Source organism: Rhinopithecus roxellana, chromosome 19 (genome assembly GCF_007565055.1).
Source record: "Rhinopithecus roxellana isolate Shanxi Qingling chromosome 19, ASM756505v1, whole genome shotgun sequence".
NCBI lineage: Eukaryota > Metazoa > Chordata > Mammalia > Primates > Cercopithecidae > Rhinopithecus > Rhinopithecus roxellana.
Genome location: NC_044567.1, coordinates 64,037,247 through 64,099,224, shown reverse-complemented (window position 1 = coordinate 64,099,224; position 61,978 = coordinate 64,037,247). Strand labels below are relative to the sequence as shown.

The window sequence follows — 61,978 nt, the reverse complement described above, 5'->3', positions numbered from 1 at the left end:
CTGAAGCAGGAGAATCGCTTGAACCTGGGAGGCCAAAGTTGCAGTGAGCCGAGATCACGCCACTGCACTCCAGCCTGGGCGACAGAGTGAGACTCCATCTCAAAAAAAAGAATGTGGAGGGAAGGATAAAAACTCCGGGGCAGCCTCAGATTGTGGATGCATTCCCTACTTGGGGAGTAGAACACGCAGACACATAGTGATGTTCTAGACCTCTGTCCTTGTCCCTCTGTGATGGCATTACTGTTGTGATATGCTCCAGGAAATCCCTAGCTGAGCTCCTATGTGAGCGGCAAAACAAGGTGGTTACAATACTTCATTCCTAGATGTACATGTCTAATGGGCCCTTCATGATTCACTTTTTTTAAAATTTATTTTTCTTTTTCTTTTTTTTTTTTTTTTTTTGAGACGGAGACTCGCTCTGTTGCCTGGGCTGGAGTGCAGTGGCTGGATCTCAGCTCACTGCAAGCTCTGCCTCCCGGGTTTACGCTGCCTTAGCCTCCGGAGTAGCTGGGACTACAGGTGCCCGCCTAGTTTTTTGTATTTTTTTAGTAGAGACGGGGTTTCACCATGTTAGCCAGGATGGTCTCGATCTCCTGACCTCGTGATCTGCCTGTCTCGGCCTCCCAAAGTGCTGGGATTACAGGCTTGAGCCACCGTGCCCAGCCTATTTTTTATTTCTAAAGATAGGATGTCTCACTATGTTGCCCTGGCTGGTCTTGAACTCCCGAGTTCAAGGGATCTGCCCACCTCGGCCTCCCAAAGTGCTGGGATTACAGGCGTGTACCACTGCATCTCGCCATGATTCACATTTTTAAGAAGATGCTTGTCAGTCTAATCTCCAGCTGATGGGATCTTAGGCAGTATAACAAATGAGGTGAAAATGTTTTCAGTGCAATACAGGAAAGTATTTTCAGTCAAGGCAAATCCAGACGAGGGTCAGGGAAGCCTGGGGAATGTCCTGAAGGTCAGATTCCCCAAGTTGTTCCTGACGTTCCAAGCTGCTGCCTTTTCTCTGGCATTGGATCAGAATGTATCTGCAAAGGTTTTAATTCTTCTCATAGCGACAGCTTTGGCAAGGGTGGGTGGAGCTGGTGGGTGTAAGTGCAGGTGGGTTTATGTAATCCAGGGATTATGTACATAATAGAAATATGAACTGCTGGAGCTAAAGGTCCGTTTGAGGCAAGCCAGCCTGGGGTCCTATCCTTATCAGTGAAGATATTAATTGCCTGCAGTTAGAGAAGATAATTCGCATTCACTCAGCATAAATTATTTCATTAAATACATACTCTTTTATCCTGTAGGTGGATAAAATAAATATTGCTTCTCATCCTGCCAGAGAGCTTATTACCTCCTTGACAACAGCCACGTCTGCTCTTGCACAGGGATACCGGCTCCTTGACAGTGCTCCTCCACCTAACTTTGTTTAATTTAATGCCAGTGAGGACCAGGCGTGATTTGAAAGGCATCCTTACAACTCCTGAAAGGTATTCCTTCCAGAGTAGGACAGAGTCTGGAATTTGCCCGTAATCCCTAAGGACAGGTAGCCTAGTGATCGTCCAGGCTTATTTTTTTTTTGTGGGGGGTCGGGACAGAGTCTCACTCTGTCGCCCAGGCTGGAGTGTAGTGGCACAATCTCGGCTCACTGCAACCTCTGCCCCGCTAGATGCAAGCAGTTCTCGTGTCTCCGTCTCCTGAGTAGCTGGGATTACAGGCACATGCCCACACCTGGCTATTTTTATGTATTTTTAGTAGAGATGGGGTTTCACCATGTTGCCCAGGCTGGTCTTGAACTCCTGAGATCAGGCAATCCACCTGTCTCGGCCTCCCAAAGTGCTGGGATTACAGGCGTGAGCCACAGCACCCGGCCTGTACAGGCTGTGTTTTTCTTCCTTTATCAGAGCATGCAGAGGTTTGTTTTCCAAGATGTTAAACAAGCTCTTGGGACCCTTCTTGGGAAGTCAGCAAAGCCAGGGCTTCCTTCATCCTGTTGAAGATGGTGGGATGGTTTCTGGAAAGTACTAGCTATTTCTTTCCCATGCTAAGCCTCTTGGGATCAATTTGCCAGTCAAAGCCTGTGCTCCCTGCATAATCAGAGAGGAATCCTGTAAAGAGGCGATGGTGATAGACAGCACTTCTAGGTGCACCACCTGCATGCATGCCTGCCACGAACATCAGAACAATTACAGGAAGGAGGCTTTCGAAATGCATAATTATAACCTTGACTTAGAAAAGCATGATCTTCTCTGTCTGGTGCCAAGGCTTTCCTTATGTTAAGGGCATTCCCAGACCAGCAACTGGAGTGCTGTGTACACTGGATGCGGCAGCATCTGGAATATTACATAACAGAAGCATGTCCATTGTCCTTGGAATGTACGAGGCTCAGGGACAGTCCTCCACTGGGTGGAGACTATAAGGCCTCATTAATGAGTCACCTTTGTTTCCTTTTCCATCCTTTGTAATTAGGGTGACATACATTTCAGTTGGCCCGGGACAGTCTCCGTGTGTGCCTACTGACCAAAGGTGATAATTAACAAGGCCTCCTTCACTCTCAGAAGGGACCTGATTGGGAGATAAACTCAGAGATCACTGATTCATAATCCTCAAGGAGAAGGACGGAGACAATGCCCAGGTGGCTATGGACGCCCTTGAAAGACCGCCTAGGTAAGGCTTCAGGATAAACGATAGGGAGAAGCTGTTCCAGCCCCTTCCACAGCGCGGCCTGCTGCACTCACCCTTAATGGCTCTAAGCACATGCTCCCAGCTGCTGGGGCGCTGGCATGACCAGCATGAGCCAGGTGGGCCTGATGGCCTAGTCAGTATGCCCAGATTGAAAGAATCAAAGGATTCCCGCTGTCCAATTGACCCTGAAGCTGACTGAGATTAGATGCAGCTTTGCTGTTTGGCCTCCAAGCTTTGGGCTCCCAGTCCCAGGTTCTAGAGAACTTCAGTGCCAGCCTTGTGTAGGGGCAGGTGAGGGATCCACCAGGGCAGTCTTGTTTTTAGGGCTTCTCACCATGCTGGGTCCCATGGGGGCCCACTGCAAAAGGCCAAATCATTCTGTCATTCTGCATGGTCTCCCTTAAGGTGGCGGGAACAAAGAAGGAGGCACAGGAGATAATTTTCAGGGAGTCTCAAAGACCAAAGGGTCCCCAAATGAAGCCCCTTTCCCCAACTTCATTGCAATGGAAGACTTTCTTATCCCTCAACCCCACCAAATATTTCTCCCTGCAGGAGATGGCCAGGGTCAGTAGGGCTGGGTTTTCTTGAGCTATTCATTGGTGACAGGCCAACTCCACGGGGAAAATTCTCATCTAAGGGTTGATCTGTGAAGTTACACTGTAATTCATCAGCCCTGTCTAAAAGCTTTAGGGCACACTGATTAGGCTGTCAAACATTCATTCGGCCTGTGAGAATAGCTTATTATTCTTTTTAAAATACCAATCTCTTAGAAAGATGTTGATTGGGTTTCTATGTGCACCCCAAAGCTGCCTCTGTGTAGAGCTTACTTCAGATGCATTTTTTTGTTGTTTTGTTTTGTTCTGGTTTTTTTTGTTCGTTTTTTTTGAGATGGAGCCTCGCTCTGTCGCCCAGGCTGGAGAGCAGTGGCCGGATCTCAGCTCACTGCAAGCTCCGCCTCCCGGGTTTATGCCATTCTTCTGCCTCAGCCTCCCGAGTAGCTGGGACTACAGGCGCCCGCCACCTCGCCCGGCTAGTTTTTTTTTGTATTTTTTAGTAGAGACGGGGTTTCACTGTGTTAGCCAGGATGGTCTCGATCTCCTGACCTCGTGATCCACCCATCTCGGCCTCCCTTGTTCTGTTTTTTTGAGACAGAGTCTCGCTCTGACACCCAGGCTGGAGTGCAGTGACTCGATCTCAGCTCACTGCAATCTCCGCCTCCCAGGTTCAAGCAATTCTCCTGCCTCAGCCTCCCAAGTAGCTGGGACTGCAGGCATGTGTCACCACACCCGGCTAATTTTTGTATTATTAGTAGAGACAGGATTTTACCATGTTGGCAAGGCTGGTCTCGAACTCCTGACTTCACGTGATCCACCCGCCTCAGCCTCCCAAATTGCTGGGATTACAGGCATGAGCCACTGCACCCGGCCTTCCACTGCATTTACTGCAGGGAAAAGATAAAGATGGAAAACTGTTGGGTAAATGGGACTCAACAAACACCAGAGATAGCCAATTGTGGCAAATTAAGAGGAGGCTTACCATTTAATTTTGTAAAGATGGGGTGTCTGCCTCTAATCATGTTCCAAAAATCCTCCCGCCCATGGCCCCAGCCCCCTCTCACAGCTGCAGTGGTGGATGAGACAGGGGACTTCTTCAGTCCCAGTTACCCCAGAGCATCCTGCCAGGTAGCTCCTTGCAGACATGGAAGAGGGTTGTGGAAAAGTCCATCAAATTCCAAGTTTGTTCAAATATCCTGTTGCTGGTTAAAATGTCCCTTCAAATTCCAAATTGGCTTTTTAGCAAATTTATGTCTGTACTACTTCTCAGACTTGTAAAACACAATATGCAAATCATGATGAAAAATACGAACCTTTCAGTTTTACTCTGCCCCAAGAACCAGGGGCTGAAAACCAGGTCCATCACATGGCTGGCCGCTCAGACAGAGCACGTGCCTCCTCCCGAGTTCCCACTCCAGAACTTCACTTTGAGCCTCTTCCAACTGGAAGGTCTTTTCTCCCAACCTCTGCCCTCCACAATCCCACACCATCCTTCCTGGTTCATTTCCTCTGTGCAACAGTGAGATTTAAGGGTCAGAATTAATTTCTCCTTCTTCTGGGTTCTGGCTTCGGGTTTTGCTCACATCATTATTATAGTTCTCCTAACAGCCTGCCTTGTTTAGGGATTCCTCAGGCACACAAATTTATTGCAACAGCAAAAGTCCCCAAAACGTTTAAATCAATGTGAATTTATGTCAGCCGGGTGTGGTGGCTCATCCTTATAATCCTTGCATTTTGGGGGGCTGAGGCAGGAGGAGTGCTTCAGCCCAGGAGTTTGAGACCAGCCTGGGCAACATAGTGAGACCCCATCTCTACAAATAAAAATAAAAATTCGCTGAACCTGGTGGTATGCACCTGTAATCCCAGCTATTTAGGAGGCTGAGGCAGGAGGATCGCCTGAGCCCAGGAGTTGGAGGCTGCAATGAGCAGTAATGGTGTCAATGCACTCCAGCCTGGGTGAGAGTGAGACTCTGTCTCAAAAAAAAAAAAAAAAGGCCGGGCGCAGTGGCTCAAGCCTGTAATCCCAGCACTTTGGGAGGCCGAGACGGGCAGATCACTGAGGTCAGGAGATCGAGACCATCCTGGTTAACACAGTGAAACCCCGTCTCTACTAAAAAAATACAAAAAAACTCACCGGGCGAGGTGGTGGGCACCTGTAGTCCCAGCTACTCAGGAGGCTGAGGCAGGAGAATGGTGTGAACCCGGGAGGCGGAGCTTGCAGTGAGCTGAGATCCGGCCACTGCACTCCAGCCTGGGTGACAGAGCGAGACTCTGTCTCAAAAAGAAAAAAAAAAAAGAGAGTCAAAACTTTTGTATTCTTTTCTTTACCAAACAATAAACTGACTTCAAACGGGCCTTGATAAAGAGGATTTTAAATATAGGTCTTCTTGCTTCATCCTGCCAAGTATTCTGAGATACTTGGAAAACAGCTCCCACGACCTCTCTCAGTGCTGGTTTTGTTCCTTTTCACTTAGGAAACAGTGATTTGTTTCCTGTGTTTTGAAAGCAAGAGAACATGCTGCTTTGGTTGCAACAACTCACAATGTAGTCAGCGCCTAAAATATCCCTTCTCTTAGAGGGGGCAGTATCAGGGAAGAACAGTAGCCACCCAGAATGAAGGCCCCAGACCTCCACCCCTTCAGAACCACAGCCAGGAGCAAGGATCTGAGCCCCAAAAGGGGCCTGAAACAAGTGGAATTATTGTTGAAAACACCCTTACCCAAACTTCACCACCAAAGGCAAAGCAGAAAGGCTTGGAGCTTTAAACAAAATACACAGCTGCAGATGCAGGGGCCGCAAGTTATATAAAACACCCACGTTTGCATTTCCCAGTTTATTTGTAACTGGTGCACGGTCAGAGGCAGGCAGCAGCAGGACAGGGGCAGTTTTCGGGAATGGTTCAAGCAAATGACTAAAGGCAAAACAAGAAAACAGCTTTGCCGTCAGGAACTGAGAAGAGACCTGTGTTTCCGCTATCGCTGGGAGCCTCCAGAAAATGCTACTAGGACTTAATGGTTTGTTTCAAGTGTGTGCCTGTTTTTTTTTTTTTTTTTGGAGATGAGGTTTTGCTCTTGTCGCCCAGGCTGGAGTGCAATGGCGCAATCTCGGCTCACTGCAACCTCCACCTCCTGGGTTCAAGCAATTCTCCTGCCTCAGCTCCCTGAGTAGCTGGGACTACAGGCATGCGCCACCATGCCCAGCTAATTTTTGTATTTTTAATAGAGACGGGGTTTCACCATATTGGCCAGGCTGGTCTCGAACTCCTGACCTTAGGTGATCTGCGCACTTTGGCCTCCCAAAGTGCTGGGATTACAGGCGTGAGCCACTGTGCCTGGCCAGTGCCTGCCTTTTTTTTTTTTTTTTTTTTTTTTGAGATGGAGTCTAGCTCTGTCGCCTAGGCTGGAGTGCAGCGGCACAATCTCGGCTCACTGCAACCTCCGCCTCCCAGGTTCAAGCAATTCTCCTGCCTCAGCCTCCTGAGTAGCTGGGATTACAGGCGATCATGCCCAGCTAATTTTTGTATTTTTAGTAGAGACGGGATTTCACCATGTTGGTCAGGCTGGTCTCAAACTCCTGACCTCATGATCTGCTCACCTTGGCCTCCCAAAGTGCTGGGATTACAGGCGTGAGCCACTTTTGCCTGGCCAGTGCTTGCCTTTTGAATCATCTGGTGGGGTGGAAGGCAGAGGCTCCTGGAATGATTTGTCACAGATATCCAGGGGGCCACACAAAGAGTCTTATAAAAATGATCTTGCTGCGGGTGGGGCTTGCAGGCTGACACCTGCACCTCCTCCACACCCAGGGTGCCCTTTGCTGATTTTATTTGCACCTGCATTTAGCAGCCGGGATCTCTCTCCTGGAACCAGAAGGCTGTGCCTGGGGAGTATTTTAGGGCTGTGAGGAGGGTAGGGGATATTGAATCTCTGCATAAGGTGGGAATAATAGGAACTAATGTATCATGCTTCACTTTTTGCTGTACTGCAAAGGGAAGCAGAAACTTTAAAGCTTAAGGATCCTTAAGGATTTCCACTTCTGATCCCAAAGACAGTGCTACTTCACCCCAGCAGTGTCTCGTGGGTGGCTTAGCAGGCAGATGAACTTACCTTGCTTGGTGTTTCTTTTTAACTTTTTCTATTTTTGAGACAGAGTCTCACTCTTGTCACCCAGGCTGGAGTGCAGTGGCGCAATTTCAGCTCACTGAAAACTCTGCCTCCTAGGTTCAAGCGATTCTCATGCCTCAGCCTTTTGAATAGCTGGGACTGTAGGTTTGTGCTTTCACACCTGGCTAATGTTTTTATATTTTTAGTAGAGCCAGGGTTTCACCATGTTGGCCAAGCTGGTCTAGAACTCCTGAACTCAAGTGATTCACCTGCCTCGGCCTCCCAAAGTGCTGAGATTACAGGCATGAGTCACTGCACCCAGCCTTAACTCATTCTTTATCGAGTCTGCTGATGCATTTTTGGGTGCATTCAGCCTGTGTCCCAGAAAAGTGCCCAAGAAGGGAAGGCTGGCTGGGAAGGCAGAGGTGAGAATCTGAGGTTCTGTGGGCCAAGGTAGCACTGACTTCTCATGGATGGGGAAGGTAACCTTCCTTGCTGGAGCGAAGGAGCTTTAAAATATTACTGGCAATACCAATACTCTGTTCTCAAAACAGAATTCATTTGTTTCACATTTTGTAAAAATCCATAGTAAAAAGTATTATTTCTCTTTTCTTTTCTTTCTTTTTCTTTTTCTTTTTTTTTTTTTTTTTTTTTTTTGAGATGGAGTCTCGCTCTGTCGCCCAGGCTGGAGTTCAGTGGCACGATCTCAGCTCACTGCAAGCTCCGCCTCTCAGGTTTACGCCATTCTCCTGCCTCAGCCTCCCGAGTAGCTGGGACTACAGGTGCCCGCCACCATGCCTGGGTAATTTTTTGTATTTTTAGTAGAGATGGGTTTCACCGTGTTAGCCAGGATGGTCTCGATCTCCTGACCTCGTGATCTGCCCACCTCGGCCTCCCAAAGTGCTGGGATTACAGGCGTGAGCCACTGTGCCCAGTCTCTTTTCTTTTTCTTTCTTTCTTTTCTTTTGAGAAAGGTCTTGCTCTAATGCCTGGGCTGGAGTGAAGTGGCACGATCTTGGCTCAGTGCAGCCTCGACCTCTTGGGCGCAAGTGATCCTCCCACCTCAGCCTCCCAAGCAGCTGGGACTACAGGCACATGTCACTATGTCTGGTTATTTTTTACATTTTTTGTAGAGAAAGAGTCTTGCTTTGCTGCCTCGGCTGGTCTCAAACTCCTGGCCTTAAGCGATCCTTCCACCTCAGCCTCCCAAAGTCCCGATAGTACAGGCATGACACATGATGCCTAAGTACGTTTTAATTCATCTTTTTAATTGTTAACTGCTGAGAACACTATGAGCTTCTCAGGGCTGTCCTGAGAGGTAGATTAATGCACATTACAAAGATGTCGTCAACAGAGACTATAACTGAGATTTCATTCTTCTCATTTCAAAAGCAGTATGTGTATTCCTGGGAAAACTTCTGAAAATACAGATAAAAGGATTAAGGGAAATTCTACCACTTAGACATCATCATTCTTAACTTTTTATTATATACCTGTGATTGGCAACATAATAGGCCCCCTGTATTAGTCCGTTCTCACACTGCTATGAAGAAATACCTGAGACTGGGTAATTTATAAGTAAAGAGGTTTAATGGACTCTCAGTCCTGCATGGCTGGGAAAGCCTCAGGAAACTTACAACCATGGAGGAACGCAAAGGGGAAGAAAGGCACCTACTTCACAGGGCAGTAGGAAGGAGAAGTGCTGAGCAAAGCGGGGAAAAGCCCCTTATAAAACCATCAGATTTCCTGATAACTCATTCACTAACACGAGAACAGCATGGCGGTAACTGCCCCCATGACTCAGCTACCTCCCACCAGGTTCCTCCCAGGATACTTGGGGATTATGGAAACTACGATTCAAGATGAGATTTGGGTGGGGACACAGACAAACCATATAATTCTGCCCTTGGCCCCTCCCAAATCTCATATCCTCACATTTCAAAACACAATCATGCCTTTCTAACTGTCTCCCAAGTCTTAGGTTATTCCAGCATTAACCCAAAAGTCCAAGTCAAAGTCTCATCTGAGGCAAGGCAAGTCCCTTCCACCTACGAGCCTGTAAAACTGAAAGCAACTTAGTTACTTCCTACATACAATGGGGGTTCAGGCATTGGGGTTCAGGCATTGGGTAAATATACCCATTCTAAATGGGAGAAATTGGCTAAAACAAAGGGGCTACAGGCCCCACGCAAGTCCAAAATCTAATAGGGCAGTCATTAAACCTTAAAGTTCCAAATGATCCCCTTTGACTCTGCGTCTCACATCCAGGTCTTGGGCAGCTCCACTCTGTGGCTTTTTTGGGTACAGCTCCCCTCCCGGCTGCCAGCTGCTGGCTGCTTTCACTGGCTGGACTTGAGTGTCTGTGGCTTTTGCCCCACTGCACTCCAGCCTGGGAGACAGAGGGAGACTCTCTCCCAAAAAAAAAAAAAAAAGAAAGAAAGAAAAAGACTTCAAAAGAACTTTGGTCTCCACAATCTTTGATCTTAATCTCAATATTCCCTTTCTATCAATCCCATGTCTTTAGACAAACTCAGCCAATGGTCAACCAAAAAATCTTGAAATTCACCTATAGCCTGGAATCCCACCCCCCGCTTTGAGTTGTCCCACCTTTCTGGACCAAGCAAATGTTATTTCTTTTTTTTTTTTGATATGGAGTCTTGCTCTGTCTCCCAAGCTGGAGTACAGTGGCATGATCTCTGCTCGTTGCAACCTCTGCCTCCCGGGTTCATGTGATTCTTCCACCTCAGCCTCCCAAGTAGCTGGGATTACAGATGTCTGCCACCACACCTGGCTAATTTTTGTGTTTTTAGTAGAGATGAGGTTTCACCATGTTGGCAAGACTGGTCTCAAACTCTTGACCTCAAGTGATCCTCTTGCCTCGGCCTCCCAAAGTGCTGGGATTACAGGAGTGAGCTACTGTGCCCAGTCCCAATGTATTTCTTAAATGTATTTGATTGATGTCTCATACTTCTCTAAAATGTATAAACCAGGCCAGGCGCGGTGGCTCACACCTGTAATCCTAGCACTTTGGGAGGCCAAGGCAGGTAGATCACAAGGTGAGGAGGTCGAGACCATCCTGGTTAACATGGTGAAGCCCCATCTCTACTAAAAACACAAAAAATTAGCTGGGCGTGGTGGCAGGGCACCTGTAGTCCCAGCTACTCGGGAGGCTGAGGCAGGAGAATGGCGTGAACCCAGGAGGCAGAGCCTGCAGTGAGCCGAGATCGCACCACTGCATTCTAGCCTGGGCAACAGTGCGAGACTCCGTGTCAAAAAAAAAAAAGTATAAACCAAGCTGTGCCCTGATTACCTTGGGCAAATGTTCTCAAGGCCTCCTGAGGGCTGTGTCTCAGGCCATGGTCACTCATATTTGGCTCAAAATAAATCTCTTCAAATATTTCACAGAGTTCGACTCTTTTCATCAACAATCATCACCCAGGGCAAGTAGTTATTCCCAGAGCCACTTCTATAACCAATGGCTGCAAGATCCAGGCTCTCTAAAGGGAGGCTGAGGACAATGACCCTCGGAAACAATCATTTTTCTTGTTGTCCAACAATGCAAGCCACTTCCTCTCTCTGCAACCAAGAACGCATTTCCTTTCTGGAGCTCAGTCAACCGGCGTAATTACTCTAGCAGAGAAGTCACCTTTCAGAGCTTGGTGTTCTGAGACAGGAACACGTCTTATGTATTCCTTGGAAGACGAAGAATGTTCCTCAATGAAAACCGGGTAAACAACTCCATGCCTCTATTCTGGGTAACATGACAAAAGTTAAGAGGAAGCAGTTGGCCTGAAGTCAGTTCCAACTATTGTGTTGTTTGCACAGAAAGCACAGAATTAAAAAGCATAGGGGAGTCCAGTGGGTGCCAAGAAAATGGTTGCGAGCCCACAAATTATGAATTATGATGCCATTTTCAAAAAAAGAGGCATATTAGGATATCAGCATTTTATACATTTAGTTAATGTAACAGCTAACAGTCTGCTAAACTGTGATGAGGCTGGGGACTCTAGTGGCTGGAAATGAGTAGATGCTAAGTACTGGTGGACTGTTTTGTTCCTTTTAGAACATATGGAACAGCATATCTTTCCAAGGCTGAGCATTAAACAATTAAAGCTACAGAAAGCAAAGAGAAAATATACCTTTGAACAGTTAGTTTCAGTTCATTCTCTTTCAGAGTGTTAAACAAAAATTATAGGAGGCCCTTGTTTTGGACTAAACTCCTGCACTAGGCCCCAAAAGACCAGACTAAAATCAAAATGGAGTCACCCATGCTCAGCAAACCAACACTGAGTCGTTGTCTGACTTCCCAAGAAATCAGGCGAGAGAAATAGCAGCCTAATTTCCCAGGCAGGCCAGTTTTAGTCTCCAGTCAGCACACTAATGAAGTTCCCTCTGTTTTAACCCTTACAACAAAGAGTAACATGGTGGGCTCTGTGGTCCACGCCTATTTAATCCCAGCACTTTGGGAGGCCCAGGTGAGAGGACCACATGAGGCTAGGAGTCTGAGACCAGCCTGGGCAACATAGCAAGATACCATTTCTGTAAGAAAAAAGAGATGTAACTATGATTGGTTATCTTTTTCTTGTTGTCTTTGCATTGTCCTGTCTCTCTTTTCCTGCTTACAAAGAATTTAACTTTGAAATGATCAATATGCTTTTTGTTGTTTCTGCTTTCTTCAGCCCTTAGTCTATAAAGCCAAACTCCAGTCTGTAATCCCAGCCCTTTGGGAGGCTGAGGCGGGATGATCACCCGAGGTCAGAAGTTTGAGACCAGCCTGACCAACATAGTGAAACCCCATCTCTACTAAAAACACAAAAATTGGCCGGGCGTGGTGGCTCACGCCTGTGATCCCAGCACTTTGGGAGGCCGAAGCGGGCAGATCATGAGGTCAGGAGATCAAGACCAGCCAGACCAACATGGTGAAACCCCGTCTCTACTAAAAAATACAACAAAAATTAGCCGGGTATGGTGTCAGGTGCCTGTAGTCCCAGCTACTCGGGAGGCTGAGGCAGGAGAATGGTGTGAACCCGGGAGGCAGGGCTTGTAGTGAGCCGAGATTGCGCCACTGCACTCCAGCCTGGGTGACAGAGCAAGAGTCTGTCTCAAAAACAAAACAAAACAAAAAAAATATGACATATACATTTTTTTTTGAGACAGAGATGAACATATATATACATGTCATCTGTTTCTTTTTCTTGAGACAGAGTCTGGCTCTGTTGGCCACACTGAGGTGCAGTAGCATGATCCTGGCTCACTGCAACTTCCGCCTCCCAGGTTCAAGTGATCCTCCTGCCTCAGCCTCCCGAGTGGCTGAGACTACAGGCATGCACCACCACGACTGGCTAATATTTTTGTATTTTTACGGGGTTTTGCCATGTTACCCAAGCTGGTCTTAAACTCCTGACCTCAAGCCATCTGCCCGCGTCTGCTCCCAAAGTGCTGGGATTACAGGCGTGAGCCACCACACCCAGCCTATACATTCATCTTTTATGCTGGGGTCCCATCCCTCTGGCCCTCTGTTTTGGTTACCTGTGGGAAGGACCCACACTAAGCATGGGGCTTCCACCTCCCAACTGTCCAGAGGAGACACGTTGGACCCAGGTCTGCAGCAAGGGCTTCCTGCCCGATGGACTTGGGTTATGATGACCATGTTTAACGCAGAAACTCGGGACTCTGGATGGGGACAGTGGAGGAGCTCACAGAGTGCTGAGCTGAGTCATCACCATGGGCTTTATTGAGCACATTTATATGGCACCAGTGCACACTTACCCCAACAGTTGGAGGAAAGCCGTTCAAATGGGGAGAATCTAAGTCCGTGTGTGTGTGTGTGTGTGTGTGTGTGTGTGTGTGCGCACGTGCGAGCACGCATGCATGGGGGCGGGGGCGTGGAACAGGGGGCTGAAAACTGACACAAACATTAATACCAGCTGGGAGCAGTGGCACACACCTGTAATTCTAACACTTTGGGAGGCGGGGGCGGGAGGATTGCTGGAGCCTAGGAGTTTGAGACCAGCCTGGGCAACATAGTAAGACCCTGTCTCTGTTTTTAAATAAATAAAAAGTCAGTACCAAATTGTGTTGAGACTGTGGGCTAAAACCAACCTGCATGGCTCCTTTCTCAAAGGGACTTTCAGGCCTCTGTGATAGTGTCAGCAAGCTCTAAGTAAAGCTTGAAAACCAACTCAGCCGTCAGCACGTGGGAAACCTTTAGAATGCCACTGTGCAGCAGGCTTCATTGTTGTTAGCAAGAAAGTCAAGGAGGGCACCTTTACGTCACTGGGAATCCCCCAAGCCCCTCGGTGTGTGAGGAGGTTGCGGTTTATTCTGCTACCCTCCGTTGTGGGTGGGGATCTTCTGACCTGGTCTACGGACTCCTCTGTGTCTTGCCTGTTTTTTTTTTTTTTTTTTTTTTGAGACGGAGTCTCGCTGTGTCGCCCAGGCTGGAGTGCAGTGGCCGGACCTCAGCTGACTGCAAGCTCCACCTCCTGGGTTTATGCCATTCTCCTGCCTCAGCCTCCTGAGTAGCTGGGACCACAGGCGCCCGCCACCTCGCCCGGCTAGTTTTTTGCATTTTTTAGTAGAGATGGGGTTTCACCATGTTAGCCAGTATGGTCTCGATCTCCTGACCTTGTGATCCGCCCGTCTCGGCCTCCCAAAGTGCTGGGATTACAGGCTTGAGCCACCGCGCCCGGCCATATGTCTTGCCTGTTTTCTTGGACTTTCTCAATCTCTCTTTCCCTCTCTCCTTTTCATCTATGTCTTCATTAACTGGCATAACACAGAATAGAAATATATAATAGATTTTTGTGTACCGAAAATACTTTTAAATATTTTTACATTTTTCATTAGTTTGAAACTACATGAATGAGACTTTCTTTTCGTTTCTACTCAACGCTCACTGGCTGTGTGACCTTGGCAGGTGGTCATCCCTGGGCCTCCATCCCTGTCTTTCCAGTGGAGATAAGGATGCCTGCCTCAGAAACCGTTCTGAGGATTAACTACCAGGAGCCTGGAGCCTGGCGTGGGCTAAGTGCTCCTGAGTGGAAGTGAGTTTTTGTTTGTGGCTCTTTGTTCTTTCCCCTGTGGGTCCACAGTGGTTGGCTGAATAAATTAGATTCTCCCCTGCCCCAGACTCTGAAGTCATTAGAGCTCTTCATTGATCAGCTGCTTCTCTCCAGTACTTAAGTGATCCCTGATGGTATATTACACCTCATGGGGGATGTGTGAACTCTTTTAGGTGATGTGCAAATTACTGCTTTTCTGCAAAATGCCACCCTGGTGGCCGGATACAAGTATTCATGGGGAGTCAGCAAGGCGAGTAGAGAATAAAAGCCCAGGGCTGAAGAACACAGCCTGTTTCTCTCCTGCGAACCAAATAATTTCTTTTTCTTTTTTTTTTTTTTGAGAAAGGGTCTCACTCTGTTGCTTAGGCTGGAGTGCAGTGGAGCCATCAGGGCTCACTGCAGCCTCAACTCCCTGGGCTTAAGTGATTTTCCCACTTCAGCCGCCTGAGTAGCTGGGACCACAGGTGCGTGCCACCACACCCAGCTATTTTTTTTTTTGTTTTGAGACGGAGTCTCGCTCTGTTGCCCGGGTAGAGATGGGGTTTCACTATGTTAGCCAGGCTGGTCTCGAACTCCTGACCTCAGGTGATCCACCCGCCTCAGCCTCCTATAATTTTGTTTTGTTTTGTTTTTTGAGACGAAGTCTCACTCTGTCGCCTAGGCTGGAGTGCAGTGACACAATCTCGGCCCACTGCAACCTCTGCCTCCCAGGTTCAAGCGATTCTCCTGCCTCAGCCTCCCGAGTAGCTGGGACTACAGGTGCGTGCCACCTCGCCCGGCTAATTTTTGTATTTTTAGTAGAGACGGGGTTTCACCATATTGGCCAGGCTGGTCTCAAACTCCTGACCTTGTGGTCCGCCCACCTCGGCCTCCCAAAGGGCTGGGATTCCAGGTGTGAGCCACTGTACCTGGCCTCCCATAATTTTGAAATTATTTGTAGAGACAGTCTCACTATGCTGCTCAGTCTGGTCTCCAACTCCTGGGCTCCAGCCATCCGCCCACCTCGGCTTCCCAAAGTGCTGGGATTACAGGCGAGAGCCACCATGCCCCACCAGAACCAAATAATTACAATGTCCCCTGACCAAGGAGAAGGAAAGTACAGGGTGATTTACTTGATTCATGGCAAAATTAGGTAGAGGAAACTGATATCCAGACTGACTTTTCCTTTTTTTTTTTTTCCCCTCTGAACCCTACTTATCTGCTTAAAAAACAGAATCTCTCAAAATAATTCAACTGCCACAAATCCCCGCCCTGGGGTTTTTTAGGGAGTTTTGCCCATCTCACCAGTCAGTCACTCACCAGGATAAGCAATCACCTAGGCAGCTATTGTCACAAGACTGACATAAATCCCAGCTGTTCTCCTCCGGACCCCGTTCATCCTTCCTAAGAGTCCCCCACTCCATGAAGATGGTATACAAGCCCCAAATGCTAACCACTTAACCTTGAGTCACATTTTTCTGTGAACTCTGGTATACCTGAATGTTTAAAAGTCTTTTCTCCTGTGAATCTTTCTTTGGTCAGTTCAATTTGCAGGCCTCCAACCATGAACATGAGGGTAAAGTTTTTCCTCCCTGACACAGGAGTTCACATCTCTGCATCATTTAATTTTGTTGTTGTTGTTGAGACAGAGTCTCGCTCTGTCCCCCAGGCTGGAGTGCAGTGGTGCGATCTCGGCTCACTGCAAGCTCCGCCTCCCGGGTTCACGCCATTCTCCTGCCTCAGCCTCCCGAGTAGTAGCTGGGACTACTGGGACTATAGGCGCCCACCACCATGCCTGGCTGATTTTTCGTATTTTTTTTTTAGTAGAGATGGGGTTTCACCGTGTTAGCCAGGATGGTCTCGATCTTCCGACCTCGTGATCCACCTGCCTTGGCCTCTCAAAGTGCTGGGATTACAGCCGTGAGCCACCGTGCCTGGCCACCATCATTTAATCTTCGGGAGGTTAATCTGAATGTTTCTAAAACATGGGGGAATGGGACTATATCATGGAAAGAGGGTGGTAAGCATAATTTATAATATTACAGACTTACTAGGTACCCAGTACTTTGCAAATGGGACCTCCTTGAACTCTTCTTTTTACATGGGGCGGGGTGGTGGTCAGCAAGGAGCATGTCACAGGTTAGAGGCACTTTCTCGTTCACGAACACTGACCACACACTCGAGCACTGTCTGGGGTATAGGGGTAAACCAGAAAGTCACCATGGCCCTGGAGTGGACTTTCTAGTTGGAGGTGTGAAAGGAAAATATCTTGGGCCCCCAAAATCACTAAGGAAAAGTCCAGCTGGAAACTGCTTACGGCCAACTTGCCTCCCCTTCCATTCAAAGTCACCGCTCTGCTCACTGAGATAGATACATATCTGATCGCCTTCTTTGGAAAGGCTCATCAGAAACTCAAAAGAATGAAATCACGTCTCACCTATCTGTGACCTGGAAGCTCCCTTCCTGAGTCTTCCTTCCTTTGCTTCAAGTTGTCCTGGCTTTCCAGAGACCGATCCAATGGACTTCTTAACATATACTGATTGATGTCTCATGTCTCCCTAAAATGTATAAAACCAAGCTGTGCCCGACCACCTTCGGCGTATGTCCTCAGGACCGCTTGGGGCTGTGCCACAGGCACGTGTCCTCAACCTTGACAAAAAACAAAACAAAACAAAACTTTCCTTTTTTTTTTTTTTTTGCAATGGAGTCTCACTCTGTCACCCAGGCTGGAGTACAGTGGCACAATCTTGGCTCACTGCAACCTCTACCCTCTGGGTTCAAGTGATTTTCCTGCCTCAGCCTCCTGAGTAGCTGGGATTTCAGGTGCCTGCTACTAGGCCCGGCTAATTTTTGTATTTTTAGTAGAGACGGGGGGGTTTCACCATCTTGGCCAGGATGGTCTTGATCTCCGGCCTTGTGTTCCACCCTCCTTGGCCTCCCAAAGTGCTGGGATTATAGGTGTGAACCACCGCACCCAGCCAAAAAAATAAACTTTCTAAATTAACGCAGAACTGTCTTGGATTTTCTGGGTTCACAAAGGGAGACAAAAATAAATAAATAAATAAACACAAGGCCAGGTGCGGTGGCTCACACCTATAATCCCAGCATTTTGGGAGGCCGAGGCAGGTGGATCACCAGGTCAGGAGATCGAGACCATCCTGGCCAACATGGTGAAACCCCGTCTCTACTAAAAATACAAAAATTAGCTGAGCGTAGTGGCAGGCACCTGTAATCCCAGCTACTCAGGAGGCTGACTGAGGCAGGAGAATGGCTTGAACCCGGAAGGCGGAGGTTGCAGTGAGCTGAGATCGCACCACTGCACTCCAGCCTGGGCGACAGAGGAGACTCTTCTAAAAAAAAAAAAAAAAGCCAAAGTAAATACAAAAAAGATTCATTCGGATATGGTCTCTGCTCTGATGACCTTGGGACAACGTGAAGATGGGGTTCCTACTTTAGGGTGGGAGGAGAGGGAGGACCTCCCTGGTGGTATTGAGCTGTGAGCTGACTCACAAGAGGGAGTGGGAAGGACAGGGGCAAGGGCATGCCAGATGGCAGGGTGAGGGAGTGCACGGGCTCCAGAGCAGGTCATAAGCAGGTGGCAATGGGATCCCAGCCAGGTGCCACCTGGATCCATGGTCTTCCCACTAGGTGTTGAGACTCTATCCTCTTAACCCCACGGAGCTGGGCCTTCTGGCTGCCCAGTGTCAAATGAAAAACAAATCCAGACGTTGGAAGAGAGGCTATCGGAAAGGATGACTGCAAGGGCTGGGGACAGTAACTACCGCCATGGAGAAGCTCTGGCTGGATGGCAATGGGTTAAACCAAAAGAGAGGCAGGGCGTGGTGGCTCATGCCTATAATTCCAGCATGTTAGAAGGCAGAGATTGGGAGATCATGAGGTCAGGAATTTGAGACCAGCCTGGCCAACATGGTGAAACCCCATCTCTACTAAAAATACAAAAATTAGACGTGTGTGCTGGCACATGCCTGTAATCGCACCTACTCAGGAGGCTGAGGCAGGAGAATCGCTTGAACCCAGGAGGCAGAGGTTGCAGTGAGCTGAGATTGTGCCACTGCACTCCAGCCTGGGCAACAGAGTGAGACCCTGTCTCAAAAAGCAAAACAAAACAAAGCAAAACAATAAAACCAAAAGAGAGAGACGCAGCTGAGGAAGAACCACAGAAGTGGGTGGAAGGTGGGTAGGGAGAGACAGAGCCTGAGGTGACCCTATTCCTGCTGGAGCCTCTGACAGGTGCCCCGTGCTGGCTCCACTGAGGTGGGGCTTAAGTTCAGAGACCTGCAGGAAGGTGGGGAGTGGGGGGAGGTTAGGAAAGAAGCAAAGTCTCATGAACGAGCATTTTTTCCCCATTGATCAGGGGGACGAACAGTTCAGCAAATCACTTGCCAGACAAAGAATGGGAATTTGGGGGTCTGGGGCGCCATAGATCAACAAGGGGGACACCCGTGAGCAGGGCCCAAGTAAAATTCAACATGGCCAGTCCCTGCTTTTGTTGAAGACATCACTGAGCAACTCAGAGGAACTGGGACTGAGCAGGGTCTTAGAAGCAGCCAAAACCCATTTCAGGCCAGGCGGTGGCTCACACCTGCAACCCCAGCACTTTGGGAGGCCGAGGCGGGGGGATCACAAGGTCAGGAGTTCAAGACAAGCCTGGCCAACATGGTGAAACCTTGTCTCTACTAAAAGTACACAAAATCAGTTTGGCATGAGGGCGCATGCCTGTAATCCCAGCTACTCGGGAGGCTGAGGTGGGAGAATTGCTTGAACCAGGGAGGCAGAGGTTGCAGTGAGCTGAGATCGTGCCACTGCACTCCAGACTGGACTACAGAGCAAGACTCCCTCTCAAAAAAAGAAAGAAAGAAAGAAAAATAATTTCAGGCCAAGCAGTGCTCATGCCTGTATTCTCAGTACTTTAGGAGGCTGAGGTGGAGAATCACTTGAAGCCAGGAGTTTGAATTCAGTCTGGGCAACATGGTGAGACCTCGCTTCTACTAAAAAATAATAATAAAACAATTAGCCAGGCATGGTGGCATGCACCTGTATAGTCCCAGCTACTTGGGAGGCTGACTAGGGAGGAACCCTTGAGCCCAGGAGTTCGAGGTCACAGTAAGCCATGATCACGCCACTGCACTCCAGTCTGAGCCACGAAGTAACACTCTTTCAAGTAAACAAAAAAGGCCGGACACAGTGGCTCACGCTTGTAATCCCAGCACTTTGGGAGGCCAAGGTGGGAGGATCACCTGAGGTCAGGAGTTCGAGACCAGCCTGGCCAACATGGTGAAACCCCGTGTCCACTAAAACTACAAAAATTAGCTGGGCGTGGTGGCATGCGCCTGTAATCCCAGCTACTCACGAGGCTGAGGTAGGACAATCGCTTGAATTTGGGAGGGGGAGGTTGCAGTGAGCCAAGATCACGCCACTGCACTCCAGGCTAGGCAAGACAGCGAGACTCCCTCTCAAAAAAAAAAAAAAAGAAAGAAAAAAAAGAAAAAGGGAAGAGACCCTTCACCTCCACCTCCTTCTCTTTCAGAATTTCTTTCTGTGTCCTTTTCAAAAGTGTATACATCTTTTATGTGGTTATATGAGTCTCCTGCCAGTTTCCCAACTCAAGGCGTGTTTCCCCAAGGACTTGAGCCGCCCACCTGAACTGCAATCATCAAGGAAGGTAACTGTTTTCCGGAGGGGTGATCCCAACTTCAGCTGTCACCTGATTCTAAACAGCAAAACCCACCTACACAGTGCACGGGCTGTATCCACTTAGCTGTATCAAAGGAGGAGATTTGTCTTTGTAATTCTTTTAGCAGGCTGCCTGTGACGCTCATCACGTTTTGGTTTAATGCTTATTCAATCGTAAAATTGTTTTTTTTGCTTTTACTTCTGTGGCAGGGCTTTCTGGGTTGGGGGATTTTGTTTTTAAATTCTGTTTCCCCAACACGTGATGGCAGTTTTATTAAGCAAACAGCAAAGAGGTCTTTGGATGTTAATCACTGCCTCTTGATATACCTATGTAAATAAGAGACCTCAGAGAACCCAGCTTGTATGACATAGAGACCCAGGTGAATCAACTACAAGAAATGGTGACCACAATGGGACTGCTGGGAACGTTTTCCCTAATACAGGACACTGGCTTAAAGGAATTACATCAATGTGTAAATAAGCACCACCAATAGTCGGGATGATGTGTTCTACAAAGTAAGTCCACACCTAAGTCCCACCATCCCTGAGAAAGGACAAAGTGGTCCTCAGACCAGCAGTATCAGCATGGCCTGGGAGCTTGTGAGAACTGCCGAATCTCAAGCCCAGGCCAGACCCACAGAACCACCAGAAGCTGCATTTTGACGGGATCCCCAGGGAAGTCCTTTGCAAATAGTTTGGGAAGCATTGAGCTAGACAACAAATTCACTTATGTTCTTAGACCAAAAATGCAACAAGGTGGGCCTTCTGAACCAAGACAGGGATTCAACCACGACAGTTATTATGTCTGGTCAAAAAAGAGGGGCCAAGAACAGTGGCTCATGCCCGTAATCCCAGCACTTTGGGAGGCTGAGGTGGGCGGATCACCTGAGGGCAGGAGTTCGAGACCAGCCTGGCCAACATGGTGAAACGCTATCTATACTAAAAATATAAAAATTAGCTGGGCGTGGTGTACGTCTGTAATCCCAGCTACTCAGGAGGGACAGGATAATTGCTTGAACCTGGGAGAACGGGGTTGCTGTGAGCCAAGATTGTGCCATTGCACTCCAGCCTGGACAACAGAGCAACAGAGTGAGACTCTGCCTCAAAAAAAAAAAAAAAAAAAAAAAAAAAAAAAGAGGGACTATATGCTTAGCACTAAACCAGCCTTGGGGCAGAGCCCTTTCTACGTGGTATGATTAATAAATTCATAACTTCCTTCTGGGTAGAGACTGGCAAGATTGGGAAGGAGTTTTCTGGGAAACCAGTTACTCACCCACCCAGCTGCCTGTCAGAACCATCAGCTGGTGACTCTAGATTTGGCCTAACAACAATAATCCAACTCTTATATTTTCCTGTAAAATATCCCTACCTAAACATGAACTTAGGAATTGGACTACTACAGACTGACCCCCACACACAATATTGTGATAAAATTTTAATGCAACTGTCTGAAAAGTCTTCTCTCACTCATCTAAGAAAAAAAATCGGAATGGATAAATTAACTTGATTGACCTTACGGAAAGTTACGCTGAGAGGCCACCAGGAAATATGGCAAGAATTTAGCAGGAGGTTCAGAGAAAGCCCAGTGAAAGAAAAAGCCAGCCAGGCTGGGTGCGGAGGCTCACGCCTGTAATCCCAGCACTTTGGGTGGCCGAGGTGGGTGGATCACTTACTTGAGGTCAGGAGTCCAAGACCAGCCTGACTAACAAGGTGAAACCCTGCCTCTACTAAAAATACAAAAATTAGCCGGGCGTGGTGGCGGGCGCCTGTAGTCCCAGCTACTCCAGAGGCTGAGGGAGTAGATTTGCTTGAACCCAGGAAGCAGAGGTTTCAATGAGCCGAGATCATGCCACTGCAATCCAGCCTGGGCAACAGAGTGAGACTCTTGTCTCAAAAAAAAAAAAAAAAAAGAAAAGAAAAAAAGTAAGAAAAAAAGGCCGGGCACGGTGGCTCACGCCTGTAATCCTAGCACTTTGAGAGCCCGAGGCGGGTGGATCACGAGATCAGGGGATCGAGACCATCCTGGCTAACATGGTGAAACCCCGTCTCTACTAAAAATATAAAAAATTAGCCGGGCGAGATGGCGGCGCCTGTAGTCCCAGCTACTCGGGAGGCTGAGGCAGGAGAATGGCGTGAACCCGGGAGGCGGAACCTGCAGTGAGCTGAGATCGCGCCACTGCACTCCAGCCTAGGCGACACAGGGAGACTCCGTCTCAAAATAAATAAATAAACAAATAAATAAATAAATAAAAGAAAAAGTCAGCCAAGGAAGGGGAAATTAAGAGGGACAACAATAGAGTGCACACGGCAGTGCGAGGCGGAGGGCAGCTTTTGCGCATGCGCACTAACACCGCCTGTACAGAGGCCCAGAGGGCTCCGAGGGTGCGGAAGGGGAAGCAGAGGGAAGGTCAGGCAGAGCTCAGTCCACATCTACCAGGAAGGAAGTCAACAGGCGAGGACCCTGATGAGTCAAAGAGAAGCAGCGTAGCACTCTGGCTCCTCGGAAACAAAACCGGGGAAGCTGAAGGAATGAAAAATGGCTCCCGCTGGGAGTGCCAGAGCAGGGAAGTTTAGCCTAGTGTTAGAAGCCTTTTAGTTCCATGAATTTTTTCAACTGATGCACATATTACTTTGGGGAAATTTTTTTTTTTTTTTTTTTTTTTTTTGAGAAGGAATCTCGCTCTGTCACCCAGGCTGGAGTGCAGTGGCCAGATCTCAGCTCACTGCAAACTCCGCCTCCCGGGTTTACGCCATTCTCCTGCCTCAGCCTCCCGAGTAGCTGGGACTACAGGCGCCCGCCACCTCGCCCGGCTAGTTTTTTGTATTTTTTTAGTAGAGACGGGGTTTCACCGTGTTAGCCAGGATGGTCTCGATCTCCTGACCTCGTGATCCGCCCGCCTCAGCCTCCCAAAGTGCTGGGATTACAGGCTTGAGCCAACGTGCCCGGCCGAAAAAAATTTTTTTTAAACAAAAAGAAATGTTTTTGTTGTAATGTTGGGGCATGCTAAAAAAAGAAAAGAAATGCGTGAAGCCTTTATTTCATTTTGATCTGTTAATACCTCCTTTTGATCTTCCCCGTTAACTTTCAAAGGGGTTAAGTATCTTGGAACAAAAGAACAAAGACAGTACATTAATGAAGAAGACTCATGCGCCTTAGGATTTTTTTGTTATTGTTTGAGAGTCTCACTCTGTCACCCAGGCTGGAGTGCAGTGGGGTGATCTCGGCTCACCGCAACCTCCACCTCCTGGGTTCAAGTGATTCTCCTGCCTCAGCCTCCAGAGTATCTGGGATTACAGGCATGCGCCACCATGCCTGGCTAATTTTTGTATTTTTAGTAGAGATGAGGTTTCACCATGTTGGTCAGGCTTGTCTCGAACTCCTGACCTCAAAGTGATCCACCTGCCTTGGCCTCCCAAAGTGCTGGGATTACAGGTGTGGGCTCGACCATGCCTTTGGATTTTAGGGGCTTCAGGATGTGCCTTAGGATTTATGGGGGTCCTCGCCCATAACTCATCCTGATAGAAGATGACAACTGAGCAAAGTTTTCAAACAGGCTCATGTCTGACATTTGACTTTCAGAAATCTACTCAATGGGGCCAGTCAAGCACACAGGGTGAAATGTGGCTTACAGAGCCTAGCGTGGGAGTCGACACTAAAACCCAAGTCTTGGTTTTGTTAAAAGGGATTTGTCATTCAAAGAAAGTGGAAGTCTTATTTTAATTCACTAAAATAATCTAAATGTTTTGCTGCTGGGGCTACAGTTCTAACGTGGCATTGCATAACCACTGTTACATAACCCTCCACAGCTGACAGTCTCTGAACATGTGACCTTCCAATGACTTACATGGAGCTCCTCTCATTGCAATAAAAAGAACTTGGTTTTGGCTGTAGCTGCATAATTGATCTGAAAAAAAAAAAAAAAATCACAACAAATAATTATTTCAAATACATTCATCACATGTAACCACATCAAACCCAAACAGGCTTCTATGAGAATGTAGTTTTTGTGGTCTTGTTGCTAGCAATTTAAATAGTGATGTAAATGAAACACACATATCTATGTTGAAAAAGCAAGTAAGTCCAGGGAACCACCCTTAAGGAGCTAGTGTAGAGGTAGCGTTCAGGGAGGCTAGGGCACAGGCAAGGAAACAATTCCAACACCAGGGGGTGAGCTCTGTGAATGAGGTGGGCACTAGGAGAGGACAGATCCGGGGCTAAGGTCCTTGCCACAGAGAAAGACAGTCTCCAGCTTCATCACTGCAGTGAAGGGCATGCGATCTTTACGTGAACAAAGTCTATCCCAGAACACTTCCAAATATTGCAAGACATGTGGCTCCACATGAGCCAAAAAGACAGTGTCCCCATGCATAGACTTGGGATCCTCTCAATGGGCCAAGGTGTAGGAACAGGAAATACTTTTTTTTTTTTGAGATAGTTTCACTCTGTCGCCCAGGCTGAAGTCCAGTGGCATGACGTTGGCTCACTGCAACCTCTGCCTCCTGGGTTCACGCAATTATCGTGCCTCAGCCTCCTGAGTAGCTGGGATTACAAGTATACACCACCACGCCTGACTAATTTTTGTATTTTTTTTTTTTTTTTCGAGACGGAGTCTCGCTCTGTCGCCCAGGCTGGAGTACAGTGGCACGATCTTGGCTCACTGCAACCTCCACCTCCCGGGTTCACGCCATTCTTCTGCCTCAGCCTCCCGAGTAGCTGGGACTACAGGCACCTGCCACCACACCCGGCTAATTTTTTCTACTTTTTTTTTAGTAGAGACGGGTTTCACCATGTTAGCCAGGTTGGTCTCGATCTCCTGACCTCGTGATCTGCCTGCCTTGGCCTCCCAAAGTGCTGGGATTACAGGTGTGAGCCACTGCACCCAGCCTAATTTTTTTATTTTTAGTAGAGATGGAGTTTTGCCATGTTGGCCAGGCTGGTATCAAACTTCTGACCTCAGATGATCCATCTGCTTTGGTCTCCCAGAGTGCTGGGATTACAGACATGAGCCACTGCACCCGGCTTAGTACAGGAAATACTTCTAACATAAACCACTATTGAGGGGAAATGGTTCCTAAATGACAAGAGTAGCATATGGAAGCTACAGATACTATTCAGAGATAAGGCTGAAGTCCCACATTTTCCTCCATGTGAGGCCCCATGAGATCCGGCCTCAGTCCCTCCATCCTCTCATCAACCCTTTCTGCTTGTGTGCCACGGCACTGGCTGCCTCCTCTGCTTAGGGTACTTTTCCTGGCCATGATGTGACTTACTCTCACTGAAGGATTTGCTTAAAGGCCACCCAAACCCATCTAAAATTGCAAACCCCACTCCCTACTCCTCCGACGTGGGTGGGGTTGCTCTTTCTCTCCATAGCACTCATCTGTTATTCTGCATATTCTAATGACCTGTTTCCAGTCTCCACTATCCTGGGATGTTAAGTTCTCTGAGAGGAGGGAGTATGTTTTGCTTCTGGCTGTATTTTAACATATCCAACACTACTTTTCAACTAAAACCATCAGAAAGCTGTTCACCAGGCTAATAAGCCAGAACACTTTCAGAATGGTCATTCTCCCCACTCCCCGCCCCTGCCCAGCAAGTCCACTTTCCCACCAGCTAACAATCAGCACTCTTAACTGTGCTGGCTTATGTGCAAACTTTGTTTGGTCTTGACAGGTGCCTGTCAATTTCAAGTATAAGCAATGTTCATGCCAGAGACACTTCTAAACCCTTAATGCACACTGTCTGGGATTTCAAATACTGGTACATGTTACACTGGATTCATTACAAAGAAAATCTTTCCCAATGTTCCCACCAGCTGGCACTGGGAATACATTGGAATGGATAAATGTATTAGAACATGCTCTTATCTCCACATGCGGTGGCTGTGCTTGGTTCATGACATGATAAACGCTTCCCAGGAAAATGCTTATCTTATCACGAACCAAGACACCCGGACTGATTCCACTGGGACACCTGGACAGATTCCTAAGAGCCCAGCCCTGCAGATGAATCTTCTGCGTAAGGTTTTCAGTGACAGAAAGTCTTGGCTAAATTATACAAATCAAAACAAAACAAAAAAACCTCAAAACCCAAACTCTGTACCAAGTTACAAAGAGAACACAGTCTGGTGTAGGATTACATCCTCTAGTGGATGAAGAGAGAAATTAAAAATCTTGACTTGCTCTAACTATTCTTTAGTTCAATTTCTATACCGTTTCTGATACAGGGCTTGTGTCCCACAGTGACTTTTTTTTTTTTTGAGATGGAGTCTCGCTCTATCACCTAGGCTGGAGTGTAGTAGCACTATCTTGGCTCACTGCAACCTCTGCCTCCCAGGTTCAAGCGATTCTCCTGCCTGAGCCTCCCGAGTAGCTGGGATTATAGGCACACACCATCATGCCCGGCTAATTTTTGTATTTTCAGTAGAGACAGGGTTTCATCATGTTGGCCAGGCCGGTCTCAAATTCTTGACCTCAGGTGACCCGCCTTGCCTTGGCCCAAAGTGCTGGGATTACAGGTGTGAGCCACCGCGCCCGGCCTCACAGTGATTTTTAACCGTAAATACAACTTCTTAAACAAATATTTAATTATTCATTGCCAACACTGAAAGCACCATCTGTAGATACGCATGGTGGCTCATGCCTGTAATCCCAACACTTTGGGAGGCTGAAGTAGGAGGATCACCTGAGCCCAGGAGTTCAAGACCAGTCTGGGTAACACAGTGAGACCTCGTCTCTATTTGAAAAAAAAAAAAAAAAAAAAAAAAAACTCACTACAAGCAGCTGGAACTGAATGACAACAGGAAGCAACCAGGGCCAGGGAATGTTCCCGACAGTCACATAAAACCTTCCTAGGCCTCCACCCATGGAGTCTAGACCTCCCTCCCATCACCCAAAAAGATGTCCAGCATGCCAGTCACTCGCGTCCATTACCGTGTAGGAGAATTAGTGCAGGATATTTAATTTTTTTTTTTTTTTGGGGACAGGGTATTTGTCTGTTTTCTATGCTGGAGTGCAGTGGTGTGACCTTGGCTCACCGAAACCTCCTTCTGGTTTCAGCCTCCCAAGCAGCTGGGATTACAGGTGCCCGCAACGACACCTGGTTGATTTTTGTATTTTTAGTACAGATGGGGTTTCACCATGTTGGTCAGGCTGGTCTCAAACTCCTGACCGCCCGCCTCGGCCTCCTAAAGTGCTGGGATTACAGGTGCGAGCCACTGTGCCCAGCCAATGAAGGCTATTTATTGTCTTGGGGTCTAGTGACAGAGAAAAGGCGAGCAGGTTCATTGTTAAGGAGCCACTTTTAGGCAGTGTTTTTGCAGACACTTCAAGCAGAGACAAGGCGGCACCCTGAAGGTGGAGGATTCCTGGGAAGGTGCAGCCTCAGCTCCTGTCACTCCCTCGCAACACTCACTCATCCTGTCCTGATTTCCCCGTTACTGGCAGACTTCTGCCTTAAGAGGTCGCAGACCAACAATGACCTCCTGGGGACTCAGGCACCCTCCTTGGGGTGATAATGAGGAAAGCTCTCCTAAGTATCAACAGCTCTGTCCATTTTCCACACTATAAATAAGATGTTACTGCTTAGGGGGGCCTAGGATCTAATTCTTCCAATCAAACTCCCAAACCATGATTGAACTAACTCCTCGAGGAACTGTGCACATGGGCAGCAGCTGCTTGCAGAGACGCATATTCCAAAGACAGACAAGGCAACCCCAGTCCCTGTGGGGAAGCCGGCCTTCTGCATACAGGAAAGACACCACACAGAAGAATGAGTCAGTAACTGGGCATCAAAGTGGTTTATTCCAGAAACGTATCTATCGCATCTTAACACAATGTATTACTTTGGGCAATACATGTCCTTCCTCTAAAGACAAGCATGCAGGGGAGAACGTAGGTAACTGTTCATTGCGGGGTATATACAATTGCTCATTGCGGGGTATACACTCTTGTGAGTGGCCCAAATCGTGCAAAAAGGAAGTAAAAATACAACATCCGGCCGGGCGCGGTGGCTCATGCCTGTAGTCCCAGCACTTTGGGAGGCCGAGGCAGGCAGATCACGAGGTCAGGAGATCGAGACCATCCTGGCGAACACGGTGAAACCCCGTCTCTACTAAAAATACAAAAAATTAGCCAGGCGTGGTGGCGGGTGCCTGTAGTTCCAGCTACTCGGGAGGCTGAGGCAGGAGAATGGTGTGAACCCGGGAGGCGGAGCTTGCAGTGAGCTGAGATCACGCCACTGCACTCCAGCCTGGGTGACAGAGCGAGACTCCGTCTCAAAACAACAACAACAACGACAGCCTGGCTGGGCACAGTGGCTTATGCCTATAATCCCAGCACTTTGGGAGGCCGAGGTGGGCGGATCACCTGAGGTCAGGAGTTCGAGACCAGCCTGGCCAACACGATGAAATCCTGTCTCTCGTAAAACTAAAAAATTAGCTGGGTGTGGTGGCATGTGCCTGTAATCCCAGCTACTTGGGAGGCTGAGGCAGAAGAATCGCTTGAACCTGGGAGGCAGAGGTTGCAGTGAGCTGAGATCATGCCACTGCACTCCAGCCTGGGTGACAGAGTGAGACTCTGTCTCAAAAAACAAGCAAACAAAAACAACAGCCTGCAGTGAAGTCTTACCTCGGCTCTCCTGCCCTGGGAGCAGGAAGGCATCTTCCTGTGGCAAATGGCACCTGTCAAGACCCCAAACTTTCCTCTACAGCAGCACCCCAGGGAATTTCACAGCTGAAAATGCTTTGAGCCAGGTACGGTGGCTCATACCTGTAAATCCCAGCACTTTGGGAGGCCGAGGTGGGTGGATCACCTGAGGTCAGGAGTTCGAGAGCAGCCTGGCCAATATGGTGAAACTCCATCTCTACTAAAAATACAAACAATTAGCCGGGCGTCGTGGTGGGTGCCTGTAATTTCAGCTACTCTGGAGGCTGAGTGAGGCAGGGGAATCACTTGAACCTGCGAGGCGGAGGTTGCGGTGAGCCGAGGGCGCGCCACTGCACTCCAGTCTGGGCCACAAGAGCGAAACTCCGTCTCAAAAAAAAAAAAAAAAATGCTTTGAAAGTCAGAGAAGTGACAACAGCATAGCTACCATGTCTAAAGTGCTCCCAGGCCCCAGCCCAACGCCCCCAGCCCTCTCCTGAGTGCTTTATAGGATCTGCTCATTCAACCGTCAAATGTGCTAATCTGGGCCAGTGCAGCCTGTCATCCCAGCATTTTGGAAGGCTGAGGCAAGAAAACTGCTTGAGGCCAAGAACTTGACACCAGCCTGGGCAACATAGTGAGACTCTGTCCCTTATTAAAAAAAAAAAAAAAGAAAAAAAAGCACCAATATGGTGGGAGGCATGGCCATCTTCACTGTCCCCATCTTACTGAAGAAGTAATGGAGGAAGAAACAGGGAGGGACCTGCCCCAGGTCCGGCAGGTCGGCGGGGAGCTGGGAGCTAAACATGTCAACAACATGGTGGCCTCCGCTTCTAAGTGCTGAGGAGGCACTTGCTGGGTTGTGCACAGCTGCTGCTGTGCTCCCAAAACTTCCCATGGGACCAGGCCTCCCCTCTGCAGCCAAAGTTCCTTTAGAGGATTAGAGGCTACACACTCAGACACATGGCCGGTGGGCACGGGAACCGCAGAGCATGTGAAAAGTCACCTTGGCGTCTGAGCCATACACAACAGGGTCTTAAGCAGTCACCATCCAAAAAATATGTGGTCAAGAACTAAACCAAACAAACCTGGATGATCCTAGGCCAAAATGATTCCTTTCCAGGCACACAGGCCCAGCAGAGACAAAACCAGATATTCATTCACTACACACACAAGTCTTCCAGAAACTGACCTGCAAAGAAAAGTATATGCATCAGTTTTTATTCTACTTTACCAAGTCTGAATATTTAAAACTGTGAGCACCACAAAATACTCTCTAAAATCTAAAATCCACCCTCCACCTAGAAAAACATGGGACATACCCTGGGATTCTGCCCTGTGGGGACTGGGCCCCCATCCACCCCTCAGTCTTCCAAGTCTATAGGTACCACTGAGCCAAGGGCTGGTCACCGCCTACTCAAAGACATCACAGGGACTTCCTAACTCATCTTTCTCCAGGCTGTCATCTGTACACCACCACGTCGCCCTTAGAAACCTGCTTGTTAAAAAAAAAACCACTTGAACTTTGACATTCAAGACCCCTAAAACCTGGCATCAACCTATATATTCCAATGTTACTTTTCGTCCCTTTCTTCCAGCCACGTTACCCAGTACAGCTCTCACTAGGGAGCTCCCCACATCCTTCTGTGCCTTTTGTCACATTTCAGCAGCTGGAAACAGCCTTTACTTCCCTGAGAGAGTCCCATCCCCTGCAGCGTCCAACAGAAAATGCTCTTTCCTGTTGCTCCATAGTGCTTACTGACATCGCTAGGTTCTAAGCCTCTAACACCTGGGACCATACTTTTCTTTATCCTCTTTCCAAGGTGTATGACTCAATGTTCTGACCCCTTTAGGTACTTAGTGGCACTGATGATGTCACTTCTCAATCTGTGTGCTAACAAAAAACAGGCAAAGACAGTAGGAAGACGCTGTTTCATGAAGGAGCAGGCTAAACTACAGCCGAGAAAATCAGCATTACATTCCATAAACAGGCCAGGTGCAGTGGCTCAGGCCTGTAATCCCAGCACTTTGGGAGGCCAAGGCAGGTAGATCACCTCAAGTCAGGAGTTCAAGACCAGCCTGGCCAACATGGCGAAACCCCGTCTCTACTAAAAATACAAAAATTAGCCGTGCATGGTGGCACGTGCCTGCAATCCCAGCTATTTGGGAGGCTGAGGCAGGAGAATCGCTTGAGCGAGGCGGAGGTTGCAGTGAACTGAGATCACACTACTGCACTCAGCCTGGGCAACAGAGTAAGACTCCTTCTAAAAAAAAAAAAAAAAAAAGATTACATAAACAGCTATTGTCTCTGTTGGAGACCCCCAGGAGAAATCAACATGAAGGTTCTCCCAAAAGCGTAATCTCAACCCTCATCCAAGACGGGAGCAAGAGCAGGAAATGCAAAAGGGATCTGTGTGCCATGACTCCCAGAAAGGTGGCACTGCTCCCTCTAATGCACTGTAGACCAACACAGCAGCCACTAGCCACATGTGACTATTTACAGTGAAGTTAAAGTAAAAAATCTGGACTCACAATCACCAAATGCTCAACAGCTACATGTGGATTGTGGCTGCTCTGGACAGCATAAACTGGTCAGATAGACCATTTCCATCACTGCAGAAAGTTCTGCTGGACAGCACATCATCTATGTTCTGCACATAATCATCTTTTGCAATTACAGATTTGTCTGTATCATCCTCTTACATAAAACCCACAATGGGGCCGGGTGCTGTGGTTCAAGCCTGTAATCCCAGCACTTTGGGAGGCCAAGGTGGGTGGATCACCAGAGGTCAGGAGTCTGAGACCAGCCTGGCCAACGTGGTGAAACACTGTCTCTACTAAAAATACAAAAATTAGCCAGGCATGGTGGCATGCGCCTATAACCTCAGCTATTTGGGAGACTGAGGCAGGAGAATCGCTTGAACTCAGGAGGCAGAGGTTGCAGCGGGCCAAGATCACACCACTGCACACCAACCTGGGAGACAGAGCAAGACTCCGTCTCAAAAAAAAACAACAACAAAAAAAAACACACAAAAATCCCATAATGGTATCCCATTATTCTTAGGACAAAGACCAACATCCTTACCTGAGCTGCAAGGGCCTATGTGGCCTGGCCTTCCCCATGTCTTTTTTTTTTTTTGAGACAGGGTCTCACTCTGTCACCCAGGATGGAGTGCAGTGGCACCATCATGGCTCACTGCAGTTTCGAGCCCCCACCTCAGCCTCCCAAATAGCTGGGATCACAGGCATGTGTCACCACACCCAGCTTACTTTTTTGATTTTTCAGAGAGACAAGGTCTTGTTGTGTCACCAGGCTGATCTTGATCTCCTTGGTTCAAGCAATCTTCCAGACTCAGCCTCCCAAAGTGCTGTGATTACAGGTGTGAGCCACCGCGCCCAGCTCCCCATCTTTTTAGCTTCATTTCCCACCATTCTCCACTTTGCTTCCTGGGCTACACAGGCCTTTCAGTTCCTTCATCAGCTGTACTTGCTGGGGCACTGGGTCCAACAAACTTCTACCCATCCTTCAGATTCCAGCTCAAGGGTTTCATCCTCAGAAAAGCCTTCTAGTCTTCATTGGGATCTTTTTCTTTTTTAAAAAAATAATAATAATTAAAAAAATAAAGACGAGGTCTTACTACGTTGCCCAGGCTGGTCTTGAACTCCTGACCTCAAGTGATCCTCCCACCTTGGCCTCCCAAAGTGCACCTTGGACTCCCAAAGTGCACCTTGGCCTCCCAAAGCTACAGGCGTGAGTCACCACACCCGCCAGATCCTTGGCATATATGTTCTTATGTTGCCTTCCTTCAGAGCACTCACCTTGACTTGAATTATGCCCTCTTTTTTTTTTTTTTTTTGAGATGGAGGCTCACTCTCACCCAGGCTGCAATACAGTGGCGCGATCTCGGCTCACTGGAGCCTCTACCTCCCTAGTTCAAGCGATTCTCCTGCCTCACCCTCTTGGGATTACAGGCATATGCCACTACACCTGGCTAATTTCATGTTGGCCAGGCTGGTCTTGAAGTCCTGACCTCAGATGATCCGCCCACTTCGGCCTCCCAAAGTGTTGGGATTACAGGTGTTAGCCATGGCGCCTGGCCTGGATTATGCCCTCTTTTTTTTTTTTTGGAGTTTTGCTCTTGTTGCCCAGGCTGGAGTGCAGTGGCGTGATCTCGCCTCACTGCAACCTCTCCACCTCCTGGGTTCAAGCGATTCTCCTGCCTCAGCCTCTTAAGTAGATGGGATTACAGGCACTCACCACCATGCCCAGCTAATTTTTTGTATTTTTAGCAGAGACAGGGTTTCATCATGTTGGCCAGGCTGGTCTCGAACTCCTGACCTCAGGGGATCTGCCCGCCTCGGCCTCCCGAAGTGCTGGGATTACAGGTATGAGCCACTGCGCCTGGCTGAATTATGCCCTCTTAAGTGTGACCATTTAACCTTGTCTCCCTAACTGGGCTGTGGCTTCCAGAGAACAAGGGCCATGACTGTTTTTTTCATCGCTGTATCCCTAACATTTAACATATCAGGTCAATGTATCAACAAATGTTTATTGAATGAAAGACATAACAGTAACATTATGAAATTTTGAAAAGCAAGTGCTCTCTGATACTAACTACAACCATTTTATTTAAATGTAGGTCCTGTTTGCAGTATCATACATGATCATCAAACTGCTGCTAGAATGCTCACACCTGTTACTGCAAATTCAAAACCCAGGAAAGACTTCTCCTGGGAATTTACTTTAGGTCAGGGTTGGGCTGCCTGGTACAATGCTGCACCCACAACTTGGCAGGTTCAACAACACAGGAGCCTTTCCCGAGACCATCTGCCCTGAACACTTTGTCTCCATGCTTGACATACCTGGATCCCCCGCTGACGTCACTTTCAATGCTCTCATCAACGAGGAGCAGGAAAATAGTGGTTGCTGCATGTTTCCAGCCAATCGTCGGGGGATATTTCTCATTTTCTGTTGAAACCTTGGGGAAAACGTAACATAATGTGCCTTAAAGGGACAAAAGTCATTCGATGCTTACCACACTCCTAGAAACCTGGGCTAACCCAGCCAGGGACTCCAATGCTTTTCTGCTAGCTACGGGGCCTCCCTACAGCTCCTCATTCCAATTTCGGTGGCTGTGTGCCGACCAAGTTCTCTTTTGTCGCCTCCCGTCCAAGCCCTAGTTGCGATGGGAGGAGCCGTCCCTGAAGTCCCGGGCGCCGTGGAGGGGCTCTGGTCTCTGGGTCTCTGGTCACCCGGTCAGTGCCTCCAGCTCACCGGCAGAGCTCTGTTATCGTCCCGGGGCGGGCCCAACTCCGCAGGCTAGGGCCGGTGGCGGCGGAACTGTGGCCAGGGCTGCCCTGAGTCATCCTGCGGGCCGCGAGTAGGAGACCACCAGGAGGCGAGAGCGGGTTTCCCCTCCAACAGGACAAAGCACATGTCTCCAGTTGCTTCCTACTCCTCTGGGCGGAAGCAGCTCCGCCAGCAACTTCCGGCCGGAAGTGAGGATTTACCATAGAGACAGCAGCTAGAGGGTCGCCCGGACTTTGGTCTGGGTCCTCCAAGGCGGACTTAAAGGGGTCGCAGCCCACAGGATGTAATTAATGGGGACTAGAGACTGGGCCAAAGGAGAGGGTCCTGGAGGGAGGGAATCAGAAGGAACATCCCATTTCTTGAAAGCCCGCTGGGTGTCTGGAGCCGTGAAAGCATTATCTGTCTACTCCTCATGCAACCCTCTGAATTAAGTGCAAAGACCACTCTTGTCTTGCGGATGAGAAAACGGGTGCTTCGAAGTTGCTTGGTTACTTTCCCAAGCACAGCCGGTCAGGAAGTGGCAGAGCTGGGTTCACACCTAAGTCATTTCTGCTCCAAACCCAATGCCCTTTCCACCACCCCAGGTGGCAGGAAGGAGAGAGCTTAAGAGCAGAGGGGCTACGTGAAGATGCAGGCTGTCCTGGCCTATTGGGACAACTCCTGGAAAGCCTATTGCTCCAAAAGACCTGGTCGATTCCCGACAGTTCAGTGTCTGTGGGCAGAGGAGGCAAGGAACAGGAATCTTGCTCTGAGTCTAATCTCACAACCAAGGAAGAATTGCTGAACCGTGTGTCAGGTGTTTGAACCAGAGCAACTCCATCTTGAATAGGGGCTGGGTAAAATAAGGCTGAGACCTACTGGGCTGCATTCCTAGGTCATACAGGTCATAAAGACCTTGCTGATCCAACAGGCTGCAGTAAAGAAGACGACCAAAACCCACCAAAACCAAGATGGCTATGAGAGTGACCTCTGGTTGTCCTCACTGCTACACGCCCACCAGCGCCATAACAGTTTACAAATGCCATGGCAACGTCAGTAAGCTACCCTACATGGTCTAAAAAGGGGAGGCATGAATAATCCATGCCTTGTTTAACATATCACCAAGAAATAACCATTAAAAAAAAAAAACAGCCGGGTACACTTTGGGAGGCTGAGGCAGATGAATCACTTGAGGTCGGGGAGTTCAAAACCAGCATGACCAACAGGAGTTAGAAACTAACCTGACCAACCTGGTGAAACCCCATCTGTACTAAAAATACAAAATTAGCCAGGCATGGTGGTGCGCACCTGTAATCCCAGCTACTTGGGGGGCTGAGGCAGGAGAATTGCTTGAAGCCAGGAGGGGGAGGTTGCAGTGAGCCAAGATTGCGTCACTGTGGCCGGGCACAGTGGCTCACGACTGTAATCCCAGCACTTTGGGAGGTCGAGGTGGGCGGATCACCTGAGGTAGGGAGTTCAAGACCAGCCTGACCAACATGGAGAAACCCCGTCTCTACTAAAAATACAAAAAATTAGGCAGGCATGGTAGTGCATGCCTGTAATTCCAGCTACTCAGAAGGCTGAGGCAGGAGAATTGCTTGAACTGGGGAGGTGGAGGTGGTGGTGAGCTGAGATCGCACCATTGCACTCCAGCCTAGGCAACAAGAGGGAAATTCCGTCTGAAAAAAATAAAATAAAATAAGGATCGTGTTGTGGGGAAGAGAAAGATCAGACTGTTACTGTGTCTGTATAGAAAGAATTAGACATAAGAGACTCCATTTTGTTCTGTATTTGAGATGCTGTTAGTCTGTGACCCTACCCCCAACCTTGTCCTTGCAAGAGCTATGTGCTGTGGTGACTCAAGGTTTAAAGGATTTTGGGCTGTGCAGAGTGTGCTTTGTTAAACAAGTGCCTGAAGGTAGTATGCTGGTTAAAAGTCATCACCATTCTCTTAATCTCAAGTACCCAGGGATACGCACACTGCCAAAGGTCGCAGGGACCTCTGCCTAGGAAAGCTAGGTATTGTCCAAGGTTTCTCGCCATGTGATAGTCTGAAATATGGCCTCGTGGGAAGAGAAAGACCTGATCGTCCCCCAGCCTGACACCCGTGAAGGGTCTGTGCTGAGGAGGACTAGTGTAAGAGGAAAGAAGCATCTTGGCGGTTGAGATAGAGAAAAGCATCTGTCTCCTGCCCATCCCTGGGCAATGGAACATCTGGGTGTAAAACCCGATTGTGTGTTCTGTTTACTGAGCTAGGAGAAAACCGCCTGAGGGCGAAAGGTGGGACTTGCTATTGCAATGCTGCTCTTTATGCACTAAAAAGGTTTATGGAGATGTTTGCATACGCATATCAAGGCACAACACTTTTCCTTAAACTTATGTCACAGAGATCTTTTTTTTTTTGAGACGGAGTCTCGCTCTGTCGCCCAGGCTGGAGTGCAGTGGCCAGATCTCAGCTCACTGCAAGCTCCGCCTCCCGGGTTTATGCCATTCTGCCTCAGCCTCCCGAGTAGCTGGGACTACAGGTGCCCGCCACCTCGCCCAGCTAGTTTTTTGTATTTTTTAGTAGAGACGGGGTTTCACCGTGTTAGCCTGAATGGTCTCGATCTCCTGACCTCGTGATCCGCCCGTCTCAGCCTCCCAAAGTGCTGGGATTACAGGCTTGAGCCACCGCGCCCGGCCATCACAGAGATCTTTATTCATATGTCTTACTGCTGACCTTCTCCCTACAATGATTCTATTATCCTGCTACTTCCCTTTTTCTAAGATGGTAAAGATAATTGTCAATAAATACTAAGGGAACTCAGAGACTGGTGCAGGCCTCTGTATGCTGAGCGCCGATCCCCTGGGCCCACTTTTTCTTTCTCTTTACTTTGTCTCTGTGTCTCATTTCTTTTCTCAAGTCTCTTGTTCCACCTAACGAGAAACGCCCACAGGTGTGGAGGGGCAGGCCACCCCTTCATCGTGCCACTGCACTCCGGCTTGGGCAACAGAGCTACAGTCTGTCTCAAAAAAAAAAAAAAAAAAAAAAAAAAGAAGTAGTTACCGGGCCTGGGAAGAGTGGAAGTGGAGAATGAGGAATTATTGCTTAATGATTACAGAGTTTCTGTTTGGGATGATGAAATTTTGGAAATAGTGGTGATGGTTGCACATTGTGAATATAATTAATGCCACAGACTATACCTTTAAAAATAGTTAGAATGGTAAGTTTTATATTATGTATATTTTATCACAATAAACTTTTTTTTCCTGTTTTTTTGTTTTGTTTTGTTTTGTTTCGTTTTGTTTTGAGACAGGGGTCTCACTCTGTCACCCAGGCTGGAGTGCAGTGGTAGGATCATAGCTTGCTGCAGCCTTGACCTCCTGGGCTCAAGGGATCCTGTCTCCTCAGCCTCCTGAGTAGCTGGGACTACAGGTGCGCACCACCACACCCAACTAGTTTTTATAATTATCATTTTTTGTAAATATGGGGGGTCTCACTCTGTTGCCCAGGCTGGTCTCGAACTCCTAGCTTCATGTGAATTCCCCCACCTCAGCCTCCCAAAGTGCTAGGATTACAGGTGTAAGTCACTGCTCATGGCCTACATTCACCAACTTTTTGATATGAAGTGAAAGCCTTTTATTTTCAGCATGAATCTCTCTTTGTTGGGAGGTCTTAAAGACACCTGTAAAATAACGCAAGAGCAAATTTGTCTGGATTTTTATGACCTCACCTTCTTCACAATCTCTTTGAGTTGTCTAACATTCAACAATACATACCGTTAGCTTTAGTAACTTGGAAATATTCAACTTAAGTTTTTGTTTTGATGCAGGAGCCACACTTCTGTTTTGTTTTACCCTATTTCATGAGTTTACATAAGAATGAAATGATATAATTGTATAATTAGCTTAACTGGACTAAACAGGTTTGTAAACAACCCAAGCGGCTTCAGGCAGGCATTGGGCTCACCTGGTTGGAGCAGACGCCAGGTGCCCCTGGAGAGGAGCCTCCAGGTTTTGTGTGTGTATGTGTGTGATCCCCGTCAGTACCACTTGGAGTGGGAGAGGGACTTTTCTCAAAGGAAGCAGGGGTGAAGAAGGCGTCCTGGGCAGGGGAAACTAGAGGCATCTGTGTACTCCATGACCCTACCTCTGCCCCCTGGTGGTGGCTCTTGGTGGCGCTGCTGACCACAGGTGATGGCAGAAACAAGCCAGCCCTGCAACTGGCAGGTCTTCTCTGGGGCTACCTGTCTGTCCTGCAGAATAAAGTCCACACGATTGCTTTCCCCCTTTTTTTCCATTTCTGCTTCATTAGGAGAAAACAAAACTCAACAAGTCACCCTTAGCTGTCCTGGCCCTGTTGATCTGACCTCCTGTTGGATCACCTCGGTCCCCACACAGACCCCTGCTCTGGCCACTCTGCCCAGCTAAGCTCCCACACACTCCACGCATCTGCACTTCAGCCCAGCACACCTGCCCTTTGAAGCCAGCTCTGGTCTCAGGTGACAGTTTCTTCTCAGATGCTCTCCGGTGCCAATTCTTTGACATATCCTGTGTCCCCTGAGCTATTTGTTACACATCCTTTGATGAACACATCTGGTCTCTGTTGAGTGAGGCTGTTTTCTCTAAAGGCAGGGTATTGTCAGCATCCTCAGCCTTATCGGGAAGATGAGGTCTGCAGCAGGAGCCTTTGCCCCCACCTCCCCAGACAAGAGAGGAGATATTACCCCAGAAGAATCCCCCAGAGCTGGGAGGGCTGCAGGAAGCAGAGATATACATCTCCTTCCTGGCCAGATGCTTGCTACACCACAGACCCTGCCAGTAGGTCCTGGCACTGCTGCCAGAGAGGCCAGGCATGATGGCTTATGCCTATAATCTCAGCACTTTGGGAGGCTGAGGGAGGCAGATCACCTGAGGTCAGGAGTTCAAGACCAGCCTGGCCAACATGGTGAAAACCCGTCTCTACTAAAAATACAAAAATTGGCCAAGCATGGTAGCACATGCCTGTAATCCCAGCTACTGGGGAGGCTGAGGCAGGAGAATCACTTGAACCTGGGAGGCAGAGGTTGCAGTGAGCTGAGATCACACCACTGCACTCCAGCCAGGGCCGCAGAGTAAGACTCCATCTCAGAAAAAAAAAAAAAAAAAGAGAGAGAATGTAGTGAGAGAGTTCTTGAGTTCTTGGGAGAGGCTTGGCTCATGGCCCCTGAAGGTGACCAAACTTGGAGATAGAGTCTGTTGCTTGTTCTTCTCTGGGGGAGCTCCAAGACCAAAGTCTCCTTTAGTTACTGTGCTTTTCAAGGCCAAAAGGGACAGTGGTATAACAGGTCTGGGAAGGAAAGGATGGTTACTGAGATTGGCTGAATAATGACCCTTACCCCAAAGATGTCCACACTCCAATCCACGGAACCTGTGAATATGTCGCTTTACGTGGCGAAAGAGATTTTTGTGGATGTGAAGAACCTTGGGATGGGGGGATTATTTTAGATTATCCAGGTGGGCAAGGTGTAATCACAGTGATCTCTACCAAAGGGAGGCAGGGGACTCCTAGCCATCTTCTGCACCCCACTCCTTGTTTCCAATAAAGTTATGTCCTTAGATAGTGAAAAATAAAAAAGGGAGAGGCAGGAGGATCAGCAATAGAGAAGAGACGTGAGGATGGAAGGAGAGAGGGAGAGAGAGTTGGAGAAGTGTGGCAGAGGGATTTGAAGGTGGAGGAAGAAACCATGAGCAAGTGTTTTGTGTGGGCAGGTCTATGCAAATCTACCCTAAAGTCCAAGGAAGCTGAGAGGCTAAAGAAACAGGCTGACCCAACAAGTTTTTCTTTTTTTTTTGAGACGGAGTTTCACTCTTGTCACCCAGGCTGGAGTGCAATGATGTGATCTCGGCTCACCATAACCTCCGCCTCCTGGGTTCAAGCGATTCTCCTGACTCAGCCTCCCAAGTAGCTGGGATTACAGTTGTGCACCACCATGCCCAGCTAATTTTGTATTTTTAGTAGAGATGGAGTTTCTTTTTTTTTTTTTTTTTTTTTTTTTTTGAGACAGAGTCTTGCTCTGTTGCCCAGGCTGGAGTACAGTGGCACGATCTTGACCTCGGCTCACTGCAAGCTCCACCTCCTGGGTTCATGCCATTCTCCTGCCTCAGCCTCCTGAGTAGCTGGGACTACAGGCGCCCGCCACCACGCCCGGCTAATTTTTTTTTTTTTTTTTGTATTTTTAGTAGAGACGGGGTTTCACCGTAGTCTCAATCTCCTGACCTCGTGATCCGCCCGCCTTGGCCTCCCAAAGTGCTGGGATTACAACCTTGAGCCACCATGCCCGGCCGAGATGAAGTTTCTACACATTGGTCAGGTGGGTCTCGAACTCCCAACCTCAGATGATCTGCCTGCCTAAGCCTCCCAAAGTGCTGGGATTACAGGCGTGAGCCACTGCGCTCAGCCCTTTCTTTTCTTTCTTTCTTTCTTTCTTTTTTTTTCTTCAAGATGGAGTCTCTGCGGTCCAAGCTGGAGTGCAGTGGCACGATCTTGGCTCACTGCACCTCCACCTCTCAGGTTCAAGCGATTCTCCTGACTCAGCCTCCCAAGTAGCTGGGATTACAGATGTGCACCACCACGCCCAGCTAATTTTTTGTGTTTTTTTGTAGAGATGGTGTTTTACCATGTTGGCCAGGCTATTCTCAAACTCCTTATCTTAGGTGATCCACCAGCCTCGGCCTCCCAAAGTGCTGGGATTACAGGTGTGAGCCATGTGCCTGGCCTAGTTTCTTAGAAAGACAAATGTAAGGCCGGGCGCAGTGGCTCACGCCTGTAATCCCAGCACTTTGGGAGGCCGAGGCGTGTGGATCACGAGGTCAGGAGATCGAGACCATCCTGATTAACACGGTGAAACCCTGTCTCTACTAAAAATACAAAAAATTAGCCGGGCATCGTGGCAGGTGCCTGTAATCCCAGCTACTCTGGACGCTGAGGCAGGAGAATGGCGTGAACCCAGGAGGCGGAGCTTGCAGTGAGCTGAGATCCGGCCACTGCACTCCAGCCTGGGTGACAGAGCGAGACTCTGTCTCAAAAAAAAAAAAAAAAAAGAAAAAGAAAGAGAGAGAGAGAGAGAAAGAAAAAAAGGAAGAAAGAAAGAAACATTTAGTAGGGGCTTATGAACAGAAGCTATGTTTATGTCTCAGAAGATAGCGGGACAAGATAATGGATCCCTGGGCCATTATCCCTAGGCCCAGGGCTTATGTACCATAGGGAAGGGGTGGTTCAGAAGGGATGTATAGAATAATTAGAGCTGGATTTACAGTAAGTACCTGTCCTTAGTCAAGAAACAACAGATGAATTGGAAATCTTACAGGTGTTCCTAGAACAGGGGTTCATCAGAAGACATGGCAGATTCACATCCAAGATGGAGTTGCTTTGGCCTAAGGAGTGCAGGAGGGCTCTAGAAGTTGGAGAAGGCAAGAACACAGATTTTCACCTGGAGCCTTCGGAAGGAAGCACGGTAGCCAAGACCTTCGTTTGTCACACACAGAGCTACAGAGGAGTTTGGAAAGAGTAGCGTTTTAACTGGGTGTTCTGTCCAATGAAACTGTGTCTGGAGTTGTCCCAAAGGTGGTGGCAGGGAAATTCCCAAAAGGGACTGCCCCAAACTCTCTCAGGATGGGGCCAGTTGAATTTCCAAAGAAACAAGCATTAAATAGCAGGGTGATGACTCCAGAGCATTTCTTAGGGGAACGTGCACGCAGAGGGCTGCAGCACACTTGAGACGGTCAGAGAGAAGAGAGATGCTTTGCCCGGCTTTCCCGGAATGAGGGGTCGAGTTATGGAGTTTATATGGGTTTAAGGAATTTGGCTCGGGGCAGTGGCTAGTTTCTATGTGCGCAGTAACATGGTTCATCTTTTAGTGTTTCAGTCAACAACCTAAACAACTTTATGAGTGCCTGGGAAGGTACAAGGTCGCAGCTTGGGTTCAAGCCTGCAGTGAAAGCAGGCAGCTGGCAGGGTTACAGGCAGGCAGGACACTGTGTTTCTCATTCAGGACATAGAAAGCATGGGGCAGCCGGGCACGGAGGCTCATACCTGTAATTCCAGCACTTTAGGGGACTGAGGCTGGTGGATCACTTGAGGTCAGGAGTTCGAGACCAGCCTGGCCAAAATGGTGAAACCCCTTTCCACTAAAAATACAAAAATTAGCTGAGTGTGGCAGTGGGCGCCTGTAGTCCCAGCTACTCAGGAGGCTGAGGCAGGAGAATTGCTTGAACCCAGGAGGGGGAGGTTGTGGTGAGCCGAGATTGCACCATCGCACTCCAGCCTGGGTGACAAGAGTGAAACTCCATCTCAAGAAAAAAAAAAAAAAAAGAAAAGAAAAGAAAGAAAAAAGAAAAGAAAAAGAAAAAAGAGAAAGCACAGGGCAGCTGGGCATGGTGACTCACACCTGTAATCCCAACGCTTTGGGAGGCCAAGGCTGGTGGATCACTTGAGGTCGAGACCAGCCTGGCCAACATGGTGAAACCCCATCTCTACTAAAAATACAAAAATCAGCCGAGTGTGGCAGCGGGCACCTGTAGTCCCAGCTACTTGGGAGGCTGAGGCAGGAGAATCACCTGAAACCAGGAGGCGGAGGTTGCAGTGAACTGAGATTGTGCAATTGCACTCCAGCCTGGGTGACACAGAAAGACTCTGTCTCAAAAAATAAATGAATAAATAGTTTTGTTATAATTTTGTATGCAAGGGGTCAGGGACATATTTATAATAAACATTTGCTTTCTTTCTGTTTTTTTTTTTTTTTTTTTTTTTTTTTTTTTTTTTTTTTGAGACAGAGTCTTGCTTTGTCACCCAGAGTGGAGTGCAGTGGTGTGATCTTGACTCACTGCAGCTTCCACCTCCTGGGTTCAAGTGATTCTCCTGCCTCAGCCTCTCGAGTAGCTAGGATTACAGGCACGCGCCACCACGCTCAGCCAATTTTTGTATTTTTAGTAGAGACGGGAGTTTCACCATGTTGGCCAGGCTGGTCTTGAACTCCTGACCTCAAGTGATCCACCAGCCTTGGCCTCCCAAAGTGTTGGGATTACAGGTGTGAGCCACCGCACCCCTGCTGATTATGTGAAATTCAAAGGTAACCAGTGTTCTATACTTTATCTGGCAGTCCTAACTGCAAGGCAAAAGCCACAGTATTCCCCTGCACAGGACTGAGAGGAAGCAGGTGGGGGCAGGAGAGGTGCCGGCAGTTTGCAGATGTGCAGAGCTGGTGGAAGACATTCCTCAAGTCCTCACGGTCTGGGAACCCACTTTATTTATGTTTTACTTACTTCAATTGTTTTTTTTTTTTGAGAAGGGTCTCACTCTGTTGCCCAGGCTGGAGTACAGTGGCACAATCAGGGATCACTGCAGTCTTGCTCTCCTGGGCTGAAGTGATATTCCTGCTTCAGCACCCAACCCCACCCCTGGCCCCAGCAGCTGGGACTACAGGCACGTGCCACCATGCCCAGCTAATTTTTTTTTTTTTTTTTTTGAGACAGTTTTGCTCTTGTTGCCCAGGCTGGAGTGCAGCGGCACCATCTCAGCTCATTGCAACCTCGCCTCCTGGATTCAAGCCATTCTCCCGCCTCAGCCTCCATCTACCACCACACCCAGCTAATTTTTTGTATTTAGTAGAGACGAGGGTTCGCCATGTTGGTCAGGCTGGTCTCGAACTCCTGACCTCAGGTGATCCACCCGCCTTGGCCTCCCAAAGTGCCGGGATTACAAGTGTGAGCCACCACAACCGGTCTTTTCTTTTTTCTTTTTTAATTTTAGTAGAGACAAGAAGGTCTCACTAGGTTGCTGGTCTTGAACTCCTGAGCTCAAGAGATCCTCCCACCTCAGCCTCCTAAAGTGCTGCGAATATAGGTGTGAGCCACTGCCCCCGGCCTCAGGACCCCATTTTAGAGAACAGGCATACCAGTCCCAAGGCCAGCCACAAGCCCTCCACAGCAAAAGCTCAGCAGCCTGTGGCTGGCAGCTCCTGATGTTTTGCTCACCTGTGCAGAGGTGGCCACGGCTGCTGCCTGGCATCTGGAATGCTTTTGAGAGGAGGCAGAGGAGAGCAGGTGGGTTGGATTATAGTGTATGGTGCTAACCACTCCACAGTCGTTTTGAGCTCTGCAGGGTGGCGGCTGGCAGGACCCACCGAGGAACCAGGACCAGGAAGCAGGCCTTCCTCTGGCCCTGATAGCTCTGGGTAGTGCTGGGCCCAGGCTGCAGCTGTGCCTACAGCTGTCAGGCAGGAACCTGACACTCAGAGGCACCTGTGTGCAGAAGCCTCCTGTGGTTTGAGGCCAAAGCTCATGCACCACCCCCTACCCTCTGATGATGAGTGACCTTATCGAGTCCTCATATAACCCAGGAGGTGGCTGCCACTCATAGTTTTCTATTTTACAGATGGGGAATCGGTAAGGTCACGTTGTTAGAGCCTCTAGCCATGGTAACTACATACTGCAAGGGAGCACTGCAGGGGGGCAGCCAAGTTGTGCCAGGGAGCACCATGCGGAGGGCCTCGTCCGGGTGTCTGAGTCTGTTTTGTGCTGCTGTCACAGGATACCTGAGACTGGCTTATGTATAAAGAAAGGAAATTGAGGCCAGGCACAGTGGCTCACACCTGTAATCCCAGCACTTTGGGAGGCCCAGGCAGGTAGATCACCTGAGGTCAGGAGCTCGAGACCAGCCTGGCCAACATGGTGAAACTCTGTCTCTACTAAAAATACAAAAATTAGCCAGGAATGGTGGTGGATACCTGTAGTCCAGGTGCTCAGGAGGCTGAAACACGAGAGTTGCTTGAACCCGGGAGGCAGAGGTTGCAGTGAGCCGAGATCGCACCACTGCACTCCAGCCTGGGCAACAAGAGTGAAACTGTCTCAAAAAAAAAAAAAAAAAGGAAATTTATTTCTCATAGTTCTAGAGGCTGGGAAGTCCACGTTCAAGCCTCCATTATCTGGTGAGAGCCTTCCTACTGTGTCCTCACAGGCAAAGATGGAAGGGGGAACTCACTTATTTAAGTCCTTTTTTTTTTGTTCAAGCAATCCTCCTGCCTCAGTCTCCCAAGCAGCTGGGACTACAGACATGCACTACCACACCCAGCTAATTATTGTATTTTTGGTAGAGGTGGGTTTTCACTGTGTTGGCCAGGCTGGTCTTGAACCCCTGACCTCAGGTGATCTGCCCGCCTTGGCTTCCCAAAATGCTGGGATTACAGGCATAAGCCACCAAGCCTGGCCCTTAAATCCTTTTTATAGCAACATTAATCCATTAGCCTATACCTCACAACACTGTTGCATTTAGGATTAAGTTTCCAACAGATGACTTTTGGGAAACATATTTAGGCCATAGCACCAGGTGAGCACTGGACTGACCAGCTTTCCCATTCATGCATGTTCTCTCTCTCTGTCTTTCCCTCTTCTAAGGTAGGTTTATTAACCTCTTGCCTCAGTTACCTTTTCTGTAAATGGGAATCATAATTCATAATCTCACATGATTTCTGAGGATTCAGTGAGGATTGATGTGTAAAGCACTCAGAAGGCATGCGAGAAGTGCTGGCTCTCCCAGGGAGTTAGACAGGAGCCTCTGGGTGCCCTGGTTAAACAGTCACTGTTTTTCACAGTTCAGAAAAGCCCTCAACATCACAGGTTCATGGGACCCCATTAAGAGCCTGCCTCATGGCTTTGGGGATGGATCTATTTGATTCCAGTCGGGGCGGCCCCATCCAGTAGAAATATAATGCAGGCCACATACGGCATTTTAGATTTTCTAGTAGTCACAGTAAACAATACAAAGAAACAGATGATGTTAATTTTAAGGCCACGTGTGGTGGCTCACACCTGTAATCCAGCTCTTTGGGAGGCTGAGGTGGGTGGATCACTTGAGGTCAGGAGTTCGAGACCAACCTGGGCAACCTGGTGAAACCCCGGTCTATCTGTGCTAAAAATACAAAAATTAGCCAGGCGTGGTGGCACACGCTTGTAATACCAGCTACTCAAGAAGCTGAGGCGGGAGAATTGCTTGACCTAGGAGATGGAGGTTGCAGTGAGCCAAGATCATGCCACTGCACTCCAGCCTGGGTGGCAGAGCAAGACAAGAAAGAAAGAAAGAAAGAAGAGAAGAGAGAAAGGAGGGAGTGAAGGAGGAAGGGAGAAGGTAGGAAGGGAGGAAGGAGAAGGTATGCGGGAGGGAGGTTAAGTGATGCGGGAGGAGTAAGTTGTAAAGAAGGGAAATGAAAAATAAAGAAAGAACGGTTAAGGAAGGAAGAAAGAAAAGAAAGAAAGGAAGGAAGGAAGGAAGGAAGGAAGGAAGGAAGGAAGGAAGGAAGGAAGGAAGGAAGGGAGGGAGGGAGGGAGGGAGGGAGGGAGGGAGAAAACAGGTGGCTCACATCTGTAATCCCAGCACTTTGGGAGGCTGAAGTGGGCAGATCACTTGAGACCATGAGTTTAAGACCAGCCTGGCTGACATGATGAAACCCCCTCTCTAATAAAGATACAAAACTTAACCAGGCGTGGTGGCGCATGCTTGTAATCCCAGCTACTCAGGAGGTTGAGGCATGAGAATCGCTTGAACCTGGAGTCAGAGGTTGCAGTGAACTAAGATTGCGCATTGCACTTAAGCCTGGGCAACAGAGCGAGACTCTGTCTCAAAAAACTTTTTTTTACACTTTATTTTATTTAACGGATAAAAATATGACCATAACATATAATCATATAAAAACTATGAGACCAATTTTACTTTCTTTTCTGTATTAAGTCAGAAATTGGCGTGTGGTTCCTACTTATGACACTTCTCAATTCATGCTGACCACAGGTCAGGGGTTGGTAGCCACATGGGCTCATGGCTACCACCGTGGATGGCGCAGAGCTAGGACCTGTTGTCTCCCCAAGCCCAATCCTTGAATTCTTGGGATATAAAGGGAGGAAAGGAGGGAGGAAATTGTCATGATCGTCTCACTGGCCAGGCGACTGGCTTTGTGCTAGTTATTTTCCTGTACAGTATCTCATTTAACTTCAAATCAATCCTAGGAATGAGGTATTATTGTGCTTATGTTTCAGGGGTTTTCTTGTGGGTTTTTTTGTTTTGTTTTGTTTTGTTTTTTCTTTTGAGACAGAGTCCCGCTCTGTCGCCCAGCAGGCTGGAGTACAGTGGCATGATCTCGGCTCACTGCAACCTCCGCCTCCCCCTCCTGGGTTCAAGTGATTCTCCTGCATCAGCCTACTCAGGAGGTGCACGCTGCCACGCCCAGCTAATTTTTTTTGTGTGATTTTGTTTTGTTTTGTTTTGTATTTTAGTAGAGAAGAGGTTTCACCGTGTTGGCCAGGCTGGTCTGGAACTCCTGAGCTCACCCAATCCACCCACCTTGGCCTCCCAAAGTGCTACAATTACAGGCATGAGCCACTGCGCCCAGCCGGTGCTTTTGTTTTTTTATTTTTTTTGAGACAGAGTCTCACTGTGTTGCCAGGCTGGAGTGCAATGGCGTGATCTAGGCTCACTGCAACCTCCGCCTCCTGGGCTCAAGCAATTCTCCTGCCTCGAGTAGCTGGGATTACAGGTGCACGCCACCATGCCCAGCTAATTTTTGTATTTTTAGTAGAGATGGGGTTTCACCATGTTGGCCAGGATGGTCTGAAACTCCTGACCTCAGGTGATCCCCCCACCTCAGCCTTCCAAAGTGCTGGGATTACAGGTATGAGTTACTGCACCTGGCCATGTCTTAAAGGCTCAGAGAGATTAAGAGACTTGCTTGAGGCCACCCAGGAAACAAGAAACAGGGTCAAGATTTTAAGCTTCCAAACCCCTGATTGCCCTCTATGGTCTGCTGGAATCAATGATGTCCTCAAATTCATCCCAAGGGCCATTTCTCCAAGTTAGCCATTTCTTTCTACCTGTAACACATTCTTCCCAACCTCCACCCCCTGCCTTCTGGCCCAACAACTTACTCAGGTTGTGTGTGTGTCTGTGTGTGTGTGTGTGTGTGTGTGTGTGTGTGTTTTAAGATGGAGTCTTGCTATGTTGCCTAGGCTGGTCTTAAACTCCTGAGCTCAGGCGATCCTCCTGCCTTAGCCTCCCAAGGTGCTCGGATTACAGGTTGCTCAGGGGTTTGGCTGCCAGGATATCTGGCCAATTCCAGTAATGGCCAGTCCTGTCCTCCCAGACCATTTCTCTGGGCTTGCTCTTTGGGATGAGACTCGGAGGCCTGGGGAGTTGTGTGATATCAGCTCTCCCCAGGCTGCAAACTCACCTGGGCAGCTGAAAGCAGACATCTTCGGTTACACTTTCTGTAAAAGGATCCAGCTGGAAGCTTAAGCCTCTCCTTATGGTGCCTGGATTTATGCTCTTGCAAAGGGGGCTGGCGGGCACCTACAGGCAGCCCCAGAGCCCACCCACATCACGATTACAAGCTTTCAGGCTGGCAGCTGGTTCGTTACTATTAAACCTATTTATTTAGCCGGGCACTTTAAGAGGCCTCTGTGATTACTGTCACTCTGCAGGACAGCCAGGGGCCAATTTTCTGAGGATGATAGATTTCTTCTCATTTGTTGCTCTCAAGCTGTGGGTTCCTTCCGTGTTGTGGCACAAATCACAAGATGCCGTCTCCTGGGACTCCTGGGAAGGGAGCTTCGAAAGGGGAATTGTCCTGGACTGCCCCATCAGCCACTTCTGCAAAATAGCAGGGAAGTTTCAGGAGCTGAGGGGCTGCAGTGACTACCCCTAAGACACAAAGGAAGCCTTTCGAGGAGGAGGGAGAGGTGGGAAGGCTGGGGAGGAGGGTAGAGGACACACAGCCTGGAGCTCCTGCTTGGATGTCCTCAGAGCTGTGGTTCTCAACATTGTTTGCACATCAGAATCATCTGGGAGCTTTAAAAGATACTGAAGCTCTGTCTCTACTAAAAAATACAAAAAAACTAGCCGGGCGAGATGGCGGGCGCCTATAGTCCCAGCTACTCAGGAGGCTGAGGCAGGAGAATGGCGTAAACCCAGGAGGCGGAGCTTGCAATGAGCTGAGATCCGGCCACTGCACTCCAGCCCGGGCGACAGAGCGAGACTCTACCTCAAAAAAAAAAAAAAAGATACTGAAGCCAGCCAGGCGTGGAGACTGACACCTGTCATCTCAGCAGTGTGGGAGGATCAATTGAGGTCAGGAGTTCGAGACCAGCCTGGCCAACCTAGTGAAACCCCGTCTCTACTGAAAATACAAAAGTTAGCTGGGTCTGGTGGCAAGCACCTGTAATCCCAGCTAATCAGGAGGCTGAGGCAGAAGAATCGCTTGAATCCAGGAGGTGGAGGTTGCAGTGAGCCGGGGTTGTGCCACTGCACTGCAGCTTGGGTGACGGAGTGAGACTTTGTCTCAATAAAAAAAAAAAAAAGATACTGAAGCCAGGCACCACCTACTGACATTCTGATTTTATGGGTGTGGGCTTGGCTTGGGGAGCAGGATGTTGAGAAGCTCCCTGGGTGACTCCTGTGTGCTAGATTAGAGGTGCCCTACGTGGTGCTGCAGATGTGTGAACAGACTGGGATAGTGCCCCGTCAGGAGAAATTGTCCAAGACTTGGAGATGGACAAGAGGGATTCTGGGCATGCCTTCCATGGGGTTCAGGCCTGGCTTTCAGGAATTGCCTGTTTACACAGGACTCTGTCTGATGTCTTTCTGTTGACCAGGCTATTTAATTAATTTATTTATTTAGAGATGGAGTCTCACTCTGTTACCCAGGCTGGAGTACAGTGGCACCATCTTGGCTCACTGCAACCTCCGTTTCCTGGGTTCAAGAGAGTCTCCTGCGTCAGCCTCCCGAGTAGCTGGGATTACAGGCATGTGCCACCACACCTGGCTAATTTTTGTGTCTTTAGTAGAGATGGCGTTTTGCCATTTGGGCCAGGCTGGTCTCGAACTCCTGACTTCAGGTGATCTGCGCGTCTTGGCCTCTCACAGTATTAGGATTACAGGCATGAGCCACTACACCCGGACTGACCAGGCTATTTTAATCCTCTGATAAGGGATTAAATGGAAATCATTATTGTCCATAACAGTGTAAATGGATTTTGTCCCACAGAGATACAGTTGGTGTCCATCCCACAGAAAAGATGACTGTAAACATTACATTTTATTGCCCTGTAGGACATTGAACCACTTGGTATCTATTAGCAAATCCATCCTAGCATTCCTAAGTGCATCTATATATGGCTGATTTTCAAATTCTGTTTTCAACTGCTCTTCACATCTCATTGGTTCCCTCATTAATTCACAAGGTGAATGAAATTATTTACACGTGTTTATTTTATGGTTGAAAGTCATGTTTGCAATCTTTTGAAAAGTACCATTTGGCTCCCCCCAGGGAGAGCCGTGCCCCTTCCTCCTTACCCTCCGTGCCCAGTGCCCCGCCTGGCTGTGGCTCTATCACGCGGTGCTGTCTCCCCAGCTATACTAGGGTCCTGGGGACCTGCACTTCATCCTGCTGGTTCGGTCTTGTGACGTCTGTATTCACTGCACCTGGTCCAGGGTCAGGGAAAGAGGAGGTGCTCAATAAATGTTTCTGGAGAGCCTTGCCCCATGGGTCACCAGCGTGGATTACCCAGCGTCACTTCATCAGCACCCAATTCACTGTTTTGGGTGTTTTTTTATTTTTTGAGATGGAATCTCGCTCTGTTGCCCAGACTAGAATGCAGCGGCTCAATCTCAGCTCACTGCAAGCCCCATCTCCCGGGTTCAAGTGATTCTCCTGCCTCAGCCTCCCGAGTAGCTGGGACTACAGGCACCTGCCATCATATCCAGCTAATTTTTGTATTTTTGTAGAGACAGGGTTTCACCACGTTGGCCAGGCTGGTCTTGAACTCCTGACCACAGGTGACCTGCCTGCCTCAGCCTCCCAAAGTGCTGGGATCACAATCATGAACCACTGTGCCCGGCCCAGATGGCAGTTTTTATACCTTTACACATGTAAGCAAAGATACTTGCCCAGAAAAATTTGATTTTACCTGGAGAGTCACTCGGAAGGACAATATGTATAGGGATTTGAACCCAGAAGACATGTTATCAGGTATGATATTTAGGACATGTGGTTCTTCAAAGACTCTCTACGTCTACTGTTTCTTAGCTTCTTGGATGCTCAGTGATGCTTGCAAAAATCTCCATCCCAGTACATTCTACAACATGTCAGTGTCACTGCACCATTCACTACATTTCTTTTCTCCTTGCGTCTTTCTTTAAAAACAGCAGCCACAGAAGGAGTAGCATGCCTGTGTTTTATACCTCTTTTCTCTCTCCTGTTGATTTCCTGGCAAGTGTCCGATTTCATTATGACATGGAGAATCAACTTTGGGCCGCGGGAGGCTCGTTGAGCTGCTGTAATGGCTGGGTGTTTATTCATCATCCTCTCCCATGCTGCTTCCAGCCTTGACAGTCAGCACAACAAATACTTAATGGCTCCCGACTTCCGTGAGGCTTCATATTTCACACTCGATGGGCTACCGTCTGCAGTGGGTCTGTTCCTCCCTATGTTTGCAGAAAAACTGGCAGAGGGATAATCGTAAAGTTTTATTCTCCTATCTTCTTCTGCTCATTTGTAAGGGCTTCCAGACACACATAACTTACTGAGAGTCAGACTCTGAAAGAAGCTCCTCCAAGAACGCCTGCTGGGTAATTGAAATGATGCTCTTCAGAACTGTTCAAGTTTCTATCACTATGCAGCTATTGATGGTGGCATTCCTGAAGAATATATTGCTCTTGCAAGCACTTGCTGGGGCTTTCCAGGGTATTCTGAATCCATTTTGATTTTGTTTACAGTTGCTGGCTTGTTTGGTGACTTGGAGATGATGATATGTTGGGATGATGCCCAGGATGTCCAGGAATAGACTTTGCGGGTAGAGAATGACGGGAGAATCTTTCTGCCTTCTTTTACCCACTGTTTCCTCTCCTCTCCTCCCCTCTCCTCTCCTCTCCTCTCCTCTCCTCTCCTCTCCTCTCCTCTCCTTTCTCCTTCCTTCCCTCCCTCCCTCCCTCCCTCCCTCCCTCCCTCCTTCCTTCCTTCCTTCCTTCCTTCCTTCCTTCCTTCCTTCCTTCCTTCCTTCCTTCCTTCGAGAGAGTCTCACTCTGTTGCCTGGAGTGCAGTGGTGCAATCTCGGCTCACTGCAACCTCCAACTCCCGGGTTCAAGCGATTCTCCTGCCTCAGCCTCCCGAGGAGCTGGGATTACAAGCACGCACCACTACGCCCAGCTAATTTTTTTGTATTTTTAGTAGAGACTGGTTTCACCATGTTAGCCAGGATGGTCTCGATCTCCTGACCTTGTGATCCCCCCGCCTCAGCCTCCCAAAGTGCTGGGATTACAGGCATGAGTCACTGTGCCCATCTCCCCCCACCCCGTCTTTTTAATTTTTTTCTAGATAGAGTCTCACTCTGTCACCCAGGCTGGAGTGCAGTGGCCCGATCTCAGCTCACTGCAACCTCCACCTCCTGGGTTCAAACGATTCTCCTGCCTCAGCCTCCCGAATGGCTGGGATTACAGGCGCCCACCAGCATGCCCCACTATTTTTTTTTTTATTTTTAGTAGAGACGCGGTTTCATCATTTTGGCCAGGTTGGTCTCGAACTCCTGACCTCATGATCCACCCACTTCGGCCTCCCAAAGTGCTGGGATTACAAGCATGAGCCACCGCACCTGGCATTTTTTTTTTTTTAAAGACATGCTTTCACTCTGTCACCCACGTTGGAGTGCAGTGGCGCCATCACAGTTCACCGCAACCTCTACCTCCTGAGCCCAAGCAGTCCTCCCAGCTCAGCCTCCCGAGTAGCTGGGACCACAGCCACACCCAGCTAATTTTTTTATTTCTTGTAGAGAAGGAGATCTCCCTATGTTGCCCAGGCTGGTCTTGAACCTCTGGACTCAAGCAATCCTCCCGCCTCTGCCTCTCAAAGAGCTGGGATTACAGGCATGAGCCACCGTACACAGCCCACTCTTTTTTTCTTAACCTGATAGTTTGCCTAGGACAGAAATCCATGTAGCAGAGGAACAAGCACATAGACACTGAGTCAGGCAACCCTGAGTTCAAGTCCTGAATCCCCCAACTGCAGTCCCTGAAATCCTTGCTTCCCATTCTTCACTCCCTCCTGGTCTATGAATGATAAATTCCCATCCTTCCAAATGTGACTTTGCCGCCGCAACTCTTGCTAGAAAGTGCAGAGTATGTGGTGGGGGAGGAAATGACGGCGAGCCTGGCCTGCAGTGGAGTCACGTGTTCTTGCTCATCTCTCCTGTGCTTCGTCCATCTGCCATAAGAAGAATATGCCCTGGGTGGCTGCTGGGCCCACAGTGATGAAGATGGGGCCAACCTGAACCCAACCTGCAACCTGGAGATGATCCCGCCCAACCTGGAGAGCAGTGCGTGAGAAAGATAAGTGTTGACAGGGGTTGGCATAATTTTGTCTGTAAAGGGCCAGACAATCTCAGTTGCAGTTTCTCAACTCTGCCCCCGTGGTACAAAGGCAGCCAGAGACAACACAGAAAGAGATGAGTATGGCTGGGTCCAATAAAACTTTATTTGTGGACACTAAAATTGGAAATTCACGTAATTTTCTTGTGTCAGGAAATATACCTTATTTATTTATTGCCATTTAAAAACATAAGCTATTCTTAGCTCATGGGCTACAGAAAAGTAGGCGGTGGGCTAGATGTGGCAGTAGTTTGCCCAGACTTGCTGTAAGCCATTGAGATGTGTGAGGTTTCCTTGTTACAGAGCAAAGCTGATTAATATACCGTTCCATTTGTGCAATCTTGAACAAATGACTTATCCCCCCTAAATCTCAACTTTCTTTCTGTTTTTCTTTTCTTTCTTTCTTTTTTTTTTTTTTTTGAGACGGATCTCACTCTGTCGTCCAGGTTGGAGTGCCACAGCATGATCTCAGCTCACTGCAATTTCCGCCTCCTGGGTTCAAGGAATTCTCCTGCCTCAGCCTCCCGAGTAGCTGGGATTACAGATGCCTGCCACCACACCCAGCTAATTTTTGTATTTTTAGTAGAAATGGGGTTTCACCATGTTGGCCAGGTTGGTCTTGAACTCCTGACATCAGGTGATCTGCCTGCCTCGGCCTCCCAAAGTGCTGGAATTATAGGTGTGAGCCGCCATGTCTGGCCAAATCTCAACTTTCTTTTCATAAAATGGAGGTAACAGGGTGGGCACGGTGGCTCACGCCTGTAATCCCAGCACTTTGGGAGGCCAAGGAGGGCGGATCACGAGGTCAGGAGATTGAGACCATCCTGGCAACACGGTGAAACCCCGTCTCTACTAAAAATACAAAAAATTAGCCGGACGTGGTGGCAGGCGCCTATAGTCCCAGCTATGTGGGAGGCTGAGGCAGAATGGCGTGAACCCGGGAGGTGGAGATTGCAGTGAGCCGAGATGGCGCCATTGCACTCCAGCCTGGGTGACAGAGCAAGACTCCGTCTCAAAAAAAAAAAAAAAAAAAAAAAAGATAGAGGTAACAGTATAGTATTTCTCATTGCAAATGAAATCATATACAGGGATTGTTTTGATTATAGATGTTTAATATATTATGGTTTTAGTCTACGTACTGTCATTCTAGTAGAGGGAGGGGACAGGAGCTCTTCCTCCAAACTCAAGTCGACTGAGGCTGTGTTTCCTTCTCAGCGAAGTCAAACAAGTGGGGCTCCAGGAAGATAACTCTTCAAGACTGGGGATGCCGACAAACAGAGGCCATGGGCAGCTCATTCCCTGCCAGGTGCTTACAGAGCTGCCAAGTCTGCAGTCTCCTTTGTTCCTGCTCTCAGGACAGCCAGGGGTATGGAGAAGGTGTGCCCGGGAGCTTGGCCTGGGTTCCCAGGAGTATGGTGTATATATGAGTATAGAGACCAGGGTCTGCTTCCCATCTGGAAAGAATCTGACTGGAGCAGCTGGTGATGGCTGTGCAGGTAGGGACTGTGATGCAACTGCCCAGGAAAAAAGGATGGGGGTCCCCCACCCATATGTGTACAGAACTTAGAAACCATTGCAGAGGACCTCATTGATTCCTGTGGCTGAGTGTGAATGACCATGATACCAAGGGGAAGTAGGAGCCACAACCTGCCCAGGGTGAGGGACACCTTACCCAGAGAACGTGGTAAGGGCATGGACCACTGGAAGAGCTTGAAGGGAAACAGACATCCCTCCCTCCCTCCCTCCCTCCCTCCCTTCCTCCCTTCCTCTCTCTTTCTCTTTCTCTCTCTCTCTCTCTCTCTCTCTCTCTCTTTCTTTCTTTCTCTTGCTTGCTTTCTTGCTTGACAGAGTTTCGCTCTTGTTACCAATGCTGGAGTGCAATGGCCCAATCTCAGCTCACTGCAACCTCTGCCTCCTGGGTTCAAGCAATTCTCCTGCCTCAGCCTCCTGAGTAGCTGGGATTACAGGCATCTGCCACCAAGCCCAGCTAATTTTTAGTAAAGATGGGGTTTCACCATCTTGGCCAGGCTGGTCTCGAATTCCTGACCTCAGGTGATCCACCTACCTCAGCCTCCTAAAGTGTTGGGATTACAGGCGTGAGCCACGCACCTGGCCGGACATCCCTTTCTGAAGGTATCCTCAGTAATGGAGATGTCCAGTGTCAGTCTGAACATCACTCCAGGAAACGTGGCAGGGGGGTGGGGGGTGATGGACACACCATCTGCATGAAGACCACCCTGGGGCAGGTGGTACCAGAGCCTCAGAGAGAGATGGAGAGCGCCTCCATTCTTATCTCAGAGCCACAGCTGGACTGCTGCAGGGGGAATGGGACCTGAGAGCTTTGAATTAGACATGGGGTTGTGATTTAAAACTGGAAGGCTTTCTAATAACTGAAAATGACCAGGAAAAAAAATAGGATCTGCTTAAAATGTCGTTTGGAGATAGAAAGTGGAATTTGACAGAGCATGGCTGAAGGCATTGATTAGAGAAAATATAAAACCATTTTACGTTTATATCCCCTGAGTCTGAGACTGCTCAATAAACCAGTTAAACATTTGATTAGAATCCTCATGTTTTCCCTCCACCCCATCTCCCTAGCTCCCCTGCCAGTGGGAAAATGTTGCAAGCTGGTTTCACACTTTTACTTAAGGAAGGAAGGAAAAAGAAGGAAGGGAGAGAGAGAAAGAAAGAAAAGCTCCGTCATGGCTATTTGCAAGAACATACTTAGGACACACTATTTATTTCTGGAACTCCCTTAAGTTAGATGTAACCACAGTTATCTTCCTTCTAGGGTGATTTTACTCAAGGAAAAAATGTTATCCCCAGTGTTCACTTGCTTCAGTCCTTCCAGGCAAAGTCAGAAAGATAGAACCTGGTCAATTTGCAGAACAGGAAGGAAGGAAGGAAGGGAGGGAGGGAGGAGAAAGAAAGAAAAAGAGAAAGAAAGAGAGAGAGAAATAAAGGAAGGAAGGAAGGAAAGAAAAGGAAGGAAGGAAGGAGAAAAGAAAAAAGAAAGAAAGGAAAGGGAAAGAAGGGCGAGAAGGGGAAGGGAAGATAGAACTACTTCATCAAAGTCGATCTCAAGTGTCATCTGAAGAAAGCCTAACAAGTAAAGGACCCAGAATCTTTTTTTTTTTTTTTTTTTTTCTATTCTGTGAAGAGTACTTTCTCCAGGTTGCGGACAGTTATCTTGATCTTGAATTTAAAGACCCACTTAAGGCAGAGTCAGGGTCTCAGCCAATCAGGGTCCCACAAGCCCTGGCCACCAATTGGTGCAGGGGCCCAGGCTTGAGCCAATCAGAGCAGGGCATGCCCCTGGGACTGTGATTGGCTCAGGAGTGAGCACGTGACCCAAGATGGCTCCAGGAGAGCCAGGAAAGGGTGTGTGCTCAGTGGCTGGCGGGGAAGCTCTGTCAGTGCTGCTGTTGATGCCTCTCTTGATTCCGGCAGTCACAAGAAGAGGCATATGGTCATGGTGGTTACAGCTATCTTACTGATAGGGCTGCCAGATAAAATATGAGAAGCCCAATTACATTTAAATTTCAAAATAATTGAATTTCAGATATACAGTGATTTGTGGGGAGGGACTGTCAATATTTGGGACGTAATTATACTAAAAATATTTTCATTGTCTGAGATTCAAATTAACTGCATGACTATCATTCATGTATCCATTTATTCATTTTTTGCTACATCTGGCATTCCTCTACCTGAAGGCACCCGTGTATAGAGGCTGACTGTGCAGAGGGCCATAGCCAGAGGGAACCGCCGGCCGGCTCAGATAATACTGACAGAGTGACCCTTAAGACCAAGTACTCCAGGCCAGACGCCCTGTGCCAGCACCTTTGAAGGCTCAGGGATTTAGGCACAACCGCTAACTCATAGAGTTGAGGCCCCACCAGCCTGCTTGAAATGCAAATTAAGTTACAACAGCAACAAAAAATGTTTGTTACTTATAAAAAGTTTGTTACTTTACTTACAAAAAGTAAGTAACAAAAAAAGACCCGTGTCCTTATAAAAAATGTTCTTGTATTCCTTAATTTGTTGACTTGAATTTATACCCACCACACTTAGAGAGCTTTCTGTTTTGAGAATCTAAAATTATTTATCCAGGTGTTCTAGTTCTGTAAGGATTTCATTTTTTCATATGATATCTATAATTCAACTGGAATTAATTTTGGTTAAGGAGGGCGGTGAGAGGCACGATTTTGAAACAACTCTTGAGTTTCCCTGAATCACATGATACAGCAGTTCTCAGCTGTCCCCCTTCATTTGGCACCCGTTTGAGCCGCAAGTCAAGTGAGATGACAGAACACACGTAGGAGGAAGGGTCCTTCTCACAGAGACGATAGAGTAAGGAGGAGAAGGATGGAGGGAGGGAGAGAGAGAAAAACAAAAGAGAGAGGAAGGGCCCTAAAGGAAGGACTCTCGAGATAATAAAATAATTTGAAGTCCAATTTTTGTCTCTGTAGAGGGAAGGTCTCCTTCTTCAAGCTGCCTCAGGGATGTCTGTGAATGTCAGTGCTCTAGTACATATGCAATGCTCCATAACCCTGCATGGGTAGGACACTCACCCTGTTCCTTCTCCTGACCGGGTTCCTGCCACACCTTACCCACGAGTCATGGTTGGAGAGAGCAGTGTGTTTAATCCCCACACTCCCCGACCGCGCCACTTCTCTCCCACCTGTTGGGAAGGCCTCTGCAGATAGAATGCAGTGGAACTGGGGAGAGGAGAATAGGGGAACCCAGACTCATGTTCTCCAGATATCGTCTCCCCAGAAACAGGGCTCGCTCTGCATGAGCACCTGTGAGGAAGATGCGTTAGGAGGAAATAATTGAGGATCCCATTCAACCTGGGCTACTGCAATCCTTCCTGGATCATGTCCCACGTCAGCCATCACCACACCAATATTCTGTTTCTAACCATGGGTTCCTAGAGTAATGATGGTCTGAGTGGTCGTGTGACACAGGGTGGAATGAGGTGTATCCTGCTGGAATCCAGGGAAGAGGTGAAGTGTCATGTGATACCAGCCCCAGAGAGTCTGTACTTCCTTGGCTTGGGCATGGCTGTGCAGGACACACTTCCGATCCATTGGTGACACCTTGCTGATGAGTCACTGAATTGTAACCAGTGTTAACTTTTTATTTACTATTTATTCAGCCCCTGCAGAGTTTGGGTTCCATGAGGGTAGGGAAGAGTTTTGTTTTGTTTTTTTTTAACTATTATATCCCCAGTAATTAGAGGAGGGCCTGGCACAGAATGACTCAGAAGATATTTTTTGAATGAATGAAGAAAGGAATTTGCAATGATGGCGGTAAATGCTTCTAAAGGCATCACGAAACATAGCTGCCCCAGCATGTTTACTTCAGAGTTTGAGAATCACTTCTTCATAGATCATACCCCATTTAGGACGTTTGCCTTCATCTGCCCAAGTAGTTTGGGTGGCCTCCAGGTCCCAAGAGCTCAGATCATCCCTGAGGCTGGCCATCGCCATCACCCACCAAATTGCTCTTGAAAGCTCCTTTATCGGGTTTTGGTGGGGCAGATATGAAAAAGGACAGGGAAGGTTTGGCCTCCAGGCCCTCCACTCTGTGTTTAAAATATTCAAAGGACAAGGCGCTCCCGAAGCCGGAATGATAAAGCTGGCTTCACGGATGTCACTGGTGATGAGCAGATGAAAACACAAATGCAGGCCTTGGCTTTGTGAAAGCGAGGGACGTCTGAGAAGGGAATGGTGGATAAAGCGTGCGTGGAGGCCAGGCGCAGTGGCTCACGCCTGTCATCCCAGCACTTTGGGAGGCCGAAGCAGGCAGATCACGAGGTCAGGCTTTCCAGACCAGCTTGACCAACATGGTGAAACCCCGACTCTACTAAAAATACAAAAATTAGCTGGGCACGGTGGTGTGTGTCTATAATCCCAGCTACTCAGGAGCCTGAGGCAGGAGAATTGTTTGAACCTGGGAAACTCACAATTGCAGTGAGCTGAAGTCATGTCATTGCACTCCAGCCTGGGTGACAGAGCAAGAATCTGTCTCAAACAACAAAAGACAAAACAAAACGAAACCCAAAAGCGCACATGGGACCCACAGCTACCTGCCCAACCCTCAGCACCCTCAGCTTTCAGGAGGTGGGAGGAGTGGGGACAAAGTGGCAGACAGGCTCCTCTTCATGTCTACGTCTCCCACCTGCTTTCTGTGAGCCACCTTCGTCGTCCCTGCACCAGGTTTGCATGATAGCCGTGACAGCTTGTGCTGGAGCCACATGGTGGGTTGGAAAGGCGTTTATCAGTGCAAAACACTCCAGTCATTGGCATGTTTTATGGGATTCCAAAACCATGGAGAGTGGAGGAACGTTCTTCCCCAAAGCTTCCCTCAGGAGATGGGGGATAAAAAAAGAGGAATGGGAGAGATGAAAAGGCTTTTTTACTCCCCAAATTGGAACCACACTTCAGATGAAAATAATGTGTCTTGAAGGCAGTGATAAGATAGAAGAGAAAATTGCTCTAGAAATGTTCACGACAATGTCTCCCTCTTATCTCTTTGTGCCCCTGTCAGTTGGTGACAGTGTTTTCTGCTGATTGAGAATACCCAGAATATGGAACAAAAGCTGCCTTTAAAGCGTGGTCTCTGAGAACATTAGCCCGTTTTTTTCACGTCTTTAATTTCACGGCTTCAACATGTACGGTTGTTTGACAATTTCACGAGGCAGCTGTGGAGAGAAAACAAAACATGACTGCCAATTAGCGCTGTCTCACTTGCCTGTCCAACTGCTCCATCTTCGCTGAAGCCTTACATGCATTTTTCCAAGCCACTTGGCTTCTTGGGTGCTATTTAATTTGCCTGGAACATTCTCACAGATCAGCATTTCACGAGAGCCGTGGTGCTTGGCTGGAGGGCAGTACTGTACCTTCCTGGCCAGTTCTCATCAGAGAAAAGATGTCACGTGCTGTCATTCACATGTTGAAGTCCTAACCCTCAGGACCTCAGAACTTGCCCTTATTTGGAAATAGGGTCTTTGCAGAGGTAATCAAGTTAGGATGAGGTCATCAGGATGAGCTTTAATCCAAAGACCAGTGTCCTTATAAGAAGTACAATTTGGGCCAGGCACTGTACCTCACACTGTAATCCCAGCACTTTGGGAGGCCGAGGCGGGCAGATCACGAGGTCAGGAGATAGAGACCATCCTGGCTAACATGGTGAAACCCCGTCTCTACTAAAAAATACAAAAAACTAGCCAGGCGAGGTGGCGGGCGCCTGTAGTCCCAGCTACTCGGGAGGCTGAGGCAGGAGAATGGCGTGAACCCGGGAGGCGGAGCTTGCAGTGAGCTGAGATCTGGCCACTGCACTCCAGCCCAGGCCACAGAGCGAGACTCCATCTCAAAAATAAATAAATAAATAAAAATACAAATACAAAAATTAACCGGGTGTGGTGGCGGGCTCCTGGAATTCCATCTACTTGGGAGGCTGAGGCGAGGGAATCGCTTGAACCTGGGAGGTGGAGGTTGCAGTGAGCCAAGATCACACCACTGTACTCCAGCCTGGGAGACAGAGCCAGACTCTGTCTCAAAAAAACAAATTTTGTTTTAAAATTTGTCTTCATTTAATTGATACCCAGAGTTGGCCCCATGACACAGCCATCAGAAGGTCCTGAGAACATGTGCCCAACTTGGTCGGGGCACAGCTTGGTTTTATATATTTTAGGGAGGTATGAGACATCAATCAAATACATTTAAGAAATACATAGGTTTGGTTCATAAAGGCGGGACAACTCAAAGCAGGGCTTCCAGGCTATGGGTCAATTTAAACATTTTCTGTTGACAATTGGTTGAATTTATCTAAAGACCTCGGATCATAGAAAGAAAATGTTCAGCTTAAGATAAATGATTGTGGAGACTAACATTCTTTTGAAGTCTTATAGTGGCAGCCCTTAGAGACAATAGATGATACATGTTTCCTATTCAGATCTTTAAAAGGTACTAGACTTTTTTTTTTTTTTTTTTTTTTTTTTTTGAGATAGAGTATTGCTCTGTTGCCCAGACTGGAGTGCAGTGGCACGATCTCGGTTTACTGCAATCTGCCTCCGGGGTTCAAGCGCTTCTCCTGCCTCAGCCTCCTGAGTAGCTGGGATTACGGGCATGCACCGCTATATGCAGCTAATTTTTGTTTTTTTTTTTTTTTTTTGCTTTTCTTTTGAGACGGAGTCTCACTCTGTCACCCAGGCTGGAGTGCAGTGGTCGGATCTCGGCTCACTGTAAGCTCCGCCTCCTGGGTTTACGCCATTCTCCTGCCTCAGCCTCCCAAGTAGCTGGGACTACAGTCGCCCGCCACCTCGCCTGGCTAGTTTTTTTGTATTTTTTAGTAGAGACAGGGTTTCACTGTGTTAGCCAGGATGGCCTCAATCTCCTGACCTTGTGATCCTCCCGTCTCGGCCTCCCAAAGTGCTGGGATTACAGGCTTGAGCCACCGCGCCCGGCCAATTTTTGTATTTTTAGTAGAGATGGGGTTTTGCCATGTTGTCCAACCTGGTCTTGAATTCCTGACCTCAAGGGATCTGCCTG

General features: G+C 48.3%; 1 protein-coding gene and 1 non-coding gene across 9 annotated transcripts; both read right to left on the bottom strand.

Annotated features, from left to right (window-relative positions):
• Positions 1 to 8,464: 8,464 nt before the first annotated feature.
• On the bottom strand, positions 8,465 to 34,188 carry LOC104681257. 8 transcript variants are annotated; one of them, XM_030923808.1, is made up of 4 exons: positions 33,989 to 34,188; positions 33,577 to 33,692; positions 23,916 to 23,975; positions 8,465 to 8,751 (listed from the first exon to the last, which is right to left on the bottom strand). In XM_030923808.1, coding segments are annotated over exons 1-4 (270 nt in total). In that variant the 5' UTR covers positions 34,081 to 34,188; the 3' UTR covers positions 8,465 to 8,749. The 8 variants fall into 8 exon arrangements, 5 of the variants coding, with proteins under 5 accessions (XP_030779668.1, XP_030779667.1, XP_030779666.1 ...); XM_030923807.1 differs by lacking the exon at positions 8,465 to 8,751 and adding an exon at positions 16,213 to 17,025; XM_030923806.1 differs by lacking the exon at positions 8,465 to 8,751 and adding an exon at positions 16,213 to 16,934.
• LOC115895042 lies at positions 33,355 to 33,541 on the bottom strand. The gene has a single exon (XR_004055247.1).
• Positions 34,189 to 61,978: the final 27,790 nt, after the last annotated feature.

What these genes read in the sequence shown, in the direction of transcription:
- LOC104681257 (XM_010387494.2), bottom strand. Translation starts at nt 34,080, where the DNA reads ATGACTCAGGGCAGCCCTGGCCACAGTTCCGCCGCCACCGGCCCTAGC. An exon ending in ACGATAACAGAGCTCTGCCG is followed by an intron (nt 33,693 to 33,988) that starts GTGAGCTGGAGG and finishes GTTTTCCCCAAG; the next exon opens with GTTTCAACAGAAAATGAGAA. An exon ending in GACGTCAGCGGGGGATCCAG is followed by an intron (nt 23,976 to 33,576) that starts GTATGTCAAGCA and finishes TTTTTTTTTCAG; the next exon opens with ATCAATTATGCAGCTACAGC.